This window comes from Hydractinia symbiolongicarpus, chromosome 1 (genome assembly GCF_029227915.1).
Source record: "Hydractinia symbiolongicarpus strain clone_291-10 chromosome 1, HSymV2.1, whole genome shotgun sequence".
Lineage (NCBI taxonomy): Eukaryota > Metazoa > Cnidaria > Hydrozoa > Anthoathecata > Hydractiniidae > Hydractinia > Hydractinia symbiolongicarpus.
Genome location: NC_079875.1, coordinates 29,756,824 through 29,828,912, shown reverse-complemented (window position 1 = coordinate 29,828,912; position 72,089 = coordinate 29,756,824). Strand labels below are relative to the sequence as shown.

Below are 72,089 nucleotides of genomic sequence, written 5' to 3'. Positions count from 1 at the left end.
TTTTAGCCGTAAAATTGATAAACAAGGCATTTAAAAGAGAAAAATGTCTCATATATTTTCAATTCTTCGTGTTGATACAAGATAACTGTATTTTAGGGACGACAATCTCGTCTCAGGTTCTATACATTTTAGTCGTAAAATTGATAAACGAGGCATTTAAAAGAGACAAATGTCTAATATATTTGCGACTTTTCGTATTGATACAAGATAATTGTCATTTAGGGACGACAATCTCGTCTCAGGTTCCATATATTTTAGTTGTAAAATTGATAAACGAGGCATTTCAAAGTGACGAGTGTCATTTATTTGCGATTCTTCGTGTTGATACAAGATAATTGTCATTTATGGTCGACAACGTCCCAGTTTCTATGTATTTTAGCCGTAAAATTGATAAACGAGGCATTTCAAAGTGACCAGTGCCATGTATTTGCGATTTTTCGTACTGATACAGGATAATTGTCACTTAGGGTCGACAACCTCGTCTCAGGTTCTATATATTTTAGTAGTAAAAATGATAAACGAGGCATTTCAAAGTGACCAGTGCCATGTATTTGCGATTTTTCGTACTGATACAGGATAATTGTCACTTAGGGTCGACAACCTCGTCTCAGGTTCTATATATTTTAGTAGTAAAAATGATAAACGAGGCATTTAAAAGAAACAAATGTCTCATATAGTTGCGATTCTTCGTGTTGATACAAGATAATTGTCATTTAGGGTCGACAACCTCGTCTCAGGCTCTATATATTTTAGTCGTAAAATTGCTAAACGAGGCATTTCAAAGTGACATGTATTTACGATTTTTCGTATTGATACAATATAATTGTCATTTAGGGTCAACAACCTCGTCTCAGTTTCTAAATATTTTAGTCGTAAAATTGATAAACGAGGCATTTAAAAGAGAAAAATGTCTCATATATTTTCAATTCTTCGTGTTGATACAAGATAACTGTATTTTAGGGACGACAATCTCGTCTCAGGTTCTATACATTTTAGTCGTAAAAAATGATAAACGAGGCATTTAAAAGAAACAAATGTCTCATATAAGTTGCGATTCTTGGTGTTGATACAAGATAATTGTCATTTAGGGTCAACAACCTCGTCTCAGGTTCTATACATTGTAGCCTTAAAATTGATAAGGCTTTTAAAAGAGATAAATGTCTCATATATTTGCGATTCTTCGTGTTGATACAAGATAATTGTCCTTTAGGGACGACAATCTCATCTCAGGTTCCATATATTTTAGTTGTAAAATTGATAAACGAGGCATTTCAAAGTGACGACTGTCATTTATTTGCGATTCTTCGTGTTGATACAAGATAATTGTCATTTATGGTCGACAACGTCCCAGTTTCTATGTATTTTAGCCGTAAAATTGATAAACGAGGCATTTCAAAGTGACCAGTGCCATGTATTTGCGATTTTTCGTACTGATACAGGATAATTGTCACTTAGGGTCGACAACCTCGTCTCAGGTTCTATATATTTTAGTAGTAAAAATGATAAACGAGGCATTTCAAAGTGACCAGTGCCATGTATTTGCGATTTTTCGTACTGATACAGGATAATTGTCACTTAGGGTCGACAACCTCGTCTCAGGTTCTATATATTTTAGTAGTAAAAATGATAAACAAGGCATTTAAAAGAAACAAATGTCTCATATAGTTGCGATTCTTCGTGTTGATACAAGATAATTGTCATTTAGGGTCGACAACCTCGTCTCAGGTTCTATATATTTTAGCCGTAAAATTGATAAACAAGGCATTTAAAAGAGAAAAATGTCTCATATATTTTCAATTCTTCGTGTTGATACAAGATAATTGTCATTTAGGGACGACAATCTCGTCTCAGGTTCCATATATTTCAGTCCTAAAATTGATAAACGAGGCATTTAAAAGTGACGAGTGTCATGTATTTGCGATTTTTCGTATGGATACAAGATAAATGTCATTTAGGGACGACAACCTCATCTCAGGTTCTATATATTTCAGTCCTAAAATTGATAAACGAGGCATTTCAAAGTGACGAGTGTCATGTATTTGCTAATTTTCGTATTAATCCAAGATAGTTATCATTTAGGGTCGACAACCTCGTCCCAGTTTCTATGTATTTTAGCCGTAAAATTGATAACTGAGGCATTTCAAAGTGACCAGTGCCATGTAATTGCGATTTTTCGTATTGATACAGGATAATTGTCACTTAGGGTCGACAACCTCGTCTCAGGTTCTATATATTTTAGTCGTAAAAAATGATAAACGAGGCATTTAAAAGAAACAAATGTCTCATATAAGTTGCGATTCTTCGTGTTGATACAAGACAATTGTCCTTTAGGGACGACAATCTCGTTAAAAGTTCCATATATTTTAGTCGTAAAAGTGATAAACGAGGCATTTAAAAGAGACAAATGTCTCATATATTTGCGATTCTTCGTGTTGATACAAGATAATTGTCCTTTAGTGACGACAATCTCGTCTCAGGTTCCATATATTTTAGTCGTAAAATTGATAAACGAGGCATTTAAAAGAGACAAATATCTCATATAGCTGCGATTCTTCGTGTTGATACAAGATAATTGTCATTTAGGGTCGACAACCTCGTCTCAGGTTCTATATATTTTAGTCGAAAAATTGCTAAACGAGGCATTTCAAAGTGACATGTATTTGCGATTTTTCGTTTTGATACAATATAATTGTCATTTAGGGTCAACAACCTGGTCTCAGTTTCTAAATATTTTAGTCGTAAAATTCATAAACGAGGCATTTAAAAGAGACAAATGTCTGATATATTTTCGATTCTTCGTGTTGATACAAGATAATTGTCCTTTAGGGACGACAAACTCGTTAAAGGTTCCATATATTTTAGTCGTAAAATTGATAAACGAGGCATTTAAAAGAGACAAATGTCTCATATAGTTGCGATTCTTCGTGTTGATACAAGATAATTGTCCTTTAGTGACGACAATCTCGTCTCAGGTTCCATATTTTTTAGTCGTAAAATTGATAAACGAGACATTTCAATGTGACTAGTCTCATATATTTGCGATTTTTCGTATTGATACAGGATAATTGTAGTTTAGGGACGACAACCTCGTCGCAGGCTCTATATATTATAGCCGTAAAATTGATAAACGAGGCATTTCAATGTGACTAGTCTCATATATTTGCAATTTTTCGTGTTCATACAAGATAATAAGCAGTTAGGGTCAACAACATCGTCTCAGGTTCTATATATTTTAGCCGTAAAATTGATAAACGAGGCATTTAAAAGTGACGAGTGTCATTTATTTGCGATTCTTCGTGTTGATACAAGATAATTGTCATTTATGGTCGACAACGTCCCAGTTTCTATGTATTTTAGCCGTAAAATTGATAAACGAGGCATTTCAAAGTGACCAGTGCCATGTATTTGCGATTTTTCGTACTGATACAGGATAATTGTCACTTAGGGTCGACAACCTCGTCTCAGGTTCTATATATTTTAGTAGTAAAAATGATAAACTAGGCATTTCAAAGTGACCAGTGCCATGTATTTGCGATTTTTCGTACTGATACAGGATAATTGTCACTTAGGGTCGACAACCTCGTCTCAGGTTCTATATATTTTAGTAGTAAAAATGATAAACGAGGCATTTAAAAGAAACAAATGTCTCATATAGTTGCGATTCTTCGTGTTGATACAAGATAATTGTCATTTAGGGTCGACAACCTCGTCTCAGGTTCTATATATTTTAGCCGTAAAATTGATAAACAAGGCATTTAAAAGAGAAAAATGTCTCATATATTTTCAATTCTTCGTGTTGATACAAGATAATTGTCATTTAGGGACGACAATCTCGTCTCAGGTTCTATACATTTTAGTCGTAAAATTGATAAACGAGGCATTTAAAACAGACAAACGTCTGATATATTTGCGACTTTTCGTATTGATACAAGATAATTGTCATTTAGGGACGACAATCTCGTCTCAGGTTCCATATATTTCAGTCCTAAAATTGATAAACGAGGCATTTCAAAGTGACGAGTGTCATGTATTTGCTATTTTTCGTATGGATACAAGATAAATGTCATTCAGGGACGACAACCTTGTCCCAGGTTCTATATATTATAGCCGTAAAATTGATAAACGAGGCATTTCAATGTGACTAGTCTCATATATTTGCAATTTTTCGTGTTCATACAAGATAATTAGGAGTTAGGGTCAACAACATCGTCTCAGGTTCTATATAATTTAGCCATAAAATTGATAAACAAGGCATTTAAAAGAGACAAGTGATACATATTTTCGATTTTTCGTATTGATACAAGATAATTGTCATTTGGGGTCGACAACCTTGGCTCAGGTTCTATAAATTTTATTTGTAAAATTGATAAACGAGGCATGTAAAAGAGACGAGCGTTATATATTTGCGATTTTTTGTATTGATGCAAGAAAATTGTAATTTCGGGACGACAACCTTGTCTCAGGTTCTATATATTTCAGCCGTAAAATTGATAAACGAGGCATTTTAAAATGACGAGTGTTATATATTTGCGATTTTTGTATTGATACAAGATAATTGTCACTTAGGGTCAACAACCTCGTCTGAGGTTTTATATATTTTAGCCAAAAAATTGATAAACAAGGCATTTAAAAGAGACGAGTGATACATATTTGCGATTTTTCGTATTGATACAGGATAATTGTAGTTTAGGGACGACAACCTCGTCCCAGGTTCTATATAATATAGCCGTAAAATTGATAAACGAGGCATTTCAATGTGACTAGTCTCATATATTTGCGATTTTTCGTATTGATACAGGATAATTGTAGCTTAAGGACGACAACCTCGTCCCAGGTTCTATATATTATAGCCGTAAAATTGATAAACGAGGCATTTCAATGTGACTAGTCTCATATATTTGCGATTTTTCGTGTTCATACAAGATAATTAGCAGTTAGGGTCAACAACATCGTCTCAGGTTCTATATATTTTAGCCGTAAAATTGATAAACGAGGCATTTAAAAGAGACGAGTGATACATATTTGCGATTTTTCGTATTGATACAAGATAATTGTCATTTAGGGTCGACAACCTTGGCTCAGGTTCTATATATTTTATCTGTAAAATTGATAAACCAGGCATTTAAAAGAGACGAGTGATACATATTTGCGATTTTTCGTATTGATACAAGATAATTGTCATTTAGGGTCGACAACCTTGGCTCAGGTTCTATATATTTTATCTGTAAAATTGATAAACGAGGCATTTAAAAGAGACGAGTGATACATATTTGCGATTTTTCGTATTGATACAAGATAACTGCAATTTAGGGACGACAACCTCGTCTCAGGTTCTACATACTATAGCCGTAAAGTTGACAAGCGAGGCATTTAAAAGAGACGAATGTTATATATTTGCGATTTTTTGTATTGATGCAAAAAATTGTCATTTAGGGTCAACAACCTCGTTTCAGGTTTTTATATTTTAGCCGTAAGATCGATATACGAAGCATTTGTAAGAGACGAGTGACTCATATATTTGCGATTTTCCGTATTGATACAGGATAATTGCACTTTAGGGACGACAACCTCATCTCAGGTTCTATATATTATTGCCGTAAAATTGATAAGAGAGGCATTTCAAAGTGACGAATGTCTCATACATTTGCAATTTTTCGTATTGGGACAAGAAAATTGTCATTTAGGGACGACAACCTTGGCTCAGGTTCTACATATTTTATCTTTAAAATTGATAAACCAGGCAATTAAAGGAGACGAGTGTTACATATTAGCGATTTTTCGTATTGATACAAGATAATTGTCACTCAGGGTCAACAACCTCGTCTCAGGTTCTATATATTATAGCCGTAAAGTTGATAATGAGGCATTAAAAAGAGACGGGTGTTATGTATTTATGATTTTTTGTAATGATACAAGAAAATTGTCATTTAGGGACGACAACCTTGTCTCAGGTTCTATATATTTTAGCCGCAAAAATTGATAAACGAGGAATTTCAAAATGACGAGTGTTATATATTTGCGATTTTTGTATTGATACAAGATAATTGTCATTTAGGGTCAACAACCTCGTCTGAGGTTCTATATATTTTAGACGTAAAATTGATAAACGAGGCATGTAAAAGAGACGAGCGTTATATATTTGCGATTTTTTGTATTGATGCAAGATAATTGTCATTTAGGGTCAACAACCTCGTCTGAGGTTCTATATATTTTGGCCATAAAATTGATAAACAAGGTATTTAAAATTGACGAGTGTCTCCTATACTTGCGATTTTTCGTATTGATACAGGATAATTGTAGTTTAGGGACGACAACCTCGTCCCAGGTTCTATATAATATAGCCGTAAAATTGATTGATAAACGAGGCATTTCAATGTGACTAGTCTCATATATTTCCGACATTTTGTATTGATACAAGATAATTGTAATTTAGGGTCAACAACTTCGTCTCCGGTCTTATATCTTTGCCGTGGAATTGATAAACGTGGCATTTAAAAGAGACGAGTGATACATATTTGCGATTTTTCGTATTGATACAAGATAATTGTCATTTAGGGTCGACAACCTTGGCTCAGGTTCTATATATTTTAGCCGTAAAATTGATAAACGAGGCATTTAAAAGAGACGAGTGTGATATATTTGCGATTTTTCGTATTGATACAAGATCATTGTCATTTAGGGACGACAACCTCGTCTGAGGTTCTATATAATATAGCCGTAAAATTGATAAACGAGGCATTTTAATGTGATTAGTCTCATATATTTGCGATTTTTCGTATTGCTACAGCATAATTGTAGTTTGGGGACGACAACCTCGTCCCAGGTTCTATATATTATAGCCGTAAAATTGATAAACGAGGCCTGTAAAAGGGACGAGCGTTATATATTTGCGATTTTTTGTATTGATGCAAGATAATTGTCATTTAGGGTCAACAACCTCGTCTGAGGTTCTATATATTTTGGCCATAAAATTGATAAACAAGGTATTTAAAATTGACGAGTGTCTCTTATACTTGCGATTTTTCGTATTGATCCAGGATAATTGTAGTTTAGGGACGACAACCTCGTCCCAGGTTCTATATAATATAGCCGTAAAATTGATTGATAAACGAGGCATTTCAATGTGACTAGTCTCATATATTTGCGATTTTTCGGATTGACACAGGATAATTGTAGTTTAGGGACGACAACCTCGTCCCAGGTTCTATATATTATAGCCGTAAAATTGATAAACGAGGCATTTCAACGTGACTAGTCTCATATATTTGCGATTTATGTGTTCATACAAGATAATTGTCATTTAGGGTCGACAACCTTGGCTCAGGTTCTATATATTTTATCTGTAAAATTGATAAACCAGGCATTTAAAGGAGACGAGTGTTACATATTTGCGATTTTTCGTATTGATACAAGATAATTGCACTTTAGGGACGACAACCTCGTCTCAGGTTCTACATATTATAGCCGTATAGTTGACAAGGGAGGCATTTAAAAGAGACGAATGTTATATATTTGCGATTTTTTGTATTAATGCAAAAAATTGTCATTTAGGGTCAACAACCTCGTTTCAGGTTTTTATATTTTAGCCGTAAGATCGATATACGAAGCATTTATAAGAGTCGAGTGACTCATATATTTGCGATTTTTCGTATTGACACAGGGTAATTGCACTTTAGGGACGACAACCTCATCTCAGGTTCTATATATTTCTGCCGTAAAGTTGATAAACGAGGCATTAAAAAGAGACGGGTGTTATATATTTGCGATTTTTCGTATTGATACAAGATAATTGTCACTCAGGGTCAACAACCTCGTCTCAGGTTTTATATATTTTAGTCGTAAAACTGATAAACGAGGCATTTAAAAGAGACGAGTGTGATATATTTGCGACATTTTGTATTGATACAGGATAATTGAACTTAGGGTCGCCAACTTCGTCTCCGGTCTTATATCTTAGCCGTGGAATTGATAAACGTGGCATTTTAAAGAGACGAGTGTCATGTATTTGCGATTTTTCGTATTGATACAGGATAATTGTCATTTAGGGACGACAACCTTGTCTCAGGTTCTATATGTTTTCGTCGTAAAATTGATAAACGAGGCATTTAAAATTGACCAGTATCTCATATGTTTGCAATTTTTGGAATTGACGCAGGATAGTTGTACTAGGCTCAACAACTTCATTTCAGGTTCTTATATTTTTTTCCCTAAAATTGATAAACCAGTCATTTAAAACAGACGAGTTTTATGTATTTGCGATTTTTCGTATTGATACAAGAAAATTGTCATTTAGGGACGACAACCTTGTCTCAGGTTCTATATATTTTAGAAGTAAAATTGATAAACGAGGCATTTAAAAGAGACGAGTGTTATATATTTGCGATTTTTCGTATTGGTGCAAGATAATTGTCATTTAGGGTCAACAACCTCGTCTCAGGTTCTAGATATTTTAGACGTAAAGTTGATAAGCGAGGCATTTCAAAGTGACGAATGGCTCATACATTTTCAATTTTTCGTATTGATACAAGAAAATTGTCATTTAGGGACGACAACCTTGTCTCAGGTTCTATATATTTTAGCCGTAAAATTGATAAACGAGGCCTTTAAAAGACACGAGTGTTGTATATTTGCGATTTTTCGTATTGATACAAGATAATTGTCATTTAGGGTCAACAACGACAATATTAAATCCCGTATTACTTATTATATGCCAACCTGGACTCCAGTTTTTTCGTCTTACCTCCTATTATGTTAGGGCTCTGTTGTATGTGCATGGGTTAAGGATGTAATAACAATCATTAAGGATAATAACTTTTTTTATTTACATCCATTATGTACAATCGTTTTTTTCAAAGCAAGTAAGAACTGTACTACACATGAATATTCTCAAACTATGGAGAAAAAAACTGAAGGTTACACCTAACAAATATTATAAAACCTGTTAAAATATATAATTAAAATGACACTATCCACAGTCTACTTATGTTTTGCAATATAGTAAAAATAAAGAAAGTTTGTTATGTGCACAAAATGATTTTTTTTCAATTTAGCCATAAAAAGGTTGGATATTTTGTATGTTTATTATACATGTCAATTTGTAAAGAATCATCTTAAAAAATCAAAACAAATAAAAATATATAAAAATATATATAATAATGCATATGTACATTTAAAAGAAGATAAAATATATATATGCAGCCACATTTTCATTGTCACCAATAAATCAAGCGTTTGGCTGTATGTTATCATCATTGTTCAGAATGTTCTGATTGAGAAATTCCAAACAATGCATATTAGGTTCCCTTTCTGAGGCCTCTCCATAACGCCTAACAACACCAAGTTCTGTATCGCATCTTCGGATTAAATCTGTGGACAATTCATTACGCCACGGAAGACTTCTAAAAATCTTCTGCCCATTCTTGTGGTTCAGCTTCACCAGCAAAAACAGAACAATTTGTTTTTCTGCAAACGCCTTCTTCCCTTAAAGTATGCAATAACGGCTTCATAATAGAAATGGAGAACTGTTAACATTGTATTAAAATACTCACTCTATGCATGCATGGTATCATGCGTCTATTTCTTTTTACCATCCCTTGTTCTTCTTCACTTTTTAGAAGTAATTTGTGCTTTCTTTTTTGGCTCTCAAAATATTGATTCACTGCTCCTGAAAGAAAATGCACGATTCAATTATTTCAAATGTAATTGATACTGGAGTAATAACATATCGGGAGTTGGTGCAACTATAAATATTTATTAACTGTCTGACAAATCCATAAAATTTTGACACTGTTATTATCAAACCTGTAAATTATTATATACATACTTCTCTGCACTCTTTAGATTCTGAGCATTCACATCTTCATAACCGTCACATTTTCTTTGACTTTATACCATGAAGTGATCAATTGTAATCCCAACCACCTTCCTCCTCATATTGCACATACAAATCCCGGATCATTTTCTGTGTAAATAAAAATATTTTACATTATTTTATTTCTCATAAAAGTATAACATGAAATAAAAAAACTTACTGAGAGCTCCACAGGAATGCTAATTTTTGTTGTTTCTTTAGGTGCTTTTAAAATTGAAATTTCATCTCTGAGGGTCTGAATTTCTAATTTTAAATCGTCAACCTCATTTCTGTAAAACAATTTTACGTCCTCTAATTTTTTCGTAAACTTGTCTTCCATGTTGTTGACCATCCTCAAGAAACATAATAAAACACTGTGTGCAGAAGCAGATTTTTCGCTCAGGTATTTCATAGGCCTTTAAATGAAAATATAGCTAGCTAGCTATATAGTTATATGTCAATGAGAAAGTTTCAAATTTAAGCAAAATCACATGCAAGCCATCTTAGCTCGAAAAAAATAAAAAAGTTATTTGAAAAGTCGCCATCTCACGTTTGCAGCTGATATTGGCACTTTTATGTCTCTGACTGTTGTGTTATATTCTTACCTGAGCATGTTTGTGCTGTTATTGCTCGTAGGAGTAGACAACACTGATGAAGAAACGGAAATATCTCGTGTTGGTGAAGATCTAAAGTATTTACATAAGCAAGATGAGCAAAATATGTAAAAATATGGGTTAATCTAAGGAATAACAAATTAGCAAACTCACTTGTACAAATTTCTGTTGCTCGTGGAGCTTGATTTTGGTAGTAATACCCTTACACCTTTAGGAGTTGTAAACTTTTTATTGAAAAAACTTCCGCTTGTTGCCATTATTTGATTTTTGAATATTATATATTTGTTTTGAGATATAAGGTAGCTAGTGAGAAAATGTTTGCCAGAAAATATATTTGCTGCAGATGGAGAAGAGAATGGAGAAGAAACATCAACAAGAAGGACAATGGGGAAAAACTCAAAAATTGGCGCCACAAATATTGCCGGGGGAGAGATGGTTACAACATTTAAAATATCTATATATATTTTTTTCAAATTTTGTAATAAACGCACGGAATATATTTTATTTTGACATCAAGATACTCTATCCGCCTTAAAAAGCATTTAATGTGCCATTTTATTAACACATGCCAGTCCTGAAAATATATAAAATATTCCTCAAAAAAATAAATAAATTTTCGCGGGACGATAGCTTCTTTGTCTGAAAACCATGGCTGCGGAAGCTGTGAAAGCACGAGCTTCAAGAAAGTTGTGCAGCTTTTGTGGTCAAAGCGTTTCAAAAACGAATTATTACTTAAAACATAGGACAGGAAATTGCATCAAAACTAAAATAAAACCAAGATATTGTCTCAAGAAGACCAAAGTTTTACTGCGGGAAAAGCATCATGACGTGGAGGAAATGAGTTTGGATAATGAAGAAATTAATGCAAGCTGTAGCAATGGTAAGATTACAGATGGAGAAAGTGATTTGGAATAACAGGCTTAAGTCAAATAACTATTGTCATGTGTTGCAAACTTTTTCCGCAAATGTCAGACCCTAACAACCTTCTCCTCTTTGCAGAAAAATTTTAGACTTTAGCGTACTGCAATTGACGAGGCAAATACCGACGTCTTAACAAAGATTCTTGGTTTCACATATGCAGATTTTTAATGATGTGATTTTTCTTTAAGTTGAACTTACATAAGTTTTGCTCTAATTTAACTGTTGTTCGTGTATGGGTGTCAGTGTGATGACAAGAAAAATATATAAATTGCCAACATTAACACAAGTTCGCTGATGTGAATCAGGCAAATGACATTTCATTTTGACTTCCAAGGAATAGTGAGGATCATAAGAAGATTTGTGAGGCGCTGTTTTTGTACCAAACTAAAGACCAACAAAGAGAACACTAAAAAATTAATGGCGCCAGATATACTGAATTGTTAAAACTGCCATATTTTGATCCCATTGTAATGCACGTGATTGATCCTATGCATAATTTGATGTTAAGGGTTGCTAAGCATACATTCGTGATTTGGATGGAACATAGTTACATCTCTGATGCCCAGTTAGCTCAAATTGATTTCAAAATGAAAAAAGTGAACGTCCCTTCTGACATTGGAAGAATCGCAAGGTGTATATCTGTTGCCTACAAATCCATGAAAGCTGACGAGTGGAAGCACAGGACTTTGATATACTCCATGTACTGTTTGTAGGGAATAATCAACAAAAAGGACTTTAGTATTTGGTCTCTTTTTGTCAATGCTTCTTCTTTATTGTGTAAACGGTCTATAACTTTTCAGGAGGTAGAACAGGCACATCAATTGTTAAAAATATTCTGTTTTCTATTCCAAGATCGTTATGGTCGTGACAAATGTGTGCCAAATATGCATCTAATGTTGCACCTGAAACAATGTATCAAGGAATATGGATCTGTGTACGGATTTTGGTGCTTTTCGTTTGAACGGTTTAATGGCATAATGGGAAATTTTCATGTAAACAATATCTCTATAACAATTCAAGTTATGAGAAAATTTGTTTCAGGTTGTCAGTTAAGAACAGGAGAAGATGTGGAAACATTCAAAATCACCAATGCAGTACATTATGACAATGAGAAACCAAAACTTTGTGTTCGTTACTCAAATGATGTGTCAGGTTCACGGCTGGAGTTTAATTGTGAAAAGAAATTGTCAATAGCGCATCGAATTACTTTGACCCCATCTGATATGGAAAACATCAACAAAAGTTTAAAAAGGTTGTATCTTGAAATAATTATTCGTATTTCACCGTTCGTGAAAAAAATTCACTCGTGTTGGTATTTCCAATGTTGTTATTGCAACTCAAAGTTATCGTGGTGCAATGTTTGCATACGGTGTCTGTGTTTTCCGCTATCGAAATGACGAATCCGGTGTTTGGGAAGAGAGACCAGCAGCTATTAATGGATTGTACGAAATAAAAGTAATAAAAGAGTCGGATGACACAGAGATTACCGTTAACCATTTTTTGTACATTGCTCGTGGTTTAAAAAACATCAAAACAAAGATTTCTTTGGCATTAACTGCCCAACAAAGATTTGGTCCACTAAGTATGAAGATTATTTACACACAAGTTTCAATCCCCTCAAGTTTTTCCTTCGATCATGTATATGTTGTAAAGAAGAAATTATGTTACAAAGTTTAGGAGCAAGGTAATGTTCTGATACTGTTAACGTAATCATTCCCATGCCATCAAAATCATTACTTGACCTAAAATATGTTATGTACTTTGGAATTATTGTTCTTTTTGAAATTGTATATTTTTTTTTGACACACCGACTTTTTTATTTAGAAACTTTATGTGTTTATGCCTGGATGTTTTTTAACTTTAACATTTTTATAATTTGAACCTATAAAGATTTGGACTTGGTTTTGATATATTTTACATTTCTGAGCCTAAGGTTTCTGATTTATTTTAAAAAACGTATATAGTCTAATTTATAACCATATAAAGAGCCTTGTTAATTTTTTAATTTACTAATCTTATCCCAATAATAGTTTTTCTTATAATAGTTTCAATTTAGTTTATTTTGTAAAAAGTGTAGAAATATGATGCTTACTCTACGAAACTTGTGTTTTTATAATATGATGTTCATAAAAATAAGTGACTAATATTTTTTACAGATTAAATTTTATGACTAAGCAAACCTAAAAGTATGTTTATTGATGGGGGTTACTACCAATTATTTTTCTCAATATACTTTTTTTAGAGTATTATTAGATAAAAATAGCAATGGAAAATAACCAATGTGAAAAAGAACAAAAAGAAACAAAGGATTTTTCAAATAATAGGTAATCTATTCTCTATTTTATAATGCACAATTTTATAATAAATTGTTGTATAATTAGCTTTAAAAAAGATTGTTTATCAACTGCTCATCTCATCATTACTAAATGATTTTCATATTCAACAATATCAACTATAATTCTTTTTTTGGTTTAGATTCAAACATAAACGATCAGCAAAAAGTAAAACCATCCGTAACAAGGCTAAGAAAATCAGGCAAAGGGAAAAGAAGAAAACAGTAAAGAAATCTCAGGTGGAATTAGAGCAAAAGAAAGAAGTCAGAATTATGGAACTTGAGAGGGAAAATGCAACCATTATGAGAGCAGTACGGAACTGTAAAAATCCAATCATGCAGCATAAAATAAATAATAGGCTGCACGAACAAAGTTTGTGTAAATCTTTACTGAGACTCCGTCAGAATAAAAGTTTTAACATTAATCGTGCAATTAACTATAAAGTGATAGAATTTGAAGAAGACGACTTAAAATGTCATAATATCCTTGCGTCTGGTGTTTTTGGGACTGTAAGAGGTGGCATTATAAAAAGCATCAAACAAAAAGTTGCTGTGAAGAAGTTTAATGAACATTATCAAATGCTGATATTTTAGCAGAAGCCAAGCTGATGTTGGTAATAGCAGGTCATCCAAATTTCCCTTTTATTTTTGGTATCGTTGGAAATCGTAGAATTGTCATAGAACTGATTGTGAATGCTGATGGCAGTAGATCACCGACTTTTTATGATGTAATGTCAGCTGATTCATTATCGCACAATTAATGGATTTCAGTTCTAATCGTACTATGTAAAGCAGTTCAAGAAATGCACAACCGTGGCATTGTACACAATGATCTACATAGTAGGAATGTGTCACTTCGTGATGGATCATATGTTAAAGTAATAGATTTTGGTAAAGCTACGCTCATTCATGTCCCTGTAGTGTACGTTGTCAAACCTGGGTCTGAAAAACAAAAAACAAAAAACAGAATTCCTCGTCATATTGCTTATGAACTAAGAAATGTGCCTGGTTCTTACAATTCTAAAGCAACAGATACTTATTCTGTTGGGTACCTAATGGACAGACTGTCAGTTCGAATGAAATTTGAAAAATTGTCATTTATTGCATTGCATCTAATAGAAAAAAACCCAAAAGCTAGGCCACTTTTACCATCAGTTGTGAATCATCTTAGAAAAATTATTTTTTAGTCATGTATTTATAATGACAATAAAAATGCAAATTCTTGCTCCAAAACCTAATTTCAAAGCAATGCTTTTTGTTTTTCATGGGAAGTGCACTGTTTGACTTGACGCGTGTAGTGGATGGAGCCATCAGACAAGCTGCGAGCATACGTTTGTGAGCTTGGCACGGAACATGATCACGTTTCAGCAACTTTGTTAAGGCCTATTTTCAACATTCGGCTTCATTACTGGCGCGGGTGATGTCTGCTACGGCGGAATTTAAGTTCGATTTGTAACATATTTATGTATATGTAATTTTGAAATTTAATTGAAGTTTTTACTTTGTTTCAATAATAAAAAAACATTCACAGTAGTTTTTAATTTTTACAGAGCAAAAATGTAAACCCCGCACCCGCTTTTAAAATAAAATTGGAGTGTACTTCCAGAATACCCAGCGCCCTGAAATTTCAGTCTCGTGCATACGGAACGATACGCTGTACCACATACGGATTCAGTAGAATACGGCTTCCGTATTTCACTGAACAATTTTAATTCTGGCGAATACGGAAATATACACGTATCCTGTGTAATACATTTTCCGTATAGCAAATATTCCGTATATTTTTGTTATTCACCCGTATTCTTATAATAATACCAAATTCCGTTTTCCCGTATTCAGGCATGTTTCACGCAGTATATGTCAATAAGGTAGAAAATTGTGCTACATAATAACAGGGTGATACTGCTATTGTGTACATGTAGGTTTCAGTTGACAGGTAAAATGAATGCTTTTTATAGAAATTTTTCATGTGAAAGCGTTTAAACAGTAAAATGTGTGAGATGGTAACGTATTGTTTCCAATAAGACGGGGATTCTTTTTTGGCGCAACGTTTTACATGCTGAAATGGTCAGAAAGAGCCGGAGTTTCAAAATAAATGCACTCCTGTTGTAGTTTTTTCGAGCATTAGAAAGTTTGCAAAAGTACGGAGGAGGAAAGTGTGAGAAAAGCTGTATATTTTCGTAAATATAATTATTGCGCGCGGTATGTTATTTTTCAGGTCTTGCGAAAATTAGAGTAAGCGAAGCTTCAACGTGTTTTTTATTGCTAAGGCCGATATGCTAATATTTTCGCATAAGACAAACAAACGAGTCATAATCATTATATTCTACACAACCTACAAAGAGGCGCAACACTGAAATCTGTCCTAACGACTGGGTGTGGAAAGTCAATACGCGGGAAAAACGTTCAAAATTTACACACTCAAATCATTCGCAAATTAAGGTATAAATGTTATTGTAATTACGAGCATAAAGCATATACTTATAATGTTAACGCATATGTAAGCTTTGCAGTTTGACGGGCGCGTACGGGTTCATTGCACACAATATGTAATATATAAAAAAAGTAAAAAATCACATACAGCAATCCAGATTCCAACCTCTACTGTGTTTCCACAGTTGCTCTTTCCACCTCTAAAATGCTGATAAACCAAACTAAAAAAGTGATTTGGAAGTTATAACGTACGATAATTGTAAAATTGTTCGAATTGTAAAAATTCCACTTACCATCGTTCAGTTTGACATATTTTATTTTCTTGCTTCTCAATAAATTAAAAACAGATACAGCTTTCGTTGAATCAGGTAAATGAAAAAGTAAATATTAAATCAGTAAAAACGCAACTTACCATGGCGTACTACAAACTTCCACCCAGCCAATGTTATTTTTTCATTTTTTTTTTAGAAAATCTACTCTCTCGCTCGACATGGCTTATCTCGACAAGGCGTAGAATTAAATCGTTTTGGTTAATTAATTTCATTTCTTACAATGTCGTGGGATATTAGTAATGGCATGGACTCCCTACACAAACAAGATACAATGTCATTATTAATTCATTGCTGGGCAGTTATAGTAAACACAAAAAGTCATTAAACTAAAAAATTACGCTTGGGGAATATATAAATTTTTTAACGGAGGAAGTCGTGCGAAGTAAAAATTGTATTACTGTGAGAAAATCACGCTTAAGAATAACCCTTCTCTCATCATAGCTTAAAACATAATGCGATAATTCTACAAATCATGCGGAAATAGAAATTACGCCTTAAAGATTTCCGCAATCAGAAATATTCTGAAGAAGTACTGAACTTTGAAGTGCACCTTAAAACCGAGTAATATAGCTGGAGCAACATCACTAAAGTTCCAATCTCGATTATTATTGTAACTTTGAAAGCTAACTTCAATCTTTTTCTCTGGAAAACATCATGAGAAATATCTTTCAAAGTAGAATTTTTCACAAAATCAATTAATATGTTTTAGGTCTCAAAAATTATGAAGGTTTCATTAGTTTAGCAATGTTTCAGTGTTTAGGGGTTTAAAACTTTCGCTCAATATTTTTTGAAAGTGTTGATGGGTAATGTTCTGACAACGGCTAATTTGAAAAAGAGAACATTTGGAAAATAAGGAACGAGAATGCAATTTTATTACAAACTGATTTCAAATGTATCTGTATAAGGCAATGCTTTAATTATTTGAAGAGGGAATTTATCAACAAAAGACAAATCGATCCAAAATCACTTTCAGCAACAGAACAAAAAGGAAACAATGTTCAGTTATAAAACACGAAGTAAAAACGATATGCTTAAGGAAAGAAGCCACGCCTTTAGGCTTGAGGGATGAGAAAAGCGCAAAGTTCAATTCATGCAGCTGATGTTGTAGATGAAATTACACCTAATTATGACAGTGAGTAGTTAAGGTAAGAAAAATTACGCTGGGTCTCAAACGAACTTTTTGCGGAGAGAAGCGGAGTGCGCGCCAGCGCACGGAGCGTAGCGGAGCCCATTTCCTCATTAAATAAGCCAAATATAAGGGACGGAGGAGAGTGTATAGGATTTCCGCACGTATACATCAAAATTTAAATTTTCGTAGGACGTTTTTCGACTGGGTTGCCCCGTAATTTTTCTGGTTATTTTTTTGTAAATTTCAGATTGAGCGAGTATATACGGCGATGGAGTGCTTTTGTTTATTTAAAGATCTCCTAGCGGGAACTTCCAGTTGAGACTAAGTTAGTTCTAACCACGTGATTCATAAGTCACTTTAACTAATATCACGTGACTTTTTCTCGGATAACATAGCGCCTCAAACTCAAACTTTCGTTAATCTAAGCTATATCGAAACTTCTGGAAGGTTATTTTCAAGAAAACGAAGAAAGGGTATGTTTAGCTCTCTAGTATATCACTATTTTTTACATGTAATGAACCCATTCTTATTCTCACTCACACCTAAAGCTAGCTAGCTTAAAACTACAGATTTAGATAGAATAATAATAGAACTTAGATAGCATATAGCTAGCTAGATAGTATAAAAAAGAGCAAACAGTACCTATGGTTAGCACAAAACTAGCTACAAGGCTAGCATAAAATTAACTACTTAGTTGGGATAGAACTACCCATGTAGCTAGCAATAAATTGCTATTTTTGCTGGCATAAAATCAGCAACATAGCTAGCATAGAAAAATTGTTTGAGACTGATTTTCTACCTATCCTAGCTAGCTATTATACATAGCTATATACTACAGAGTGAGTGAGATAATTCTACTCTGTAGGAATGTCCCATCATACAGCTTGTTCTAGCTACAATCGTCCACAAAATGGCCATACATAGCCAGCTAGGTATTTTGCAGATAGTAAATGTTTATATACAGGTATGTCATGTGTAATTGTTTACGTTGCTTAGCCACAAATGAGCAGTTCTTAACATTAAGGGGGAATAGAGAGCTATATTTTCGTGGACGGTTGTAGCTAGCTATATATATTGTACACACGTCAGGAAATAAACTTTTTTAACCCTGCCGCTAAGCATACACCAGTGCGGCTGAAGTTACAGAAGGGAAAATTATTTCGATAGATAGATAGATAGATAGATATAGATATAGATATAGATATAGATATAGATATAGATATAGATATAGATAGATATCTCGTTCAATCGTCAACATGTATTGAAAATCTCCAAGTGTATTCATTATTTCTTACCTAATTTCACGATATGTATACAAATAATGTCCCAATAATTTCTGTTTTTGTAACTTGACCCGATCCTTACACATGTGGCTCTAATGATGTTTTTGTTCAGTCTGGAATAAGAGATTTTTATCCTACTGTCATGAAAACTTGTTTGCAAACAAAACACATACTGCTATTTGATTTTTAGCTGCACAGGCTAACAACAGGCTTTTTTTCGCTGTGTTTTTTTAAACCGAAGTTGCAGTAAAGGTTTTTTTAAAAATGTATTACGGCTGTCTGATTTTATGATTAATTTTTGATCTAGCACAAACTTTTCCCATAAAATATTGCAGGATTCTTTAGGAGCATAAAAACAGGTTTTGAGCAGTGTTTTTATTTTTAAATGTTACAAAAACTTTTCCGCAAAATAAAAGTGCTGCATGATTGTTTTAGCTGTGTAGGATAACAACAGGGTGTTTACTGTCTGTTTATTTGAACCAAAGTTTTTCGGATGTGCGCCACAGTATATTTGTACTAATCACTCAGCCTAATGTTAATGACAAGCTATTACCTGTGTTTCTATTTAACAGAAGTTGTGCTAAAGTTTTTTTGAAAGGGTTTGTTTACCTATACTAATGGCGCGCCACAGATTAAAGTACATATATATTTTAAGTTTTACCGGGAACATTTTGTGAAACAGTTTTCGCTATGACATGGCACAATATGTAAATTGTGTTTCTATTCAAGCTAAAGTTGAAGGAAATATATATTTTGTGAATCTGAAAAATATAATTACACACCCGACACACCTTTAATGTTGTGTGTTTCACTCGATTTATGATATACTGCACACCTGTACTAAAGCCAGCCACCTGAATGTGTGGTACAGTTTAAAATTTGTATTAATTGTTCCATCAAGCGTTTAACGCCAGGTAACACAGTTACTTGTGGCTTAACCAGCGTAAATTCCTAAGTGTATATAATACTCACCTGTAAAGTTTTGTATATATATTTATGTTTATGCCCTGCTGGTCTAATGGCTATGACACTCATGCTAATGAGAGATCCAGGTTCAAATCCTGGACAGGGCTAGGAAAAACATAATTATCTTGCACCTACAACAACCAGGTTTTCATATAATAGGTAACCTTTGAGTAGGACTTCTCTGATTATTTCTATATCTTGACTTTTTAATGTTGTTGTCATTGGAACCAAGCTAATCTCAGATTTATGAAAAAATGATATGTCGTTATGACCGATTGTTTAAATACTTGTAATGGCACATAATTCTGCTATGATTCACTGTGTATTGACCTGAGATAAATTTGAAACTTTTTTTTTGAGATATTGAATTTGAAACATTTGCACCTCAATATTTTCTATACTCCTGGACTAATATGATACTTAACTTAGACATATTGAATATACGCAATCTTTGAGTTGTAAGGTGGAGATTTTCTACTAAAGTCATGCACCCCTGCCTTGCCGTTCCATTGCTTTGCCAGCACTGACCGTGCCTTTCTTTGCCTACCCTTCCTATGCCTTTTCTGGTGCCTGCCTACTATGTCCTTGCCTGTGGCTCCCATGCCTTGCCTACCCCTGCCTTCCTGATTCCTCTTCCTATTTCCTTGCCTGCCTTTGCCCTTTCCTTGCCGTGCTTAATGCCTTTGCCTTGGCAACCTCTCCGCAACACTTTCTATATTGATTACTAAAAAATAATGCTTTTCTAGTTGACTTCTCTAATCATTTCTCTACCTTGACTTTTTAATGTTGTTAGAGTTAGTAAAAATCCATATTCTCAAATTCATTTGAACCAAGTTGACTTTTAATCTCAAATTTATCAATATATACATGATTTTTTTGTCATTATGACCAATTGTTTAAATTCTTATATTGGCACATAATTCTGCTAAGGTGATTCACTCTATATTGATCTTGTAACAAATTTAATGCCATTTTTTAGGTATTGAACTTGAACTATTTGTACCTCAATATGTTCTCTACTCCTAGACTAATATGATACATAGCTTAGACATATTGAGTATACGTAATCTTTGAGTTGTATGGGAGAAGAGTTTCTATTAGGGTGGCTGCCCCTACCCTGCCGTTCCTTTGCCTTGCCAGCACTTACGTGTCCTAACTAATGCAAAGACATGTAAAAAGACCATTAGCTTCCTAACTAAAGTTAGTGAGCATAAAACTAAATTAGCTGGCTAGTATAAAAGTAGCTGAAAAAAAGAATTGTTCTTGACAGGCTCATATCTTTCGGCTACACATATTATACTGAGTCAACAAATTGCCTTGCTGATTCCTCTTCCTGTTTCCTTGCCTGCCTTTGCCGTGCCCTTTCCTTGCTACCCCTGTCCTACCCCTGTCTTGCCTACCCCTGCCTTGCTGATTCCTCTTCCTGTTTCCTTGCCTGCCTTTGCCGTGCCCTTTCCTTGCCGTGCTTAATGCCTTTGCCTTGGCAACCTCTCCGCAACACTTTCTATACTGGTTGCGGTCAAAATACTGACCGTGCTTTTTGATTGGTTAATTTTATTATTCTTTGGTGACGTGGTCAATCCTTTTCTTAAGCATGAATAACCTCAATCACCCGAACAAGTATAATTACTTCTTGCATTATTAAAGAGGGTAAGGTGTGACCATGCTGGCTTTGTGCTCATGGATTGATTGTAATTGGGGTTTGCTATGAGATGGATTCTAGGGATTTGCTCTAACATTTTTTGCGTCTAAGCTTTTTTTAGAAGAAATTAAATTTGATATCCTCGAAAAAAGGTTAGTTAACTAGCTAAACACAAAGTTGCTAGTGGAGTGTAAAAACATGGGGAGAGAAACAGTTATAAGGGCGCATAAGAACGTGAAAATACTTTCTATTTATATTTACGCCTGACCTCTTATCCAAAAGAAAGGGGAACATTCATTTTGCGCCGGCAGTAACGTCTACCAACTTTTGCAAGATGGTGGACGTTACACCAAATTTTTTGAGTGGCGGAATTTAGGCCGCTGTAAGAAGGATAAATCAGGTAATTTTAGTGAATGAACAAATGTGACGGCAGCTGACTTCGACTACGCAGGATGCTTATTATCCAAACAGAAAATAACCTTGTTGTTTCTTGCGGGAGTTCTTTTTTAAGATGGCGATCGGTTTTGCAAGCAAATTGCTTTTCCTTTATAATTGTATTTTTTCATAAATGGTAATTTATATTCATGTTCTAAATTTTAAGTTGCTTCAAGTAAACTTTAAACAACGAGAAAACAGACTTTCTAATTGATTTATTTTTTTTCACCAGTAATTTCTATAAATCCAGACCAATTAAAGGGACCTCAGCTATCTTTTTTGGTTCAGGTTAGATCTGTTTAGAAATCAATTAAGACTAAGCTATACTTTAGAAATATATTTCCAGTAGAGATAATGTTTTCAACTGATCAGTAATAAGAACAGTGTATTCTATGAATGCTTTCCAGATGACTATATCTTAAACGTTTTCTGCGCATATTGTATGCCATATAAGTAAAAACGCTCTATCACATGGCCACCAGTCCATAATCTACTCAGATGTTGTTTTTTTGATTTAATATAGTAAATAAGAAACGTGCAAGTCGTACATAAAGCTATTAGTGATAGGATTTAAGGATGTGATTTGTTGTGTAAATTGAGTGATGTATCAAAACACAAGGATTTTATTAAAACCAATTAAGATTACACATGATAAGGATCAAATAGAATTCCTTATCTGATAAATTAAGGTTTAGTTGCTTAATATTTACTGGTTGACCTATACTCAACACTTTAATAACAAGTTAAACTTGGACTAGGTTGAGGTTAGATCTCTTATCTTAAAGTACACAGCATTTTACAGCACAATTTTGGCAAATAGCCTTTAAAGTTACGAACGCATTACACAATAATAAAAGAGACAAAAAACAGACGTTTACACCTAGCCATTTACGCAAATTTTTGGGTTTTGAAGATACGGTAGGGACCTTTGCATTTTTAAGAGGTAAAAAAGGATTGGGTTTTGGGTGTGACCGCAACATTTTCACTCGGAAATTTAACTATATTGGTGGTTCTCGCAATATATGTTTTTTGAAAGTCGATGCATCAAGTTTATACTTCTGTTAAACAAAGCAAACTACACACATTGTTACACATATCACGCATTTATTACAACTAGAATTTTTCTGAAATCTAAATTAAGGCAGATTAGGATTCTTCAGATTAACGTGTGTGAAAAAATGGAAACAAACATCTCTTTCTTTTTTATTAAAACCTGTAGTATCTAAACATTAAATTCAGCTAGGATTCTTGTGCCTAGATTAAATACCCAGTGCAGTAATTTCCGATTTGGAGAAAGCTCTCGACTTATCATCGTTTTATGATTCTTTTTCCGCTAGTATTAGGATTTGCAAATTGTCGTCTGTCAAAAAATTAATTCTACACAGTTTCAATTTACAGTCGAACTCGAACTTCGGCCTTTGCGCTCGTCTATTTCCGTGTACTCGGTACTAGTCGATATGCCCGCAGAAAAATCCACTTCGGCAGAAGGACAACGCAAAAGATCATTAATTTGAATTTGGTTGCACGATGCTTCCAATGTGTTATGCTGTTCGAAATATTCGGCGAAATGTTACAAAAATTTCCCACAAGTGAACAAAATTTTTTTATAAGTTCTTTAGACCCCTTGGTTCTGTTAAATAGAGCTTTACATGCTGATCAAGCTCTCGCGTATGTAAATGAACAGCGATACAGCAATTTCCATGGTTCTCCTGGATGGCTATACCCCGAGTACGAGTATAGCAAGGCCTAAAAAAGCGTGATGATTTTAAGGTTTGTTACAGAAAACGATTAGTAAAGCTCATATTTCGAATTCTTAATTCGAATAAACCATCACTGAAATTATCCATGATATCAGCTTTACAGTCGCTTGTATCATCATGGAGCAACGTCAACCAAACAACAACAGTCAGGTGTTTCAAAAATCTATTTCTTAATCATATAACATTGCTTCATTTTTTTATTTCATGCTAATTTAGAAACACAATTAAAACGAGAACGGACAGGTGTGTGGAATTTTATAGATCCTCACCATAAGCAATGAAAATACCAGTTCCTACCGAAGTAACAAAAAGCTCACCCTGCGATATTTTTTATTGTCTACTTTTCAATGTTTACAGCGGACCATGAACATCAGACCTGGTTAGGAATCTTTGATTAGATCAAAAACTTTAAACTGTACTAATTATTGCCTACCGTAGTACACTCCAATCTCCTGGCCAGCAGACTTTGTGGCCTGCGGAGCTCATTGTTTCACAATGCATAATTATGCCAACGTTGAGCTCTCGCAGGCTAGCGGCTGCAGAATACCGTAGTTTTTCTCGTTACGTGTCACAAAAATCCAGAGGAAATTTTCACCATTAGCGCACTAAATCAGAGGGGAAAAAACAACTACTGCTGATGGTACATTGCTCCGTCCTATGATTATATTCCAGGGGAAAATAACAAAAAACGATCGAAACTTCGTATCCCAGATTTATTTGTTGTAAGAACACAGGCAAAAGCGTGGAAAGACAAAAAGCCGATAAATGTTTGGTTGGAAGGTATTTGGGTAAAACTTATTAAACTATTGTCAGATTCAAAGTTCGCAAAATGGCTATTTGCACTAATTAAACGCCGCGCTAAATTGGAGAAATTACTACTGACAAGAGATGTGTTTAGACATTTATATGGATGCTATGTGCAGGTAATGTGCATGGCATTTTTTATGACTAAAAGCCAGTATAACACCATTCACCACTAGTCTAAATAAAGAAAAACGAAAGTAAAGTTGTGTATAAATGCTATAAAATTATTTCGACTATGCTATAACGAGATGTACTTTATAATAACTTGAGCACTTTAATACTTTTTTTAAGTAATTTCATACTGTTTCCACTATAAAACAACGTAGAATAATATGAAATATACTTTTGTGTTGTTTGTTTGAAATCAAATGCAGTTACATTAAAAGACACGTTGGTAAGACATAGAAGGAAGATTTCTCTTCACCTAGAAGTTTCCACTTCCCCGAGAAGCGTGAAAAAGTGAAAAATAGCTGAAAATATTTTAAACAAACGAAAACGCTTTGCATAATTCATAAATCAGCATCATTTTACCTGTTCTACTTATTCTACATTCGCTTGAGTGGAAACCCGCCCTTTATACAACGTAATCGCATCGTTTAAAAGACTAAACGTGATGTAGGCGCATGTTTTTACAGTTTAGCTTCACTTAAGAAAACATTTCTTCTAAGGTAACTGTTCAAACTTGGTTTCTTTAATTTCACCGTGGAAAGAAATATTGGAAAAAGAGTGTTTCAGAATAAAACCCAAACGATTGTTTAATCTTGTTAAGACTAAAAACTTTGTAAGCATTTTCATATTTAGCTAACGTAATTTGATGAAATATGATTCTTACTTCATGCTAAATTAGAGGAAACATAAAAAAGTGAATGTTTTCAATGTTAGATTATGTGAAACACAATACCATCCGCTAGAATTATTTTATGATATCTCACAGTCGAAATAAAAGTTGAAAGGTTTCATATAAATAATGAATGACTTACCCAAGATACTCCGCAGTAACTCCAGCAAAATCCATTGCATCTATACGTGATTTTATTACCTTTTCGAAACACAGACCTCGAGTCCACCATTACAGAAGCACAAAACAGAGACAATAAGGTTAAGGAAAGTAACAACGACCAAAACAGAAATTTTGAAATCAAGTCCAGGAATGGAAAACTTATATTAATATGATGAAAAAGTATGGAAAAATTATATTTACCCGTTTCACCTTACTTTTCTGATCCCTGGTTAGAAAACTTTCTAAATTAATTATTTTTCCTTTAAATATTCTTCTTGAAACTCTTTAAATTACATCAAATCAAGGCGGATAAAACTAGCTTTGTATCATCAAAAGATCGTTTCCTGAAAAAATTGTTATTAAATTAACTGTCAATCTTATCGCGCCTATTTTATGATAACATCTTACCAACAACAAGGAAAAAACTGTATCGTAAGGCCTTCATTAGTATTCCAAAAGACTGAGGCAAGGATATATAAAGTTGCAGCGAATTGCTATGGTAACCAATTAAAACCCTGCCGTTGTCTAAGTAGTCAGCGTCAATACTTTAAGCATTCTTCCTTTGTTAAATTGTGAATAATATTCTTCGCCAAGTTGGTCATTCTTTACATCTCGCTTGTTGTGGAAAAATTACTTCACAAGTATTTTAAATTGACATAACATTTTTTTATCCAGGGTGATGGTTTCCATTAATGTTTACATTTGAAGAAAAAACTGATTCAAGATCAAAGAAGGAGAAAAAGGAGGCTGGCTTTGACTTGATTGCCGAATTTCGTTATTATGGAAATAATAAGCAAGTCAAACCATGTAAACAAAATGTTCCTGCTCAACGCTTAGGTTTTTTGGAGAATACACGAGTTCACAGCTTTGTTTCTTTTATTACAAAGCTCTTATTGTGAAACACTGTTTTCAGTTCTTATTAGGCGCTTGGGTGTTCAACGACGTTTCTAGACACGGCGTTTCGACGTCGGGTTTAGTCTCTCGGCTAGTCCTGTTTCAATACGAAAAATTGCAAATAAATGACACGCGTCACTTTGGAATGCCTGTTTATCAATTTGCGGCTAAATTATATAGAACCAGGGACGTTGTTGACTCTCAAACCTGTCCCCCCTAAGTCCAACTTTATTACAGTCGAATGTTAATCGAGAATTTAAAATATTATACCAATTGTAACGCCTTTTAATGTGTTCTATAATGGACTGTCTGACAAATTTTCTGAACCAATAGAAGAAATACTAGATTAAGGCATATTAAACAAAAGTCAATTAAAGTAATACTGGTAATACAAGCAATATGTCTGCCTGGAAGTGTCAGGAATTCCGTACAAAATTACCTTGATTTTACTCAAAAACTATGGGATAATTAAGGTTTTAAAAAACAACAAATAACGGAGTGTCTCTTAACTCCTAAAATGAAGAGCTTCTAAAAGCAAATACGAACTATGGCAACAAAAGACGTCACTGTTTAATTAAATATTATAGAAAATTATTTTACAAATATTATATTACAAAAGACGTCACTGTTTAATCAAATATTATAGTTTTGAGTTAGTTTTCTTTGGTGTACCGCTGCCATTTCTCAACTTATTAATCAACTTATTAAACTCTGCTTGAAACAGAAACTAATTAGTAAATGTCAGAAAGAGACTTTGACCGTAACATTAACACCACCAAGTTAAAATTTATAAACACAAATTCATTGATGCTGAAAATGATCTTAAAGTCAAAACAATAAACTTCTAAAACTTAAAAGAAAAAAATTCGGGAAATGTGTATTACAGTGAAGCCGCTTCAGTGATCAAGGTGAACTTAAAATCACAAATCGAACTATTTCAGCTTTAATTTAGACCGGATTGTAAGTGACCGTTCTTTTTTGCTTTATGATTTGTTTTGTTTTTATCACAAGAAAAACCAGTGATTTTCGAATGTTATGCGTTAATACTGGCAGTTGCACTTAGTCTACAAGCTTTATAATTTGCATGTTTATATAAATTTTGATCCTGAATTCAAATACGCCAAATATTTTTTTTTAAAAGCGATTGAAAATTTTAGGCTTGTTAACTCAGATCTAAGATATTTTGATATTTTGTTATGAAACATAAAAAAGTGCTGACTAAAAGCTTAATCGACATTTAGCCTAAAATAATAATGAAAAGTCCATCTGGTTTGTAACTTTCCCAGGAAAGGCACAGATTTTCTTTTTCTCCACCTTCTGTATTTTTTATCTACGTTGTGTATCTTTTACCTTCGAGATTAACACTCTCCAACAGGAACAAACCATACTTTTAAATTTATCCTCGTCAAACAAATAATATTTTTATGACGCAATTTACCGTTTGGAATCATAATAATGTGGTTCAGTTGCATTTCTTGGTGGTTGTACAAGTGAGATATTATTTCAAATTAGTATTATGAGCATTGTGATCTGATCAAATCAAGCTGAATCCAGATCTCTTTCAAATGTCTTGATTTAACTTAACCCTTCACATATAATTTGGATTTTATTTGAAAAAAAACGAAAAGCAGAAGGCACATGCTCAGATCGACATGTTCTATTTCAAAGTTGACTATTCTGTTCTGTAAAAGAAGTCCCCATTTGTCCTTTTAGCTAAGAAATGCCAGTTTTCTTTACATCATTGAGTGCTGAATATTATTTATCTTCAACTTACTTATTTTATCTCAACACAGTCAAGAATTTTCAGTAAATGTTAAAAAAAATATAGATATCAATTTGTGGAACATACTTATTTATTTGTCGTCAAAGTAGTCATTTTAAGACTTAAACATAAAATAGTTTCATGTTCAACTTTTCTTTAGAATGTTATGTTTTGCGTGTGTTTTAGAAATGATCCGAACATTTCCAAAAAAGGACACAATGTACAATCTGTAGCATATTCTCTTCAAAAAGTCATAATTGTAATAAATAAAAAATAAAATTTTGGGGTGTATTAAATCTGTACATGTACAGACATGAGTGATATTTTTGAAAAGTAGGTTTTAAAGTCTTTTTGTGCTTTTTTTTGCTTAGTGTGTAAATAATAACAGAAAACAAAATCGTCCGAAGATGACCTTTTGCTTAGTCGCATGCCTTCTTTTTTTATTTTTTTATCTTTTCCATTGTAGAACTATTTTAGGTGTTTTATGGAAGTTATAAAAGACGAACAAAGCTTTTTTTAAGAACTTTTCTAAATTTAATTTACCAGCCATTTCGTGGCACCACGGCAATAACAAATGGGAAACAGTATTGTTGGTTTTTTGACTTCATATTTTTCTGTAAGAACTGAATAAACGGTAATAACCCATTAGGATAACTTGTTCACTGTTTTTTGTTCTTTTTGTGTTATTTGATTAAATTCAAATTTTTACTTTATATTTTTAGGCTTTTATAACGCACATCATGATGCATGGGGTTAACCCAGTCTCTTCTCTGGACATCTTAGGTTTAATTGTTTGAACGGAATCAATATAAAGAAACTAAGAATCCCTGGACGAGATTCACATCAAACCTGTCCTCCTAACTCCAACTTTATTACAGCCGAATGTTAATCGAGAATTTACAATATTATACCAATTAAAACGCCTTTTAATCTGTTCTATAATAGATTGTCGAAGTGTGTCAACAAATTTTCTGGACCAACAGAAGAAATATTAGATTAAGGCATATTAAACAAAAGTCAATTGAAGTAATACTGGTAACAAAAATAATATGTCTGCCTGGAAGTGTCAGGAACTCCGTAAATAATTACCGTGATTTTACTCAAAAACTATAAGATAACTAAGATTTTAAAAAACAACAAATAACGGAGTGTCCCTTAACTCCTACGATGAAGAGCTTCTAAAAGCAAATACGAGCTATGGCATCAAAAGAGGTCTATTGTTTCACTGTTTAATTAAATATTTTTGGCGTGTGTCATTTGTGTTAAGTTGTTTGAGTATTGTGAAAGTTTTTTTTAAAAGCACAAGTTAAAACGTTTTGTATATTTCTGTTAAATAGTTTTAAAAATATTTCCAGTACAGATCTTACGACGTTAAATATCAATTAAATTTAACCGTTCGCGTTATACTTGGTTTGGAAAAGTAAATTCATTGTTATACAGAACAGAAAGCCATATATTGCATTTGCTTTAAATAAAGGCTGTCTGATAATAAGTGTAGTGAAAAATAATAACACCGAACAATTTCGGTCTGGAAAATACTCGATTGATTGTGCTGTAAGTAAAATATTATTTCGGCTTATTATTACTTCCTTCGTAATTTGATCGAATCATTTTTAAAACTTTTATATTATTCTGGGTGCGATGCAATTTCGTTCATTCTAAGTTTATTGTTTGGTGATTATGTTGAATTTTGGAGGGGTATACTTTTAGATTCATTAGTATTTTTACAAACATTCTTCATTTCTGATTTTCAATTAAATTATAAATCAAATGGTCTATGATACGAAAATCAAGAATACAAATATAGCGAATAACAGATTATCGTAATTTTTCCTAAATATATATGATAATTATAAGCTTTAAAAGACAAATAACGGAGTGTCTTAAAGCTCCTACGATGAAGAACTTCTAAAAGCAAATACGAGCTATGGCAACAAAAGGGGTCTATTATTCCACTGTTTAATCAGATATTTTATTACTGGACAAACGCTGGCGTGTCATTTGTTGTTTGAGTATTGTGAAAGATATTTTTGAAAACACAAGTTAGAAGAGAAAGTTTTTTATATTTTTGGTAAATAATTAAAAAAAAATTTCAAAGACAGAGTTTATGTAAGGGGGAATATGTTACGACCTAAAATGTCAATAAACTTTAACCGTTTACTATATACTTGGTTTGGAAATGTAAATTTATTGGTTTACAGAAAGCTATATATTGCATTTGCTTAAATAAAGGCTGTTTGTTGCAAAACCTTATCTGTTATTGTGGGTGTGATGCAATTTCGTTTATTTTAGGATTTAATGTTTTGTGATTATGCTGAATTTTGGAGGGGTATACTTTTAGATTCATAATCTCGATTCTTAATTTCTTTTTTCACAAAATATTAGTTTAATTCAATTTATTGGCTCGTAGTGATGACAGAGAGTACACTTTATTTGCAATTTCTCACTTTTCATCACTCTGTCACATATGATAACTGCTACTTGGCATATTTTTGTCTCATTTTCAGAAATTGAAATATATGGATCTTTAATCGCTATACTAGTAGTTCTCTTTCATACGAAATACCAAGTAATGTCATGCATCGTAATGTAAGCATCAATCTAAACAATATAAGAAAATGCACAAACCCTGAATTCAAAAGCTATGCATCCCTGTGCATAAATAATCATGTCACTGACATGATTATTTATGCATGGAAATACAGATATTTTTAAATTTTATGCTGATTCACACGAAATTCATTTTTTATTCATTTTGTAAATTACTTGTATATTTTTAAACCTTACTTAACTGTGCGAAATCACTGTAAAAGTGTCTTCTTATCACAATGCGTGGTGAGGTTTAATCTTAGCAAAAATTTAATTCCTAGCGCATGATTTTAGACGTGTATGACGTAAATATCTTTAAATGAAAGCTGCCCACTAATAATAATAAACAATCTCACTTATCTGGAATAAAAAAGATACTTGAAATATTTTTATTTTTTAGAATTTTTTGCAAGTTTCTGTAATAAAATGGCTTTATCAAAAGTTGAGCTTGCTGCGTTGTTGGAATGCAAGATTTGTTTAGACACCTATCATGAGCCTAAACAACTGAACTGCGGGCACACTTATTGTCAAGGTTGTCTAGATGGTATTTTAGTATTTATGGAAGATGGGAGTGCTGAACTGCCTTGTCCAGTGAGGTGTACTAAAAAGACAATAATTACTCAGGAACAAACAACATCCTCGTTAGTGAAGGTGTTCACATTAACTGGCATTTTGGAAAAAGTGTAAGTTAATCCTATGTACATAATACTGAAAACACTAAATACTACTTAGTACTTCTCTCAGTATTTGTCAGAATGTTTATTTTAGAGAAACGCGCATGGAAATAACACAGACATAATTTTGTGAAAAAGTTTTTAGTTTAAAACATTTCAGTTACCTATACACAAATGTGGTTTGTAAGTGAACAAAAAAAATACAATTACAAATCTAAAAGGTCTTCATAAAAGAATAGTAAGCGTAGGGAAATTATATTTTAAAGCAGAAATTTTTTACCAAATATTCATATCGTGAGTACAAAGTGTTCAAAAAATAAGAAAAAAGTAACAAAAATAGCAGCTCATGGTCGTCATAAAAATTGTATAGCATATGTCAAGAAAGTCACTATAATGGATAATAAGGATATATAATTTAGTTACATAATGTTTTTGTAAAAAAATTGATATTACTTTGTTCATAGCTCCCCTGGTGAAAAAGTTAATTCTTTATGTCAGCAAAGTAAAGACTGCAACCAGATGATCAACTATTCCTGTACAAAATGCAGTTTAAAGATCTGTAAAAAATGTCAAAACCTTCATTCTTGTTCCAACAAATCATATATCAATGTCATTTTCAATCAAAAACTGCAAGAACTCCAACCATTTTGTAAGCAACACGACTCGCTTGCAAAATTTGTCTGTATTGATTGTGAAAATTTGTTAACATGTGTTTATTGCACACACAGACAACACAAGAATCACAGAATAAAAACGATTGATGATTTTGGTCTTGAAGCTAAAAAGTGGTTTCAGTCGTTTATCAACTCATTCGATGAAACAAAAGTGGTGTTGAAAAATTTAACAAGAAAATACAGTGACGCTCTAACAAATTTAGAGAAAGAAAGAGAAGTATTTGTTCAAAAATTAAAAGAAAGAAAGTTAAAGCGACTAGAAGAATATCTCAAAATGTTAAATAAAGAAGAAGAAGATCTATTGCGGATATTCGATGAGAAATTGGAAGAATTTAAAGCAAAATTGACTAATGATGGTTTTGTCGACAATAAGAAAGTACAAGAATTTACAGATTACGTTCAAACTTTTAATTTAAAATCTCATTTTGAGTTAGTTACTGAAAAGTTGGAAATTGAACAACAACTTCGCAGGCTATCCTCGTTTCCAAGAACTATCCCAACATTCAATTCACATCTTCATCAAATGAACAAAGCGGATATTTCGTCAAATCCGTTGGGCGAAATGAAAATTTCAATTGATGAAATCACCACTGCTGGTGTAGATCCCAATGAATGTTCTGTTTATAGAAACTTGATTGATGAAGATGAAACCCAACCCAACTATTCCCAATTAACAACTGATTTAATGAATTTAGTTGAAAGTCTGAAAAGTGAGTTTTTCATTTAATTCATTAAAGTTTTAACATAAATTATGTGAATTTTAAAAAGAAATTATTGTATTTTATAGAGTACGAGAAACCAAATGTAAATCCTCGTTATGGAAAACAACAGCAGAAGTAGGTATATTTTAAATCCTCTATGTGTTACTTGTCATCGTCTCGACACATCACCATATTGATCAGAATCAGAATTTGTTGTCATTGAATTGTTTTAAATGATTGATATATCATTACAGCTGCTTCAATATTTGTCACATACAATAAAATTGTTTGTACAGCCTGTTTGTTAAATGCTTATACAGATTGATAAAGGTTAAAAGATAGCAGTAATATAATTAACGGTGTTTTTATTTAGTGATGTAAAGCCAAAAAGTTTCCAGCTTGCTAAAAAGCGTTACTCTTTTGAAGGTATGAAGTTCTTTATGTGGTGGAGATAGGTTAATTTTTCTCGATACACAGTAATTGTGGTATTGCTACCTAAAACAGATTTCATTTGTAATAACGTTTCTGCTAAGAACACAGTTAAACTTCCGTTTGGCCGTAATAACGTGACTATTTCATACTTGCACAAGTATTATTCCAATACTATCAATTCTTAACACTCAAAAATTGAATTTTTTCTTGTTGCTGTGTACTGTGCATAGTAATTGATAGTATTTTAAGATAAAACCGATATGCTAAAAGAGATTTTAGGCGAGAAAAACTGGGGCTAGTTCTCTTGCATTACGCAGAAATTAGACTTAATTTATTCGTCCCTATATGTAGTTTTTGATGATTAACAGTACTGTCAATCCCATTTTTAACCACTTGTAGTTTACTGTAGTACTATTACTCCAGTTTTCATCACTCGTAGCACAATAGATGTTCTTCTCCACTTCTTCCCACACTGCCCCCTAAATATTTATACTAGCTGAGCCAATCAAAGCCAGTTTGCCTACTTCCATTTTAACTCACCGTGTCGTTGTAATGTCACTTGCCACTTTTAAAATTTCAAAAAAAACTGTTTAAGAATCCAAATAAAATTGCCGCCCTAGATAATTCCTACTAATGATAATTCCTCACAGAACAATCCATTCATGCCCTCCCGTACAATTACTCCTTGCTAATATCGACTAAATACATGCCCTAAGCAGCGACTTCCGCGCTTGTCTTACATAAATAATTTTATAAGAACATGAGACTTTTCTTTCTGGCAAATACGAATAACAAAAGAACAACTTTAGGTTGAGATCGTTGTTTCTAAAACTAAGGACAAGCTTATTTTCGTCGTAAAGTAAGAACAATACATAATGTAATTTCTCTTGACCCTCATTTACTTTCACTCAGAACCGTTTTTCTTTAATAATTGTCCCCTAGGCGCTTTTAAAAAAGAGTAGCTTGGAAAAGCATGTGGATTTTCCTGTTTTCCTTATTTAGTTTAAAATTTGTACCTAACACGAGATAAACTCCCGGTTTAAAATTTGTAACTCGCATTAGATATGATAAACTCGCACTTTAAAATTTGTAACTCGCACTATGATACGTTAAACTCGCAGTTTAAAATTTTTAACTGGCACTAGATATGATAAACTCGCAGTTAAAAATTTGTACCTCGCATTAGATATGATAAACTCGCACTTTAAAATTTGTAACTCGCACTAGATATGATAAACTTGTTAGGTTGCACCTAATCAAAATCGAGGATAAAAACTAAGAGCGTTTTTCTTCTTTCAGAGGACTGTAAATAAAACTAATGCGTGCAAAAAATGGAAACATTGAACGAAGATGTCACCCAAGTCAACTGCGAACGCCCGCGGCAACTTTGTTTCCAGGGAATTTACATTAATAATAAAACAGAATATCAAATACACACTTTAAATTTTTACACTTAGTCGTATATCAGTTTAAAAATGATGAGTTTAATTTTTATTATTTACGAAATAAACCCAAATAAACTTATTAACAATTATGTTCTTAAAGTTTTATTTTTTAGACAATTGACTATATAAATGTTCTTAAAACTTAAGAGGTTAGAAATAGAGATTCCTATTGAAATTTTGCGCCGACTGCGAACTTCGACCCTGTTTCATTTAGCGCAAATTTATTTCATGAGTCAGAAATGTGAGAAAGAAAGTATTCCATGACAATAATTTTCTAATTTAAAGTTTCCACCCTTGTTATTTTGGTTTTTAATTAATACCACATAACTTGTGTTTAGAACTTGAAACAATCATTGCAAATGGTGATGTCAAGACATTTCAAACAATTCTTATCGATCATCCAAATATCTTTAAAATGAGAGGTAATGATGGAAAAACACTGTTGATTATAGCAGCATGTTACAATAAACCATCAATAGTGAAATGTTTGATTGATGCTGGTAGCGATGTGTATGCCGTGAATGAAGATAAATGGAATGCATATCACTACAGTGCATTTTATGGTGATCATGATGTTTTGAAAGTTTTAATTAATCATGACATCACAAACATTAACAACGTAAACAATTACAATGACACACCATTACATCTTGCATCTTTTCATGATCATATTGATTGTGTGAAGTTGTTGTTGTCTATACCACACATCGATGTAAATATACGAAACAAACAGAACCAAACTGCTTATGATGTTACTCGGGATAACACTATCAAACGTTTATTACAAGAACATTAGAGAAATTAAGAACATTTTTAGACAATTATATTTTTTAATTTACCTAAGCAAATTATTAAAGGCATATATCGTCTTTTTTTATTAGAATTATAGGTTATAGTAGAATAGGTTTCTTATTTGCTTCATGAATTTACGTTCACGAACTTCAAAATTTTTTCCTTAAGAAGAAGAAGGTATTATTCATCAAATTTAGTTGACTAACAGAAGTAAGTAAGAGATGTTACCTCAGTAGTTTAAAAAAATTAACAGTTTGCGGTTTGTTTCAGAATTAACCCTGAGAAAAACGTTTCAAACAGAATTTGTTTTAAGACACACCACTGGCTCTTTCTGGACTTATCATCAAAATCTTTTATTTTTAATAAAGAACGTAAGAAGCAATAAACAAGTTTTCTTGACCTGTATATATCGCAAATATATGATACTCGTCTCTTTTAAATGCCGCGTTTATCAATTTTACGGCTAAGATATATAGAACCCGAGACAAGGTTGTCGACCCTAAATAACAATTATCCTGTATCAATATGAAAAATCGCAAAAATATAACACTAGCCTCTTTTAAATGCCTCGTTTATCAATTCCACGGCTAAGATAAAAGAACCTGAGACGAAGTTGTTGAACCTAAAGAACAATTATCCTGCATTAATACAAAAAATCGCAAATATATGAAAAATTCGTCTCTTTTAAATGCCTGGTTCATCAATTTTACGGCTAAAATATAAGAACTTGAAACGAGATTGTTGACCCTAAAGTAGCTACAACTATCCTGTATCAATACGAAAAATGGTAAATATATGAGACACCCGTCAGTTTAAAAAATGTCCCGTTTATCAATTTTACGACTAAAATATATAGAACCTGAGACGAGTTTGTCGTCCCTAAATGAAAATTATCTTGGATCAATACGAAAAGTCGCAAATACAGGGCACTCGTCACTTTAAAATGCCTCGTTTATCAATTTGGCGGCTATAATATATAGAACCTGAGAGGAGGTTGTCGTCCTAAAATGGAAATTATCTTGTATCAAAGCGAAAGATCGCAATTATATAACACTCGTCACTTCTAAACGACTCGTTTATCAATTCCACGGCTAAAATATAAGAAACTGAAAAGAGGTTGTTAACCCTAAAGTACAATTATCTTGTATCAATACGACAAATCGCAAATATATAACACTCATCACTTCTAAATGCCTCATTTATCAATTCCACGGCTAAAGTATAATATCCTAGACGTTGTTGACCCTAAAGTACAATCGTCTTGGATCAATGCGAAAAGTCGCAAATAAATGACACCCGTCACTTTGAAATACCTCGTCTATCAATTTTGAAGCTATAATATATAGAACCTGAGACGAGGTTGCCGTTCTAAATGACAATTATACTGTATCAATACCAAAAATCGCAATTATATAACACTCGTCCCTTCTAAATGCCTCGTTTAGTAATTCCACGGATAAAATATAAGAACCTGAAACGAGGTTGTTGGCCCTTAAGTACAATTATCTTGTATCGATACGACAACTCGCAAATACAGGACACTCGTCAATTGGAAATCCCTCGTTTATCAATTTTGCAGCTATAATACATAGAACCTGAGACGAGGTTGTCGTCCCAAAATGGTAATTATCTTGTATCAATGCGAAAGATCGCAAATATGTAACACTCGTCACATCTAAATGCCTCGTTTATCAATTCCACGGTTAAAGTATAATATCCTAGACGTTGTTGCCCCAAAGTCCAATTATCTTGGATCAATACGGAAAGTCGCAAATACATGACAGCCGTCACTTTGAAATACCCCGTTTATCAATTTGGCGGCTATAATATATAGAACCTGAGACGAGGTTGTCGTCCCAGAATGACAATTATCTTGTATCAATACGAAAAATCGCAAATACATAACACTCGTCACTTTGAAATACGTCTTTAATCACTTTTACGGCTAAGATATAAGAACCTGAGACGAAGTTGTTGACCCTAAATTACAATTATCTTGTATGAATGCGAAAAATCGCAAATATATAAGACACTTGTCAATTTTAAGTGCCTCGTTTATGAACTTTACGGCTAAAATATATAGAACCTGAGACGAGGTTGTCGTCCCTAAATGACAGTTATCTTGTATCAGTACGTTTTAACCGAAGACCTCCCGCATTGGAAGCGAACGCTCAACCAGAAAACTGCCAGTCGGAATATTTTGGAATACTTCCTTGCAAATTATAAGAGTCCAATAAAAACTTAGTAGCGTTAGGCAACGGAGAATTTCTCGACAATAATGGTAAGGACCATTAAGATTATTTCAGAGAAATAATTTGACGATATTTTGAGGAAAGAGGAAAACTGTATCCCCTGGAGATAAACCACAGCGCTTGTGATGTTATTAAAAAACACTCCAAATAAATGGGTTTAAAAACAACCTTTTGGAACAAAAATTCCAATTTAACCGCTGTAGGTATTATTCCAAGATATTTCCAGTTCAGTCAAGTCCTAAAAAAACTTTTAAAGCATATTTAAAAAAAAAAAAAATACGCGCGCAGTAAATAAATGAGTTGCGTATCCTTGCAATGTCTCTAGTGGGATAGAAAACTAAACAAAGAAAAAAATTAGGTGGACTTTTCTATGGCCATAAGAATATAGAAAAAAATGTTAACGCAAAATTACTTGCTTCTGGGAGTATTAGAGAAAAGAGCATTAGGCTCCAATTAGACGCGCGAGCAGTTCTTAATTAGCGAATCTATTTTAACAGAGTCAAAGATAGTCGAAGATATAAAACTATCCTCTCCCCAGAGATTTATTTCGTTCTATAAAAGCACGTTTGTTAACGACAAAGAGTTTGTTTAGTTGCACACAGAAGTTTAACTTTCTACGAAAAGGTTTGTGTAAATTTCTGAGTTTTACGCTGCCATCCAGTATCACAACTGTGTATACAAATTTATGCTGTGCTAGCAAATAGCGCTGACCGGTTTGTTGACAACAACAAATTACAAAGTATTAATACGTTGGTATTAACGACCACCAATGAAGTTACGGAAAAAGTGGGTGTAGAAATTTCGAGATCTGTCCAACACAACTGGCAGGTAAGCGCAAGTGTTACCGTCGAATCTAGTACAAAATTTCTTGGCTCAGGTGGATCTGTGTCGGCTACGGTTGGAACGTCCATCAGAGGATCAGTAAGTTATGGTAGTTCGAGAAGTAAAAGCGCTTCGCAGAGTACTTCTTCTGGTTCGGGCGTTTCTTATGCTACACCTGGTGGTGCGTTGATTGTCGGCTTCGTGACGAGATACAAGTTTGACAAGACTAGAATACCTGCAAAGGTCACCGTCTCCTGTAAAGGTGGTTATCAATTTAAATACAGTACACACATTAAATTAAAATCGAAAACATATGGCCATACCTTTTTCAAGCACTACAGAGGTACGTTTTTCGCAGGGAAATGTAACAAAAACAGCGTGGATTGTATCTACCGTGATTCTTACAGAATCTACAAAAGTTTGATCGAAGCCGGAAGAAAATTTTCACAGTGTTTTAAAAACAGAGTTGGACAAGCTAGAAATAACTCTATTTGTTAATACTTCGTTTTAAACTGAGGATTTTCTCGCGCATGTTGCCTAGACTGCGCTCTTTAACAAAGTCCTACATACTATTTTTGTGCGCCATGGTGCATAGCTGCAGAAAATAAGCATAAAAAGCATTTTATTTTATTTTATTTTATTTGTTTTTAGTCAAAATTCAATAGGAATATATGAAACATTTATGTAATATTTCCGTTGTGCCTCTCTGCTGTTGACTCTTTTATTGTGATTGGAAGCGTCACAAAATATGATGAACGAATTATGCGGCAGTTTTTTGTGCGTATAGCGACAGGTTCGTGCGTTGGAGAACAGGAAGATATTTGTTATAAACTCTTAGAGTAACATAGAAGCTGTTCAGGGATTTTAGAGCGCTTTTCAAAGTAAGAAGTTTTATAATAAAATTTGCATTTTATAAGTGCAAAGTAGGATTTGTTAACTACTTGGAGAAAGATTTCTACAGATTTCATGCCCGATTTGCACATCAATATATTAGATGTTTTAAACAGACAGACATAGTTCAACATAGTCACCTAAGAAAAATGGATATAATAGCGATAATGCAGAATGGATATTATATCCATATGCACGGCTTCATGAAATAAATATAATATCCATTTATAGCGAAAATGGATATAATAGCTGATATCAGCTTTCTTATGTTTTCGTCAACTAATCAATCCGTTTATTGCAAAAAAGAAAGATGGCGTATTGAGCTGTGCAAGCCACTAATTTCCTGATTTGAACGAATCCTATACTGCCCTTCCTTCGCAGCTGGCGACTTAAGGACCATAAAAAGAAGTATTGTGAAATTATCCACCAAGATCTAGTTTAGCTATAGCCAGTCTGCTTAAATTTAAAAGCTCAGAGAGAAGAAGAAAGGGAAAAAAGGAATGGCTGCCTGGGTTGCAAAAGTTGTGATGGTGGTATGTTGCTAGCTAGCTAGCCAGCTATAAGCTAATAACGGATCTGATAGGTGTTTGATAACTGCTCAGAGAAGAATAACAGACGATGCTTTATAGTACAATATTTATATAACTATATGTCGATTTTGTGTTACTTATAGTCTAATTTCTAGCTAAACACAGACAGTTTTCTTTGTTTAGTTTCAGCAACTGACCTGACATCTCCTCGTGTGGCATGCAATAATATGCTAGGTAGATCTTGCTAAAATAAAAAATTTCTAGCAGATTTCTTCTTACAAAAGCTTCACAGGCTACATCCTAGGTTTCCATTTTCAAAGGCTGCTTTGACAAATCGCACACAGTTTATTGCATTTTTGCAAGCATTTAAAGTTGATGACAATGATTTTTATGGAGTTGAGCCACAAGTTGATGAATAAGTTAATTTACACTTACCTATAAATCACAAATCTCAAGTTTTTTTACAAATATTTTACAATTTTTAGATTTGCGAAAGTTTTTTCAGGCGAAAAAAGTCGCAAAATGAAGTTCTTGCAATTATAAAAAATAGCCGGTTTGACAGTTTGAATTCACGTCCGGGATGTGATATCTATATATATCATGACCCTTTATCTATTGATGACATCGTCGTTTGTTGCAATTATAACTAATACATTAATTTTAATACGTTAGACGTTTCGGTTTGAGCTTATTGTAAAAATATTTAAAATCGCGTACAATTATCCACTGCGTTTTTAAAAAGAATACCTTCCAAACGTTTTTCTTGCATTAAGTGAATATTATAATGATAGTCAACACCAACAACTTCATGTAATTGACTTAGTTGCAATCGTAATTTTGGAAATTTAGTAGCTAAATTAGGCATCGACAGTGAACTTTTTGCATGCGCAGCTCGAATATAAGGTCACCCAGGAACATAAGTTAAAACATTAAATGAAGCGTAAATGTCAATCGACAAATTAAACATCACGACGTCAAAAACATTATTTCATGTTGAAGGTGTAAGCCATTACGATCCTATACATTTTCTTAATTAGCCTTTCGAGCTCTACGCAATGGACAAATAATTTGTACGCGATGGACAAATAATTTGTGCCGAACTTTCTCTGACGTGAGAAAAACTTCTAAACCCTTGTATCTTCTTAACCGTTCGTTGAAAGCACATGTTTCTATACATTACTTTGTTCAGCGTTTTACACAGTAAATGCAACGAGTACACAAACATCTAAAAATATCTTGATGTGCTGACAGGTCTTTTTTGACTTTTTAAACAATAATCCACTTGCAAAATACAAAAAAAAAAATAATTTATAACCGGCTATAGAATTTATAGTCCGTTTATTATCGATTATTGGATGGCATGTTTGCAAATTGCAGTCCGCGCGTGAAGCGATGTTTACTTTATATTCACCGTACTTTTCATTTAAGAAAGACAAACGAGCAAACTGTTATCAGATTGTGATTATTCCAGTTCATGGATGCTATTCTCGATACTAAGCATATCTATAAAATATATTACCTAATATTTTAAAAATTACTAGTTGTATATAATGTGAACAAATTCGCTTATAGTATAAAGATATAAAAACTGGTTAGTGCTCAAACAAGACTCAAACGAATAAACCTAACCAAATGAACGTAGATAGCTCGTTATATTTGCGGAGTAAGTTTGAAGAGCATGGTAGAACAACACAAGTAATACATAATTTTATAGTAATATTTAGTTGGTTTGAGTTTTTTCCAGACAGATAGATTGTTATCTTGTGTAGAACCATGTTAGTAACAACGTGACCAAACCATTATCCAACACGACACAACTATTCAAATATCGTCATTACAGATGCAATGTAAGCAAAGCAATAGTGACTTTTATTATTTTGCCCTCAACAACACAGAACACCTGCATCAAGTCAGTTTATTGCCGCACAACAAAGGCTCTGAAACAGTTTAACAGACATTGGAAGCTGTTTAATACTGTTTAATAAGCTATTAAACTGATTAAATTTCGATTTTCACATAAATTTAAAAACTCCATTGTAATGTAAAGCTTGCAATAATTTCCGAATTGGACTGCAATCTATTTGCTTGCACCCATAAGTCTAGAGATCTTTGTCATAACATTTTATACTTGCAGATATTCGAATTGACACTATGATCGGACCTTCCATGTCACTGATTATCCATTTGTTTTATATTTTTATCTAAATATAATACAAAATAAATAAATAAAGTTTACAGATAAAGAATTGCAAATATTATACTGAAAAAACATTTTTATTCGTCAATCGCTATAAGAAACAGCACATTTTACAAACAGTAATCTCTTCTTACCTTAAAAAAACTCTTTAGAAATGTGAACATCCATGAACGGAAAATCATCCTGTCAAATGTCGAGAAAATTTTGTGTTTGAACTAAAAACAGGACGCGCGGACTGCATTGCACAAACATTCTTCGTACAATTATCAACAAAATCACGACTTTGCTCGAGTGAACCGAAAAAATATAGATATAAACGTGTGGGAACAATTACTTGGACGATAAGGAAGGACTTTTAGAAGGAATTTTAAAAGGAAGTGAAATGCAAAATTCGATTATTCGATTTTTTACCTAATAAATTTCGAAAATAAATTTGAATGCTGCTTATAAACATTTTTTTTAATTACCCAATTCCATTGTTTAAACGCTGATCAAGAAATTTATAGGATCACGTGGTTTGAACGAAGGGTTGTTTACATTCTCAAGGTTCAGGAGTATTTTTATTAATGCAATCAGTCTTTTTATAACAGATGTATTAACCCTGTTAGCCCAGTTATGAAATATTAATTTAAATTGTTACTTCCATTCGTTTCCATGTTGTTCAACGTCAATTTATTGTACCAGTCGATAAGCCTCGTAGAAAAATCTTTTGTTGTTTTAAGTGTTTGGCTGATGTCAGCAGTGTATATATAAAAATAATTTGGCGAAATTTGTTTGTCCGTTGCCGTAATATGTTGAGCTTGAAACGCTGATTCAGGAAATGTACAGAATCTTGTGTTTTTGACGAACAGTTAGGGAGATACAAGCAGGAAAACGTATAGGCTAAATTTTGACGAACGGTTACGTCATCAATCCATCTGTTTCGAAAGGAATGTAGTAGTTCTATATCGGTCCCATGGGAATCCTAGATAGCAAAGCAGAAGATGACGTCAGTTACTTCCACTTTTTCGTAATAATATGATAGATTAGGTCCGGGCCAACCCTTTCTGTTTTTAAAGAATTGTATATGGTTATGGCACTTACTCATAGCTGAATGTTTAATTTTTGGCTATTCTCAAAGCTACCGCTTAAGTTCTTAATAAAAAAATTTTTATCGGGAAAATATGACAACTTTCGTTAAAATTATCTTTATAATAAGAAACCAACAACAACTTTTTTTAACCAGTAAATTATTCTGTAAAATTTAGGCACGTGATTTACTAATTTTCCTCTTTCGTTTGCGAGAAAACAATAACTTTTACTCCACGAATTATTAACTAATCAAATAAAAAAACACCTGTTAGCTCGAACTTTTATTAGCTCGAATTGTTAAAGGTTCGAAAAATAAATACTGGTATGTAACGTAGCCAGATAATTCAAAAGATGCTGTTCTTAAATAGTTCTCTTTACAAAGGAGCCAAAATGTTCGTTTTGATGGCAATAATATGGATGGCGATAAAAAAGAAAGCTCTTCAATTTGCTGAAAGTTATGATCTTACAAATTTTAAAGCGTTAGATGGATGGCTGAAGAAGGAGAAAAAAAGGTAAGAAAATAAATACATTCTTGCTCGTAACAAAAGTTACTTCCTTGCAAATTATGATCCCCTTTTAAATTATATGTCATGTTTTTTTAAATTGTCCACCATACACTTTTGTTCTGACAGTTGGATAATGAAAGGCGTTGCTTCTGCAGTAATAGTGATAACACATTTTTCTCAGGGATCGGCACGTGAAAATAAAAAAGTCGCCTTAGCTCGAGCTAATATCATTTTTGTCTAAGTTTGAATTAACGGGGGCTTTGTTTAAGTCGAACATTCGTTAAGTCGAACTGTTTTCTCTAGTCCCTTGGAGGTTCGTGTTACCTGGATGTTACTATTATTGTAACACAGAAGTATAGTTATTATAGTAATAGAAACGCTTGTTATAGAAACGTTTGATACGTCCCAAGCTCACACGGTCACAAAAAGCCGTAGAATGCAATTTTAAAATAAATACATCTCCGTTCTAATTATATATTTTTTAGCGCGTGAGAAAGTTTGCAATAGTACGGCGGATGAAAATGGTTTTAATAAATAATCAAGGAAGACAAAAAAGGGTCAATCAGGACAAATTAGCCGAAAATGATAATCCTACATGCTGTTCATAAAACGGCGCTAAAAGACTCATAAAAATTCATTTGAACAGAAATACTTTAAGAACTTAAGTATTCAATTCAACAACTGAAATGGACAATTCTGTCTGTTTTAAGATAAATACGGCTTTGTTTGTGTTTTAGCTTTTGTAAATTGCTGCAACATCTCCTATTGCATCTAGTGAGAAAAGGTTTGATAAACATTGTTTGTTGTAACAAGATCGAAACATGGAGACCCGCAAGGTTGCAAATAGTAAAAATTTCAATAGAGGAGTTCGACCAGTGCGCCCCAATGTTTGAGAAAAGCTGAAATTTTTTGAAAATAATAATTATTGTGCGCTGTAATATAAGTTTAGTAAAATCGAAACGGCTAATTCTTCTCTATGCTGGAATTTTAATGCCCAGTTATCAAAGGGTGATTAGCTAAGCATTTGACAGCCATACAGAACGTTACATAATGATTCTATTCTATAGTACTGGAATCAGAACACCTAACATCGTGAGCGCGACATTATAACAGCAAAACCGGTCTGGCCGTCAAAGAATTTTGAACATACCACATTTTGATTTATAGACAAAAGCTATAAACAAAATGAGAAACTTGCATTTGTTGGTACGATTTTTTTGTTTATTAAATAGACGATTCATACAAATAAGCCAAGCTAATATTTGCATTTTTTCTTGGCTTATTAAGTACTTTCGTTTAGATCTTCGCGAAAAGCAAAACAAAAACTGGGATGGACCTTCACTGGCGTAAAATATTGCCAATTAATCATGGAATATCCGATATTATGATGAATAACTACGGAAAGATATTCTTCCGAAAAAAACATCAACTTCCCCGATTAAAGCCTGTAAAGAACACAACTTTACGTTGCAATTTTAATAAATACGTTAGTATCGTTCATCTGAGCAGTATAATATGATTCCAGTAAGATAATAATCCAAAGCATGAAAGCAAGTTTTTTTTTATTAATTCCATGATTGCAAACCATTTGATGTTCAACAATAGAAAACAGTATTAACATTTTGATATTTATCGTTGAATATAGTATTAATTCTATTGTAAATTGCATTTTTCAGAATACACACGCGCTAAGAATTTATATGCAAGTATATTGCATGAGCATCAATCATAGACTTTATATACTTTAGTAAGTATATTGCAATTTGGCAGGCGCGCACCTATTCACAGCATACGATGCGTAATGTATTAGAAATTAAAAAAACACATACAGCAATCCAGAATTTGATTCCAACCTCTACTAAGTTCGCTCATTCCTTTTTCACCTCTCATAAAATGCTGCTAAACCAACATAAGTTAACTAACCATCGTTCAGTTTGACATATTTTCTATTCTTGCTTCTAAGTTTCTTTGGTCAATCTATAAATAAATTAAAAACAGATGCAGCGTTCTTTGAATCAGGCAAAAGAAAAAAATAAATAGTAAATCAGTAAAAACGCAACTTACCATCGGTTACTCAAACTTCTATCCAACCAATCTTGGTTTTATTAAAAAAAAATTCAGAAACTCTTCTCTATCACTCAACATGGCTTATCTCGACAAGACGTGGAATTAAATCGTTCTGGTTAATTAATTTCTTTTCTTAAAATGTCGTGGGATATCAGTAATTGGTATAAATTTCCTACACGAATAAGATATAATGTCATATTTAATTCCTTACTGGGTAGTTTTAATAAAAGGAAAATGCCATTAAATTTAAAACTAACGCTTGGGAAATATTTTTTTGTAATATAAAGAAATGTAGTAAAATGGTAAAACTGTCTACAAAGCACGCTTGACGAAAATCAATCTCTCTGTTAAAAATAATGCCAGAATTCCACAAAACAATAAAATAATGCAGATATAAAAACTTAAAAAGAAATGATTACTCGTGTAAAAATATTAAAACAAAAAAAATAATTAATATACGGTTTAGTTTTGAATGTCAACTTTCTTCCCGCCAAAAATATTCATGTTTTTCAAAAACAGAGAGATTTCACACAAAGGTAAAAATAAAGTGATTAAGCTCTGTCCAGCAGGCTCTAGTTTTAAATTGAGTTAAATTTTAATTGACCATTATTTCGCTTCTTCAGTAATCCCGCTTGTTTGCATAAACAAAAAATACGGAACCTTCCAACTTCACATCAGTGTTATTTTTTCGGTACGTAGCCTGTAGAAGGAGGAACTAAACACAATGTAAAAGGCATTTTCATCCGAATGCCACTTTCACAATAGCTCGACTTCATGGAGACGACTGAAAGCGTACAGGGAAAAATTAACGCAATAATCTCAATTACTATGAGGCGATTCAAACTTGCATGGTCGCTCAACAGTGATTGGTTTATTTAAAAAGATTGATGGAAGACAACCAGTACTACTTGCGTGCACTGCATATCTTACCTGTCGTCGTACAAAAATGTATTAAAATTAAATAATAGAGTATGAGTCAAATAAATGATGATAAAAAATATCTTATAACCTTCTGCTCTTTGTTCTTTTCTTTCAAAATAATCGGTTTTGAAATCAAAGCACTCAGAAGTGAAATGAGCTTCACAGCTCTTTAAATTCTTTGGAAGTGCACCGTCACTTTTGAGCAGTTTCATCAATATAAATCGTTGTTTGGGATCTTTAGGAAAGTTGAAAAAGAAATACCCTTTTTCTTTTGGTGGTTAAGACAACCAGGTACTGCGCATAAAGTCTAATTTAGAAAACGATTCTTTGTGATTACTTGTGGAATTTTTTTTTGCAAATTAAATTCTATGCGCAAAGTTTTGCCTCTCATTCCAGGGGTCCAAATGTGAGCTTTTCATTAGTGACGTGAGGCGCAAGTTTTAAAACACCCTTTCTGGTTTCTTGAATACTGTACCGATTTTAAATAAATAAACGTTAAATTGTTTCTCCTTAAGATGTTATGAATCGATTTAGGTCGACTTGATGTTTCTTAGGAGGTGAGCTTTAAATACACAAGCCAATTAAAAATTACACATATTTCGTAAACAACTAGTTTGCAACAAGCCGTGTGCTTTACTGAATTCTGCATGTGGCTATGATTGAGAAAAACCTAGCTATACATTTTGATGGCAACACAGAATGTAGTTCCCTTGCCTGAATTCATCATTTACGCTCATTCTTTACTTTTTTGTGCACATTTTTAAAGGGACAATTGATAAGAAGCCACTTTATGAGGACACTTACTAGTTGTAAAAATGTAAAACTCTTAAATAAGAAACGTTTTTCATCACCTAGTATATCAAGGAATTGGTGGAAAATCAAGTAGGCTATTCTGACATCACGCAACAGTAGTTGTTTTAAGCAAAAGTATGATGAAATTTTCTGTGCTCAAAATTTTGATGGGTCGTGGTGCAAGGAGAGGCTAAGGCTGACTTTTGGACTAGCGGCGTGATTTGTGATGCACACATATAGAGTAGCCATGTAAATGCAGGGTGGGCAATAGTATCAAGATAGTGAAATTATCCTAACAATATAGAGAAAACTATAGATAACAAATTATGTTTAAAACCTACTGGACCTATTTTTTGCAGACATAAACTATAGCTTCTTTAGCAGGTTTTTATTCTATCTATCAAAATCTAGATTCAGATAGAAATGCTTTCGATTTCATCAAGATATAATTGAACACTTTGTATATATATTAATTTTAAAGTTATAGCTATAGCTATAGTTACAACCTATCTGATGAAAAGATGTTTTACCACATACATCTGTTATTGAAAATATATTAGATATCATTATTAGATACATATTTGTATTTATTATAAAACACTAGCGGAATTCCCGTGTAATTTTGATGTATTTCGGAAGATGTTAGCGCCAAAGCAACAAGAAGCACTAGGGACAAAGTATTGGATAGTTTAATTTTGCTTGCAACTTGCGAAATGCTTTGAAAAAGGGGTTACGGTATCATGAAGATAAATAGATCTTTCCTTGCACGTACTCCACTTTGTATGTAGTTATATTTGTCCGACCAGCATTATTTTTTGGTTTAGGAAGGAAGTGATCGATAGCCTAAGCTGTAAAGAAAAGGTTTTTGGCAAGCAAAAGCGAAAGTGAAAGTAGATGCAAATAAATACAGCAGTATACACTTATAGTTTAGGAAAATTTGCTGAAACTTTTGCCATTAACTTATCTCACTAAAAATACTAGACTTTTTGACAATATGATTTTATACGAGGGCTATGCGAAGAATAGCTTTGTTTTTTCAGGGGGTGTTATGCTAAGATTCTTTACTAGTCAACGCATGTTACCACGATAGCATCAACCACATGGGACTTCCCCAAAGGTTTTCTTTAAAAAAAAAAGAAATAGTAGACACATTGGCAACTCCACAACAAGCTAACTATCAAGGAAATTAGAAGTAAGTAAACTATATATGCTGCTTGACTTTCTTTATCAATAAGAAACCTAGAGTAAATTTGCAACACGCAGGTGTGTGTTGGCTAACTACCTGACAAGGTATTCTAAAGTTTGGAGTTAGCACGTTAAATATAAAGATCATTTATCATAAATATATTCATGTGCGAAGGTATACTACATTGGTGATGCGACGAGCTCTGTTTTTAGTGTACAACCGCTGACTAAATATGAAGCCCTTTGATTTCCTCCTCAATTATGTCTTATTTACATTATGCCATCAGATCATGTGATTGAATGATGACGTTAGCACATTTCTATATATGTCATATACTTTTTTAATATCTCTTTTTTACTATCATGTAGGGTGACGATACTTAGTTTTAATATTTATTAATAAGACACCTGCATGCCATCAATCAATATCTATTATACGTAACCATATTGTCAATAATACGCTGTAATATTTTCGCAATATGCTGCAAAGCCGATATGTTAATTTCTTAAGTTGATTGTGTCTTTTTTTCCTGTTTAGGTTTGGAAAAGTTGATGCCCAAGTGAACCATCGCGTCTTATGATGTTTGTTTTTGTCTACGTTGGTTTACGGTTATTCTTCATTTTATTAGCGCGTTATGTTAACTAAACTAAAAATCCATCTACATTTACACTTGGGGCATGACAAATCAAAGCAAAGCGTAACTTCGCAAGAAAATACTTCATTGGCTATCTACTAATTATTGATTTTTTTATTTTTTCGTTCCTGTTTGCAAGAAGAAAAAAAATGAAAAAATATTTTGACTTTTATAATCCAGAAACCACAATTGTCCGTTCCGATCCACTTTGGAAATTAGCCAGTGTCAAGTCAGTTTTGATTTTCTCCGCTATTTCTTGTATTTATTACTCATGGTGTCAAGATTTGGAAAAAGAAAGTTTGGAAAATTTAAAGAGTAACTCTGGGAATTTTACGATATGTTTTATTGCACGAGTTGGCTTTACGAAGGTTTAAAATCTTTTGTTTAAAATTCATTTTAAATTTCTTTTTTCAGTGTCCTCTATTCAAGTTATTATGCTGTGTACAGTTTTAACATTAGATAATGTGATAGAATGAACCGGACATCATCTTTCAAGATTTGCTTTCCCGCTCTTTCTTAAGCAAGAATAAGGAAATGCTCAGAACTTTTTTGGAGTGGAATCAAACCTTTTGACACAAAATTAATTGTTGGGAATATTTTTTTTAACCCTGACAAATATCTTAATTTTGGAAAAGGTGTGACATTTTTTTGTTCGATAGGGTTACGTCCATGCGCATCGTATCTTTAGAGAAAGTAAATGTAAATATTGTTTTCTTTGTTATGTTATTTAGAAAAAGAAAGAAAACAGCAGATCATACAAGCGTTTTTACTTACATCTAGCCAACGCAACGGAAGCCAACGCACGTAAAACTGCTACCCATTGGACTTCAAAAATGCTCTGTTATACTAAAACGCATTTTAAACATCTTTGATTTCCTAAATAAAGTTCTAGAGAAGAGCGGGCAAGTTGATTGTGCGCTAAAAGCAAAAAGTGTTAATGATATAAACGATCTTTTTTCCTAGTTTCGGCTGTTTCCTTTTTGCTGTGAGTAAAATGGTGGGTAATTGGAAGACAAAAAGTCATATAAAATGTTTGTACTAAAAGTAATTTAGTTAACTTTCAAAAGCTTTTTAGGGAAGCATTGAAATTGTATCGATGTAACTTGCCGGCTAAATTGAGTTTAAAGTTATCTTATGTTTCAGTATATTCCATCAAAATTAGCCACACATTTTCACAATTCGTTGAAAGGTGGTATTACTTCCACTTTACAAATGCCAAGACCGGTTCGTCCACGCTGTACAGGACCCCTTATGGTCTTGTACTTTAATTCACCCTCAGCTATGTTAACTGCATCGCTCACCTTCCAAGAACCTGCCTTTAAAGATGGATCGAGTGTTGACAGAATCGGATCTTTGGAGTGACGCAAAAGTAGGTGGCCGCTAATCTTTGCGGATTTTAAAATAGAAGTGAGGCTCTTAATGGGCAGAGGGCAAGGAGAGGAGTCAGCATATAGGGAAATGTTTGTGATGGGACGGTGTAAGTTCAGCCATTTTCGTATGAACACTGAAACCTTTTGCTCTAGGCGCCCAGCAACAGACATCGAGACCTCGTATATTAACAGTGGCCACTGAATTCGCGGGATCAAAAGATGTTGCAAGATCCAAAGTTTTTGCGCTCCAGTGTATAAGGACTTATTAATGACACCAAGCCCTTCTATCAGCTTTTCCTCCAATTCGTTGATGGACTTCCTGTCTGAGATAGAACAATCAATAATCCGGCCTAAAAATCGCACTGGCGAGGCATGAATAGATGGGATATACTGTGAGAAATCAATGTCGTTTTCAGGGCTACTTACACTAAAAGGGGTGCTATTGATAGATCTTCCCTTGATGATCACAAAACTACGGGATTTTTCAGCGCGAAATGTCATATTGGCCCAACTTAGAGCTGTGGTGCACCTGTTAAGGAGTACTTGTGTTCCAGCAACAGAAGAAGACATGATGTTTATGTCGTCCATAAAAGCCCTTATTAAAGGTAAGGATACTCTGTTAGAGGTGATGTAGCATGACACAGATGTTGCCAGCGTATACTCCAAAATAACATTTATGCCTGATAAAAACAAGACGATAGACAGGGTGCAGCCAGCGAAGATGCCCCTGAAGTGCTGGTGCCAATTGGTTGGAGCAGATTTGGAGAATGATTTGCTGTACAGCCCAGAATAGTAACCCTTTACAATGGCAATCCAACTAGGAGATATACCATACCTTTCCAAAGCAAAAAAGATTAATCTGTGCGGTATTGAGGGATACGCACTTGCGATATCCAACCAAATGGTGGCAAGATCAGTTCTTGCAGAGCGTGCATCTTTTAAAGCTGCCCAGATTGACGACATGTGTTCCCAACAGCCAGGAACATTCGCCATGCACCCCTTTTGAACAGACGTGTTAATAAACTTATTGTTATGGATGACATGTGTTTCTAGTCGCCTTGAAAAAATACTAAAAAATAATTTTCCTTCGACATTTAGGAGGGCTATAGGTCGAAAATCTTTTAGGTTAGATGGTACAGGAGTTTTGGATTTGGGAATGTAAATTTCTTTGGCATGACGCCATTGAAGAGGCACAACACAATTTTTTAAACAACACTTAAATACATTAAACAAGAAGGATGAAATTTTCGTACATTTTTTGTACACTTTGTAAGATATGCCATTTAGCCCAGGAGCTGAGGCGTTCCTACGCGTATATAAAACACTTGCGAAATCAGAAAATTTGAAAGATGTGGCTGAGAAAGCTTTCTTGATCTGCGGAGGTGGTGGAAGACCTGGAAGAAGGGGAAGAGAAGAGTCGTGAAAATTATCAGATAAGCTAGATAATTTATGGTTGTCCAGAACAGACTGTTCAACACAAAGACGAATATCTGATTTAGGGTTAAGCAGGTCCTTTCCTGCTTTGTAGGGATCATTCCTAAAAACCTTTTGGGCGTTCTTAAAGCTCCACTTTCTTCTTCTTCGTTTCTCACCTCGACGCATCACCCTTATTTTTATTCGAACTTGTTGCAACAGTTCTTGCAAGGCAGTTAGTTCCTCCTTGATGGTTGATGAGGCAATCTGCGCTAACAGAACATTTTTCTCCTTAACCAGATTAATGGAACGTATTGTACGCCTGTTAATACTGGCAATGTTTTTTGTTTTATTTGGGAGCGGCAACCAAATATTTTTGAAGCCTCTTCGTAAATTAAAGTTTCGAGTGTTTTAACTTTCTCAGAAATGGATAGATTGGTACAAGCCTTTAGCTTGCTATGCACAGCACTGTCTAAGTCACTCCAACGCTTATCATTCATCTTACCCCATAGAATGGGGGCTTTCTCATCGAGGTTCTGAAGTTTGTTTTTTTCCGTGTGACACAATTTACTTTTGTGGGATGAAACCGAAGTAGAGGTTGTGATCTTAAGCTTTTCAGCACCACTGAGAGAACAAACATCCTCCAAAACAACTTTACAGCTTTTCATCAAGTGCTTTTGGAGTACTGTATCATTTTGTTTATTGCAATGATTCTTTTCGAAGTTGGGTATAAAAGAAGTCATAACTATAGGGGTTGATTATGCACAGGATAAGATTGTCAGCCCTGCGTTGCCTGGCGCACAGGGTAAGGCTATAGTTTTCACAGCGGCACCAAGACTGTGAGGATTCGCTAGCGACTAATTAACCCATTAGCCATTCATCCGTTGACGCGTACCGTGGATTAGGGTCCGGTTATAATAAAATCAAAATCAGTATACACAATCGAGTCCTTTAAAACGGTCATGTCGATCCAGTTGCAAACAGTTTACCGGTCTTTCCCAGTGTCACTAGTCTCTCCCAGTGTCCCTAGTCTTTCCCAGTGTCACTAGTCTTTCCCAGTGTCAGGTTGAAACCATTGCGGTCAACAATAAGATGAAAAAGGTTTACAATACAGCAAGCTGCACTGAAGTATCTTGTCTACAGGGACGGTGGATGTAAATAAAATTGGGATTAGGCTCCCAGAAGAAGGTGCTGAATACACTTTCTTGCTTATTACAAGCATGAGTACTGTCCAACTTGGACCTATAACTATTCACTGAGAAAATCTTAAAGAGAAAAAACAATCCTTCAATCACAAACAATACGACACAAGACAGATCTAACAACATAAACGGACTGGTTACAGAACAAACACAAATGGAAAAAATGTATGTGTCAAAAATATATAATATAAAAAAAGAATTATATAAAACCCTCCTGTGCGCCAGAACTTGTGACTCTGGCTGTAGCTTTCCACATGTGTTACAGGGCCCCAACACTCAGCCTTACACAGGAGGTTGTCATGACAGGACCAGCCTGTACATATTTTGACTAAGGACAGCAGGGTTGTCAAGCCTGAAGACCAAGTTAGTAAACTTGGGCACCTTACTGAACTGGGGTAAAAAGTGGGGTCGTTACACCCAAAGACAAGCTGAAAGCAAACCCCCTTGCTAAGCTTCTTTTAAGTTACCAGAGAAGAGTGAGCTGAACTCTTTACCCTCTGGGTATTGACGGCAAACTGGTTCGAATGAACTAGCTGGGGTAATATAAAACCGCTCGGATTTACATTTTCCTCCCCCATGACCCTGGAAGTACAGGTTTTATAAACGTAATGATGAATGTATAAGAAAGAAAGAAAAAGCGGATCAACAGCGAACATAACAAAGAATATAACATGAATTGTTGTTGAGAATAGGTGGAGAGCATTTGCAAACCGCTCTATCATTGCAGTGGTACCAAGAATTTGTGGCAGGATCTTTCTGCCTGCAATCCACTTACGATGTTCTGCCATCACCAAGTAACCTAAGGAGGTGGAAAATAAATACAGAACCATCATGTTTCCTATGTCACAAAGAAATTTGCACTTCTGCTCACATTCTTGGTGCTTGTAAAACTGCTCTTTCCCAGGGTAGATATACCTTTAGACACGATTCTGTACTTACCCATTTGGTAGAAACTTTGAAAAAGTTCATTTTTGAGCTTCCTTCTGAACCTCCTAAAAATTGTCAAAAAATAACCTTTCTGAGAGCCGGGTCAAAGGCACATACAAAATCTAAAGTGTCAGGTATACTGCACCTTACCAAAGATTGGAAGATTGTTGCTGACACACACTCGAACTATGTGTTTCCTAGCCATATTGCCATTTCTGAGCTTAAACCGGACCTTGTGTTATATTCAAATGACCTTAAGCGCGTTATTATTGTAGAACTCACTTGCCCATGTGAGGAAAACATGAATGCTTGGCACTCCACAAAAGTTGCCAAATATTCCTGTTTAATGAATGTGATTATGGTTAATGGCTGGCAAGTTGATTTCTTCGCAGTGGAAGTAGGAGCAAGAGGATATTGTGCAAGAACCACCACTGCCTGTTTAAAAAGAATGGGTTTCACCAACAAACTTGCTTATTCCACTGCAAATGATCTCGGTAAAATCAGTATGAGGTCTTCTTTTTGTATCTGGCTGGCACGTGAATCCAATGTTTGGTCAACTGACTCCTTAATGCAATTACCCAAATCCAAGCAGGCTTTGCCCATTGTGGAGACCAAGGGTGTTTCATCTCGCCGAAAGGGGCCATCTAAAAAGGTTAGCCAAAATAAAAATGACACTCAACCAATTAGTGTCTATAAAAACATCGGTTTTTTAAACAAAGGCAACACTTGTTACGCCAACGCCATTTTGCAAGTATTAAGTACCATTCCAACACTCTGGTGCCAGAGTGGGTCAGAATCGTTTCATTTATCACCTATTGCGAGGTCTATTTCGCTTAACATGGCGAAGCTGAAGCAATCATTGTCACCTGTTGACCCTTCGAATTTTCTCTGGGCCCTTGAACGTCAAATGCACTCTGATGGGAAACTGGACTTCCAATTTAATACTCAGCAAGATGTAGCAGAGATTTTGTTTGTGGTTTTGGACGCCCTTAAGGGATTTTCCCCGATTGCTGCAGATAAAATCTCAACTGAAATCTCAATGTCCGTAAGCTGTAACACCTGCCTGTGCACCTCGGTAAATGTCGAAATGCAGGACATTTTAACACTGCCAATGACATCTAAAATCCAATCTTGTGTCAGCAAATTTTTAGAACCGGAAATTCTAACTGATGGAAACAAGTGGTTTTGTCCGCAATGCTTTGCACATAGAGAGAGTACTAGAGAAACGCAAATCAGCAGGAGTAGTGAAATCTTATTCCTGCATCTTAAAAGGTTTTTAAAACATGGTGAACATCTGGAAAAAGACAACAGAGTTGTTGAATGTGTTTCTTTACGTGACTCTCTCCTGCAACTACCTCTCGTCAGTGATACGGACACAATGTTTAATCAGAACTACTCATTGTTAGCAACAATTAATCACTCCGGTACATTAACCGCAGGTCATTATTGGGCTTATGTTAAGGATCCTGCCACAAATTCTTGGTACCACTGCAATGATAGAGCGGTTTGCAAATGCTCTTCACCTATTCTCAACAACAATTCATGTTATATTCTTTGTTATGTTCGCTGTTGATCCGCTTTTTCTTTCTTTCTTATACATTCATCATTACGTTTATAAAACCTGTACTTCCAGGGTCATGGGGGAGGAAAATGTAAATCCGAGCGGTTTTATATTACCCCAGCTAGTTCATTCGAACCAGTTTGCCGTCAATACCCAGAGGGTAAAGAGTTCAGCTCACTCTTCTCTGGTAACTTAAAAGAAGCTTAGCAAGGGGGTTTGCTTTCAGCTTGTCTTTGGGTGTAACGACCCCACTTTTTACCCCAGTTCAGTAAGGTGCCCAAGTTTACTAACTTGGTCTTCAGGCTTGACAACCCTGCTGTCCTTAGTCAAAATATGTACAGGCTGGTCCTGTCATGACAACCTCCTGTGTAAGGCTGAGTGTTGGGGCCCTGTAACACATGTGGAAAGCTACAGCCAGAGTCACAAGTTCTGGCGCACAGGAGGGTTTTATATAATTCTTTTTTTATATTATATATTTTTGACATATACATTTTTTCCATTTGTGTTTGTTCTGTAACCAGTCCGTTTATGTTGTTAGATCTGTCTTGTGTCGTATTGTTTGTGATTGAAGGATTGTTTTTTCTCTTTAAGATTTTCTCAGTGAATAGTTATAGGTCCAAGTTGGACAGTACTCATGCTTGTAATAAGCAAGAAAGTGTATTCAGCACCTTCTTCTGGGAGCCTAATCCCAATTTTATTTACATCCACCGTCCCTGTAGACAACATACTTCAGTGCAGCTTGCTGTATTGTAAACCTTTTTCATCAATGCTAAGATTTTATCACTATGAAATATAGTCTCGGGGTAAGCAAATAATAATAACTTGGTTTGGAATAAAACTTTCAAGTCCAGTTTTCAAAAACATTAACAACAGCCATCGCCCTCACCTGTGTAAGGATCTCTTGATCAAATTACATCTAGTTGTTGTGTCTGTAATAAGTAATACTTTACATCTTTATAAACAATTTACACAAAGATATACACTATTGTAAAAAATAAAGATGATTTGCAGTTTTTTCTACTGCTATTTCTGTAAAGAGAGGTTTGCCATGGTTATATATATTATAGAGGGTATATTCAAATAATGTTCTCAGTAATGGTGTTGTATCAAGTATAAACATCGTGCATATATTGGAGCAACTAATCTGCGGATACATGACGGGTAGTACTTCTGAAAGATGGAAAAGAACTCTTTTTTACAATGCACAGTCAGTTACTCATAACATTACGTGTACTGAATAATATTGGTTTTGTAGGCTTAATAAAGTAGTATTTACAATGCAGTTTTTGCATGTTCTAGTATGCAAGAGAGAAATGTGAAAACGTACTTTTATCGGTTTGAATGCCGAAAGCGAGGGACAATACATCTGCATTTACTAGTATGGCTGAAAATTAGTCGGCAGATAGATTTAAAGAGGCCGAAATAGAAAATGAAATCCGATAATCCTTCAATCGGATAATATGTGAGTAAAATAATTCGTTATCAAACATGCTGATATTTCTGACTATCACGCACATAGTTAATGATTACAGAGGTTACACCCTCTAGAGATCTATATTCAGTGCAAGATCTCCCTTTTTACTTCATTTAATTTTATATGCACGTCTGCAACACAGCGCGGAAGCATACGCCCAAAATCTGAGAGCATATATTGACACATTCTTGGGGATGCCATAGTGCCGAATGGACGTTCAGGTATTACTACCATATTAAAAATACTGCGAAAAAAATGAAGAGACCTAATTGTGAAAGATAGTCCTGTTGGACCGGTCTGAAAACAGCTAATATACGGCTCTTTGGGAATATTTGCGAGATTTTGTTACTCAAAAATGAGTATGAAATTGTCAAATATTTAATAATTTTAGTCACTTACACCATACTGGGTGAAAAACCACGACTTGTTGCTACAAGATATCTTTCCGCTTTCAATATTGCATTCTTTTGGCAACATACATATGAATGTACCATTTCTATAATGTTAATGAAGAAACAGAAAAATTACCACCACGTATTTCATATTTTGCGAATACCGTTGCTGTGAACAGTAAATAATGGGACGATGAAAATGCGATGGTGCGTGACATGGAAAAATTTGTCAATAAAATTCATTTTATTCGAACTTTTCTCTTCTGTATTTTGAGTCCCCTAAATTCAACTGTTTTTCTATAAAACTTGGGAATTACTTTCACATTTTTGTGTAATTATGTGGTATATGGATTTTGTTTTTTTTCTTCAATACTTGGTAAACATTGTCGTTTATGTTTAGGACGGATCGCAGACACGTGTCCCACAATGAAAACAGAATAATGTGTAGAACACCTAACTGATGAGTAATAAAGGTTTTTATTCTGTAAAGAATATCATGTTAACAATCAACAAACCTAAGAAGTTTAATCTTTCCATTGAAAATAATGAATCATCACTTAGTAGTAAAAAAGAAGAAGTTGATCATGATGAACAACTTTTATGTAGAGAAACAAGTATGCAATGTCACTAGAATTGAAGCAAAAATTGTTGTGTTGCAAGGTAATGCGGGAACAGGTAAATATAAATAAGATTGTTAGTTAAATTTTAATTAAAAAAGTAGATTAACTTACTTATACTAAGATTAAATTTTAGGCAAAACATTTTTGATCAAATGCATCATAGCAGATGTAATGCATTAAGAAAATAATGTTTTAGTAGCAACACCGACAGTAGCCATGATCCACTTATACAGTAAACAGCACGTTTTCCTTTTTTACCCTGTTTGTAATGAAGTATTTTGTCTACAGGGACGGTGGTTGTCAAAAGTGGGATTCGGCTCCCAGAAGTAGGTGCTGAAAACAGTTTTTTGCTTGTTACAAGTATGAGTACTGTCCAACTTGGACCTAAAAGCATTTTTTATGAAAATCGTAAAGAGAAAAACAATTCTTCTATCACAAGCAACAAGACACAAAGAAGAGCGAACAACACAAACGGACTGGTTACAGATCGAACACAAACAGAAAAAATGTATATGTCAAAATTATATTATTATAAAAAAGAAGAGTTCACTCTTTATCCTCTGGGTATTTACGGTAAACTGATTTACATTTTTTTCCCCCATGACCCTTCTTTGTGCCAACACAGGTCCCTCTGGATCGCGGGATACTGACAAATTCCTATGTGCAATGATGCAAATGAGAAACACACCTGACCCTGATTGCAAAATTTCTCCAACCCAGATCGTTTTCGGCACACCCATAAGAGATGCCTTTGCATTCGCGAACCGTCTGGTCAAGTACGATAACCATCACATTCGTCCACTATGGCATGATGCGTGGGCACAGAAAAATTTAGCAATGAGAAAACGATTCTTTCAATGAATCAAAAAGCTTGATACCAAAACCCACAGCCTTCCATCCCTTCAACTTGGTGATTGTTGTTTCATCCAAAATTAGGCAGGCCACTACCCGAAACGTTGGGACCGCTCCGGCACAGTGGTTGAAATCCATGGTTTTGAAAGCTACACCCTGAAAGTCGATGGCTCTGGCAGACTTACAAGACGCAACCGCAAACACCTTCGTCGATTCTCACCAGAGGATCCAGCTTGTACCTTTTGTGCTATCAACCCCTGACCCAACTACGTCGCCCAGTCATACGGGACTGAACCAGTTAAATGATGTGATATCACCCTAAACTGTTGAATAAACTTCTCGCCTCACTCGTGTCAGATGATTACCTAAACAATATGAACCAGAATCTGGTAAATGGATTTAATTCACCCTTGTCAAACTGGAGGGAGATGGAGAAGAATGAACTGTGTACGTTATAAACTGTACCATAAGTTACAGAAACATGAAGTGAGTTGGACAGATGTCAATCTATCAGTCAGGGTAAACACCTAATTAGGCAGCATAACCTAATTAGGCGAGTTGTTTAGTTAGGCGACGTGATGTAGTTTAATTAGGCTACCCATAGCCTAACTAGGCCAACGAAAACTTTCTGTTGTAAATACGTCGAAATTATTGCGTTTCGCACTACAATTTTGACAAAATATCATTTTATTTGCACAGCGCATTGGTAACTTAAGGCCCAAACCTCGTGTGGCCCTATTTGTTGTTTTAAATAATGGATTTCAGCTATTCACGCTGCAGGGAAAAATAAATATGGCGGACGAAAACGTGGCAGTGTTTGATGAAGATTTAAAAGTTGTTACAACAGGTGAGTAAAAAAGAAACGTTAAAAAACAACCTACGGAAAGACAAAAAACACGTGAGAGCTCAATACTTTAGAGAGATAATCGTGTAAGAAGTCATGCTCGATATAAGAGAAAATTGGGGTTTACAAAGTCAATGCACGATTTAAAGTTGACCACTGGAGATGACTGCTATCTGGAAATGATTACATGTCAGGGTACTTCATCAGAAAAAATAATGCAACTTCAAAGGAGTTTCATGGTCAAGCATAAGTGGTTTAGCATGTTATATATTCCTGTATTGCCAACTGCCACAGCTGCTTCTGCTGATGTTCAGATACCACTAACACCATCTCTTTCTCCACCAATTTTGTCACCCGCATCATCTTCTTCGTCATCGATATTCAGTGGGATTGATTTCAAACAACAACATTTACCAATTCAAACTACACCATTACCATTTCAACCTACACCATTACCAGTTGAAACACAGCAAGGATGCAACCAATCTGAAAATTTGGAAAGTACTGAAATTTTCTGCCCAATAATGAATGAAAACAAGATAATGAATACACTGCTGGAATCTTTATTACCTTCCATAAAACACGAGCAATTGGCACATGTTTCCATCCACCTCTCTAGGGTGGACCTAGAGAGGTGGATGAAAACATGTGTCAATTGTGTCAAATTACGTGTAATGAGTAAGAAGACTTAGATTCAACATGGATAAGCAATGACATAGTCACAACCATTGCATTCTTGTCGTGCTTATTTCCAATCTCTCTTTTTACCATTATTTTGATTCTTGGCTGCGGTTGTATTCTAAAACGATGATAACATTTTATGTTAGTCTCAGTAATTGTTACTACATCCATTTAAAAAAAATATTTCTTTTTTCCATTTTGTGAAAGAGTATCTTCATTAAATTATTGCGTATTTTACTACTGGCAGCTAAATAGGCAACACTTAACCTAATTAGGTTATATATTTCATTATAACATAATTCTTAGTTGCTCGAACATGTCGAGGTAAAGTGACAATTTTGGAATCGTGGTCGCGTAGACTATCCATTCTGAAAAAGATTTTTTGCGATTTTTTCTTAGGAATGTGTGGAAAGCCATTAAAAATTGTAATATCTTAACTAAGCTACAATGAGTCGCCTAAATAGGTGGTATGCCCTAATTAGCCTACCATCGCCTAATTAAGTGTTTACCTTGACTATTTATTGCCATGTCTCATGGCATCATTGTTTGATTATGTTTTGTGAACGAAGGGGGGTGGGGGACACTTTTATTATTAAACATCAGGATCATTTAATTGTGATAAAAAAGAAAGATTAAAATATTTTATAAGGTATGTAAAAATTATAGAAATTACTATTGAAAGTTATGACGCATGTCAACTGCAACCTTGAATTGAAGGAGACTATCTAATTTTCTGATATCATCTGGCAAAATATTCCAAAGCTTTAGAGATGAATATAAAAATGTTCTATTAAAAATCGCTGCACCACTTCGAGAAACTAACATATTATTTGTGGATGATCTGGTGTTGTGACAGTGGCTGCTTTTAATTAATAGAAATGGATGGAAATACATGAGTTGAAAATGAAAGTTTCATCACTCATGACAAATTTGTTAAATTTGTGGACTGCGGCGATTCGCTGTGCAGTTGACATATCTCTCTAGTTTTCGCCAATCCTCCAATCACCTGTAAAAAAACGCAATATAATTATGCACCAAAACCGTCTCCAGGTCCTACAACCATTTAATATGTTCTGACAAGGAACGTTACAATAATTGAACGTCGTGTCCTATATCATCCATGAAATTTTAACGTTTCATCCTAGCTTTAAGTTTTTCGATTCAATTAAATTCTAAACCACCTAATTATACAGAATTGACACACCTTTCCTAAAGAGATCAAGTTTAACTTTTCATCTTATTTATTCACCTCGTCTTGGATCAATTTGATGATCTCTTTCAAAGTTACTTGCCAATTCCTTTGCTTCTCTTGACCATAGAATTAATTGATTTGATGTTCTTTTATGTGTAACGTGTTGGTTGATTACCTAAAGCACACGCTGTCCTGGTGGAAGCCAGCATAGATCTCCATTTATGTTTTTTTATACTGATTCATGTATTCAATAAACTACACGTCTACGATTTCCTGCATAGTTTTTTAAATGTTTCGTCAAATTCCGGTTTGCTTAAGCAATCCGTCAAACCCTTTATCTTTGTCCAGCCCACTTTCTTTCCAAATATTTCATCAATATAAGGCCTACTGTCAATACCCAGGCCGGAAAACTTTTTCAGCACATTGTCCCTCATTTGGATGTTAGATAACAAGTGCTTTGCGGAATTGAACGTAACGTTGCAATGAATATATCGTATAAATTTTTCTTATCGTCTGTTCCAAATGCTATCAAGTTTTTAAGCTTAATACGATTCTTATCATGTTTGATTTAGCTCTCATAAATGCCTCTGCAGCTTTAGCGTCGTTATTTCTACCCAATGTGAGTACTAAAACTTTACTTCTTTCTTTGGCCTAAACAAATTTCAAAATTAATGGGGTAACACAACATTTTCTTCTTTCTCTCTTCATTTATAAAGAAGTTTGCACTTTTTGGTAGACATTGTGAAATTTTGAAGCAGTAGGACAATTTTTTTGTTGTGCCTACCAAGAATTAGACGAGGACTTGTTCCTGCTACTTTTCTTTAACTTTGTTAGCTGGCTATCATTGAATGATAACGATGAGTTAAATTCTTCCAATAATTCAGTATTACTGGCTGCAGGCAACCTGAAAAGGACCTGCTGTGCTAATTACATCCAGGGGAAACGAAACATCCATATCAATGGGAGGCCAAAAAAAAACAAGTATTAATTACTGCATTGGATTGGGTAATGTCCTTCTAATTTTTTCCATGAAGTTTTCTTTTCTTTTTTTAGTTACAATGCGCTGTCTCATGTCTTAAGTCAAAAAAATTTTTTGTCACTGTAGTTAATCGTTCTTTGCTTTTGTTGCTTTTTCTGATTGTGCTCAACAGTATTCGTGTGACATACGTTCATTGGTTTTATTTGCTTAGAAACACTATTCCAGTAGCACAGGTTTTCAGTACATGTGGGATCTGACAAACCCTTAGCATTCGCAAATTCAATTTTATACAAAGTAGCCACAACATGATTGCAGCAACTACTATGGCCTGCTGTACATGTGCAAAATGACGACAAAATGTCACTATTAACATCAAATAAAATCCATAGTTTATGTTTATTCTCGTTAATACGTTGATATAGGGTAACAGCACATTCAACTACTTTTCTCGAACTTATGTCACCAATTATCAACCGAGCCAGATTTACAAAAAGAGTAAGCTTTTCGAACTTTATAATGTCCGATATATTCAGTTTCGAAGGCTTTGGTTGGAAGAATATACGAAAAAATCTGACCAATATTAACTTTCGGAAAGTTGATTACATTATCATTATAAAAGGACTGCTCATAAGTAAATGGATCTTTCAGCTCTTGCTTATGAAGTAGATCGTTATAGTCTTTATTAGCTTCCTAGCAAGCTGCTTGGCAGTGGTTTCTATTTTAACTTTCTGTTCATGAGCAATTAGGACTCTTGCAGCTAACGTTCTATGGATCCAGATGTTGGTAGTCCACGTGGGAAAAGAAAAATTGAAGTTCAGCTTTAGATAGCTCTAAAAAATTCTCCAAACATTCAATATCTTCCGACGTAGCCATCACCTTTGCTTCATATAGCTATATACTTTTAATAATCTTGTTTTTAAATATTAACATTTAACTTGTCTTGAAAAGGGGGAGGAAAACCTCGCATTAATAACAAACGCCACCACAAACTTTTTATCGCTATCCACTCTGTTGTTTTTGTTTGCACTGACTACTCAGGGTCCTTTGCGCAACCCTGAAAGGGTCTATTGTAAAGGGTCTATAAGTTTGATTGTGAGAACCATGAATCCGTTCTCAAAGACTTCGACGTCATGAAGGTCTTTTCTGCATCGCCAACGGTGTCCATCTGAAGTTTTACTAGATTTACATATTTTCGTTAGGCTGTAATATTTAGGACAATATTGCATTCCACTTATAACACTATTTTCTAAACACCATTGGAAAGTTGTTTCCTTCGAAGATAAAACGTTGGTTATTAAATGCTGATACGTTATTATTGGAAAGGTTTGCGAACTTTGCAATTATTGAACCAAGTTTGTTACTCATGTTGAAGATATTTACATCAAATAGGGAAAATCACCTTCACCATGTTAGCATGTCCTGATTGCGTCCGCATAACATCAGCCTCCAAAGCTGCGGTAGAACAGGATTTGTTGACAAATTTAACAACAACCTAAAAGAATAAAACAACTGTGTAAATTGGATTGGATGAACGAGGCGAGAACATAGGTCCAACATTTACCCAATTTTTTTGCCCCTCAATATCAAAAAGTCAACAATCCCTGTGAATGAAAGCTGTTCGGCAACATTCAAGAATAGTTCATAACACGACCAAATATGTTACATTGATATAGTTCCAAAGAAATGGTGAGTCGAATTTTTAAAATTTATGGTTATCCTTACACAACTGTTAAGGTTTGTCATTAGACAAGTATTATCATTACAGCTAGCTGTTTTGTTAACTCATCATTGAATCGATTTATAATACTGATCTTTATTATAACTGACGTCCCACGTAACCGCATCTACCATTTTCAATCGTGGCAAGCGCGATGCTATTTACCAATGGCATGGCAGGATTTATTCAGATTACGTCATATTTGATGAATCGCCTGGCATTTACAAAAGCGTGAAAAAGTGGTCTATTTTCATACTTTTTCATACTTCAAAATACAGTAATACAAATAATTTTAATACATGCAGCTGAATCCAGATATTCCAGAATAAAATGCTTCACAATAGCTAGCTAACGTTCTTCCTCATTACGTGATTTTACCTTAACAGGATTAAGCAATATCAATTCTGTCAAGTGATTTTCGAATGTTAGTTTTACAAAATAATAAGAGAAAATGTATTAAGAGTTTATGTTAGGTAATAAAAAATTAGTTTTACAGGATATTAAGGTAAAATATATTGTGTGCTTATATTAATGTATGTGGCATCACTGTGTGCACACACACACACAAGGCGTATTAATATATAGATAATACAAAATCAGGCTGTGTCCTGTGTGGTAACATAAGGCTTACTTACTTTGAGTATCCTTTGTAATTATGATCTCTGGGTCCATTTGATTTATTCAAGAGCAAGCGTTCCTAGGCAAGATCAACAGCATCAATCTTTGAATGACATTCATTGAATTAACATGTCAGCAGATGTATTGAAAGTATAATACCAAGCTTTTTCTATGCTCCAAATTGGAGGTGCAAGTGTATCAGCACTTAATGGATGGCAAGAAGAGAAATGGCTGTTTGTACTCCAAGTTTATTTCTTTTCCCAGACTTCAATTCGCTGTATAAACGTTCATTCCTGTTGGTCCCCATACCCACATAAATATTAGGCACGCATCCAATAGCAATTCTCTGTTTAAGAGTTTTCACTTCCCTTTTAAAAATTTGATTAAAAGGTATTCCAGCCATTGTAATAAATGTTTTCCTATTTCTTTACGAAACAATGAAGACTGTTATTGATTTGTTTAATGCTTGCTGTACATTTTATTCTACTTGTTTCCAAATCATTTTTCTGTCAAAAAATCAAGCCTACACACATGGAAAAAGGGATGTTTTTTAGAGAGTCTTGTTAAGTACACTTTGGAAAAATCTCTTGAAGCTTCTTCTGCGAATGACAACAATTATCTATACAAATGGATTCAACTGAGTCAGCTTGCCATGCTATATTTTCAAATAAGAAGAAAATGATTTCAAATAAGGTTCCTTTAGTCAAGCGGAAATTTTTAACCTTCCCCATTTTATTCAGGACACTAAAAACACTATGAAATTATGTCACCGAACGTCCATTTTTTACATAACCAATATTGGTTGCCCATTTGTGTGATCGCATGACAACGTTCCAACTTGTACCCCTTGGTAATGTAGAATAACACACTTTTATTAAGTTACTGCTTGGTGATATTGAATTAAAATTGAGGAATAAATAAGGAGGAAATTCTAATGCTTTCAACGGCTTAAGTGTGACGATCGTGCCATGCAGTGGATTCATCCCAACTTAACATCGTTCAGCTTACATACTGTTCTTTAGTAGAAGTTCTTTTTTGCAACAAAGTAAATCTGGGGGGGAAATTTTCCATAGCGGTTGCAATTTACCCTGACTGACCATTGATTAGTCAAGCCACCGTGAAAGTGGATTTTGCTCACTCCTTTCTCTTTCTTGAGACCATGTAAGAAGCATAGCAAGGGGGCTTGACGTTTTGTCTTGTCTTTGGGGTTGAGCATCCCACTTGTTACCCTAGTCCAGTAGGGGGAGACGTTCGCTCACTCGGCCTTATTTGTGCTATTTTTTTTACCTTTATAGCATAAAACTTTATAACGAATTAGTAGATAAGAAAAAGCAAGCAACTATCTATGCGCCAGAACTTGTGACTCTGGCAGTGGCTTTAGACGTGTTAATGGGCCCAACACTCAGCCCTGCACAGATCATTGCTGTTTTTGGAAACCGTCAGGTTCTGAAGTATATCTACTTTGACATTCTCATAGACATGGTCATTTAACAATAAACTTTACTGCACAGGTTCTGAAGTATATCTACTTTGACATTCTCATAGACATGGTCATTTAACGATAGGGTTAACGTACAGCTTCCAATCACCGCGGACTGCATCGAGGTGAGTGACATGGACACCTTTTTATCCGAAGAAGTCATTGGGATGTTTAATGATTTAAAAGCTATAAGTAGAATTATACATGCATTTCATAACCTCTAAAAATGGTATACAGAAAAATGATACAAAAGATGCCACATAAATATTTTAATAGCAATATGCAAAAGATGTAAGCATTATAAAACACCAAGACATTAATGTTTTAATAATCCTGTAAGGTCCGCGTCTAAAACAAGGAATTTCTACATTTAAAGAATAAAGAATTGTGAGGATCCAAGTAGATATTTTTAAGAATTGTTTAAAATTTACAATATATACAGGTTCTTACCAGCTGCTGCAGCATCACAGCAAAGTTTGCAAAATCAATCTCCTTTCGGCTTAATGTTTAATCTTGTGCATTTGAAATGACACCAAACTAAACACGGTTCACAAATTATGGATCTCGCCTTAACACGCTTTTTTGCAATAATTACAAATCCACACTGGATTTCTTCTTTTCTTCAACAGGAGTGTTTTAATTTTCGTAAAAGCCGATTTCCTGCAAAATTCTTTAATTAGGTTTACTGTGATAGACTTATCTAACACTGAGGTAATGTCACTTAATGATTTTAGGTCCTGCTCCTCGACAATTTCATTGCCATTGACAGCTTCAGATGCAAGTTCTGTTGTTGTGAAGCAAGAAAGAATCTGTGTGTGCTTGTCCCTGTCATTCAAATCTCGGAAAGGTGTTAATAGTCCTAAAATAAAAAGCAAAAGGCAATGTTTGATGTATATATTTATATATATATGTATAGAAGACAAAGAATGTTGTAATGCTAATATAATTACCTGATGAGAAGTTTTCGTGGTGTTCAGTAGTCTCTATATTTGTTTTATTTGGAATATTTTCCTTATCAGATGTGGCTAAAAGAAAAGCTACAGACGTTTTCTATATAATACATTTTTAAAAAAAAAAGTTTTGTGAGTTCTGTAAGTAATAAAATCTAAATTCTGTGAAAAGTGACCTACATAATTGTGGATGATTGTGTTGGACCTACATGATTGTGTTGGAGTTTTTGAGGTATCCAACTGCCATGCTCCGTTTCCCTGTATACTTTCTAATGCTTTATAAATAAATATTAATGCATTATAATAATACATATAAATAAACATTGTAAATATAACAAGTAATTATATTATACGCACCATACAAACAATATGTAGGCCTGTACACGGCTTCGTAATGGTTAGAGCATAAGACAGGGGACTTTAATCCATCATATAGGGACCATCCATCGGATAGTAAAGTCATGGCTGTATAGTGTTGTGCATTCCAAAGGATAATCCAATCAACTTATAACTGCAAGTGGCAAAATATTTTTTTAGGAATTTTATCCGACATATAGAAACTAAACAATCGGAAACCAGTTAGAATTTTGCCAATATCCCACATTTGAAAAGGAGACAGCCGCAGTTAGAATTTTGTCAATATCCCACATTTAAAATGGAGACAGCCGGAGCAGACGGTCGGAAATTGTTGCGTTGTAAAGTTGCGCCAACATTACTCTCAAAACTAATCGAGACTTCAAAATGAACTCTATTTATGCGTTTTCTGTAGAAAAAACGAAATGTTTTGTAATTGCAGTCTTTTATTCAAAGTTTTGCTCCCAAAGCGGTTTGGTTTATCTCGTATGGCAGCAATGAATGACTCCAAGTGACGCGTGTCAATACTTAGGCCTGTCCAATCTTCTGGCACTGTTATTGTAAGCGCGAGTGTCCTGTGTCAACAGTTTGGCTTGTCCCATCTTTTGGCACGGTTATTGTAAGCGTCAGACTAGAGTCAAGCTCAACAGGGTTTTCTTTCCCTGCTGATTTTGCCAAGCCCGTTCCCTTGGCTGTGGTTTCGCTAGATAGTAGATAGGGACATTGGGAATCTCGTTAATCTATTCATGCGCGTCATTAATTAGATGAGAGGCATTTGGCTATATTCTGATATATTTCCTTTTTTTTATGGGGCGGTGCCCCGTATACAAATTGTTTATGTTATTTAACCATTTTTATTTACAGTATATCTATCGCGAACCTTCTCCATCGGATTTTATACATGCGTGTTGGAGACCAAGTCTAAAGGCCACGCCTTTCACGCGGGTGCATAGACGTAAAAAACGGCACAGCATTCTTCGCCCCGTTTGGCGGGACAAATGACCACTTCGGGCCATTGGTGACCACTGAGGTCTACCTTTTATTATGCCCCTTATTGCCCATGTTCATAGTGTCGAAGGCATAAAAAATTTTCATATCTTAATTGACCGCTCCATCGATCTTCCCACCATCGTGTTTATGTCCTTCTTTGAGCCGCCAATCGACAACAGGCACGCCTTGTTTCGTGAACACCAGAGTCCTTGTAAGGAGATGATGATGGCTCCAAACAATATATTTTCGATCCCTAAACGATCAGACAGCGTAAAAATCGGTGCTTCTTTGAGCGATTAGTTTCCAATATCTACATTAACGACCTTTTTTTGTTGAATAAACTGATATATGTAACTTCGCTGATGGCAACTCCTTTATTCTTGCGATCCGTTGTAACTAACCGCCTGCTTCACGATACAAAACATTTACTGGAGTGATTTAAAATTTACTCACTTAAAGCAAATCTTGAAAAATTTTAATTTATGATCTTAAGGAGAAAAGTGAGGCAGCCGATAACATTACAGATAAATCAAATTTCCATCAAAAAGACTAATAGTATGGTGTTGTTAGGAATTATTATTGACAATAAGTTACTATTTAATGACCATATTCAAATATATGCTCTACCACTAACTACAAACTCCATGATCTGATAGAGATATTGTAATGAACATATCAGGATACCCAAATTGACTAACAGCATCAATATGAAATGTATGTTGCCATTGCCAGTATTGCGGTGGGAACCATTTAGTACTGAGAGGTTCTTTTGGCGTTGTACCCATATTTCTGCCGCTGGCTATTGCACTTTAAGAAAATCATTAATTAGTATGGTCAATTTAGAGAATATAGTTTCGTTTTATGTAAAATAACACACGAATTACTAACCTAATAGGGTCTTGTACATGTACCTATCAAATTGACACATTAGTAACTCAAAATGAATTAAAAAATATAATATTGCATTTTTACATTTTATCATAAATAATTTCTTTGCTGACAAGTGTGATGAACCACCATCAATTATGCTTTCAAACAGTGACTTTGTGTAGTACATGATTGGCCATACTGCACTTTCTATTCCCATTAAGGAAAATACTTCCCAAAACGGTATCTTTTTTCCATGTAACATCAAGTCGTGATAATATTTATTTTACATTATTTGTACACAAATTATTTCACCTGTAGTAAGAGTCATTATTGTTCATTAGAAGTGTAAAAGCTTCTTGCATTTGTTTTTTTCCGTTTCATCTTGCAAGGAAGAAATTTTTTCTTCAACGGCTAAGTCTGTTTTTATTAATGAAAAGCTGCATGTTTTTACTCTGTATCCATGCTGCTTTCTTTCATATTTTCCAATGTCAATATCAAAAATGCGTAACATATTCTGCTGTTCATATGTCATTCCAAGTAATTCCGTGGTAGACGTTTTTAGTGTTCATTTTAATCAACAATGAAAACTTGCTACAGTATGGTTCTGATTTGAATTTTATCCAGTTGGCTAAAGATTTGGAAGTGGCATTGATATTAAATGTACGTTGAAATTCTTCTTTTTTTCTATTGCACCAAAATTTTCTGTCCTCCACCATTTTTATATTTTCCTGATCTTTCTGTTCATACTAAACATAAGAAATTATACAATTACAATTTCACGACATTGTGAATAAATTTAAAATTTTAATAAAGTAGTTACATTCTTATGTGGCACAAGAACATGTTTTTCGATTTTTTCAGAAATAGCTACAGTCTTGCATATTTTCTGAAAGAAATGATACGAAAAGCAGAAAAAGGAACAAAGGTAGTACTGATAAAAAATGAAATATTAATGAATATGTCTCAACTTGCCTGGTAACGTAATTATGTATAATCAAGAATATATAGTTATATTACTTTGTATATTCATATGATAATACACTAAAAAAAAACATGAATTAAAATTTTAAAGAATTCGGAGTACTTCTTTAGTTGAAAAAAATGAATGTAAAAGGACATTTCCTTAAAATATTTATGCAAGTGCAACATTTCATGTAATACTAAGTACACGTTAATAGAAAAAACTCATTGTTTCGTTTACATAACATTTCTTTGTTTATTTATTTACAATATATTTTTAAATTATTTGTCCTTTTTCTTCTTTTTGGTAACTTTAATGCGAACACATTTCTTTCGTCCAAATAAATCCTTTTTTATATTTTATATATATTATACATACGTATATTCGGTAGTCTATTTGATAATTGCTAAAATGTTGTAAGAATACTTGAACTTATATCAAAAATAATATGATAGATAGACGTACCATTTTTTTTGGAAAATTCTGTCCACAAATTGATCCTTCATTATTATCTGATGCACTTCCAGATAGTTCCTACAATATGAACATATGAAGCAGTACAATTACATGCAACATTTAAATTTCACACTAATAAATTATGTAAAATCATATGTTCCGGTTGCAATTCTTATGTAATAATTTAACGATGGAGTACATTTAAAATATTTCCATTCTGGCTTATCTGCTCCTCCAGCCTTTGAAATATTGTCCAGATGGACATGGACGTATTTGGCAACTTTTAAATGTAAGGCTGCTAGATACAGGCTAGCACCTATGCACATCATGTCGTTAATGTATTGCTCAAATCGTTCTTTTTCTTCATCTTCTTGAACACCTGTTATGGCAATTGCAGCCTTTTTGTACTGCATAGTATTTGCTTTCTCACTATCCAATTTATTGTTAAGGGGTCCAATTGCATTATTTATGGTCGTCACTCTATCGAACGCAAAATTGGAAATCGGACTCTTCATGAAAGATGGCAGCTTTGATATAACAACATCCCAATTCGGGGCAAGTGTAGCTGCAAATTCCCAATAGGCGACGGATGGTCTATTAAGCCACTCGCAGGTGAATGGTTTTAATTTCTTTTCGAAATCCCCATCCGTTGCGGTATTGGTAATGGTTGCTGGACCGTATGGTCTAAGGAAATCTTTCAGGAAATGATTAAAAAAGGACACTGCGCCTTTTGTTCGACGTGACATCTAAATATATTTAATAAAATTTAAATGTTTTAGAATAAATGTAAAATGTAATGGGACATTTTCATATAGCTTATTTTCTGAATAGCCTTAATGTTGATCCACAAATA

General features: G+C 34.1%; 2 protein-coding genes across 2 annotated transcripts; one reads left to right on the top strand and one right to left on the bottom strand.

The window, feature by feature from the left end:
• Positions 1–27,140: 27,140 nt before the first annotated feature.
• LOC130649243 (E3 ubiquitin-protein ligase TRIM56-like) lies at positions 27,141–35,573 on the top strand. Its single transcript, XM_057455498.1, has 7 exons — positions 27,141–27,355; positions 28,880–29,711; positions 31,147–31,429; positions 31,885–32,804; positions 32,882–32,930; positions 33,169–33,221; positions 35,011–35,573. The coding sequence occupies exons 3-7, from the start codon at positions 31,173–31,175 to the stop codon at positions 35,466–35,468; spliced, it is 1,737 nt and encodes a 578-aa protein (XP_057311481.1). The 5' UTR covers positions 27,141–27,355; positions 28,880–29,711; positions 31,147–31,172; the 3' UTR covers positions 35,469–35,573.
• A 14,192-nt stretch (positions 35,574–49,765) lies between these two features.
• Positions 49,766–52,859, bottom strand: LOC130629774 (uncharacterized). The gene is made up of 5 exons (XM_057443116.1): positions 52,449–52,859; positions 50,510–52,407; positions 50,198–50,251; positions 49,900–50,015; positions 49,766–49,848 (listed from the first exon to the last, which is right to left on the bottom strand). Exons 1-5 carry the CDS (start codon positions 52,857–52,859, stop codon positions 49,766–49,768), a joined length of 2,562 nt encoding a protein of 853 aa, XP_057299099.1.
• Between the last annotated feature and the right edge of the window lie 19,230 nt (positions 52,860–72,089).

Coding starts and splice junctions, on each gene's coding strand:
- LOC130649243 (XM_057455498.1), top strand. CDS start 31,173: ATGGCTTTATCAAAAGTTGAGCTTGCTGCGTTGTTGGAATGCAAGATT. Junction 32,931..33,168: donor TATGGAAAACAACAGCAGAA/GTAGGTATATTT, acceptor GTTTTTATTTAG/TGATGTAAAGCCAAAAAGTT. Junction 33,222..35,010: donor AAAGCGTTACTCTTTTGAAG/GTATGAAGTTCT, acceptor ACTTGTGTTTAG/AACTTGAAACAATCATTGCA.
- LOC130629774 (XM_057443116.1), bottom strand. CDS start 52,859: ATGACTTCTTTTATACCCAACTTCGAAAAGAATCATTGCAATAAACAA. Junction 50,252..50,509: donor ATACCACCTTTCAACGAATT/GTGAAAATGTGT, acceptor TTTTGCTTTTAG/CGCACAATCAACTTGCCCGC. Junction 50,016..50,197: donor TTATTTAGGAAATCAAAGAT/GTTTAAAATGCG, acceptor CTTTCTCTAAAG/ATACGATGCGCATGGACGTA.